Here is a 72,089-nt window from a genome sequence, read left to right as displayed (position 1 = left end):
ATGTTTTAGTCAGTATATGTATGGATGATGTATTGAATTTAAATTTTTAGTTTTCCTTTCTTTCTAAATCTTTGATTGTGTGGACTGAAATGTGTTTGAATGGAACCTGTGGGGGGAGACTGCTGGGAACAAAGGTGTCGGGTCACAGAGACTTGATTACTTTGTTCCATTTGAGTGATGTGTGGAATGTGTGTGTGTGAGAGCCGCAGCAGAAGTGATAAAGATGAGTGCAGGCGATTTTGAATTTTTGTTCTTTTCATTCCTTTAATGTTTTCGCTGTGTGCATGAAATATTTCACAAGGGGGGATGCCACAACAGATTGGTGTGTGTTTATTGAGATGTATGGCTTGGTTTAATTTCTTTTTTTGTATTCAACTATCTTTTCATGATCTGGGAGAGGACTGGTGCAGCTGTGTGACGTCAAGGACAGGATGTCCAAAGAGCTAAGTAGTTCATTTTCACATTTGTGTGGATTTGTCAAAATGGCTTCTCTTACAAATTGTTAAATTGTTGTGTAATCAGAATTTGCATTGTGCTTTTGTTTCTTCACAGCTCAGTGGGTGGGGGGATGCAGAGACAATCCAGGGCCTGGGACACATGAATACATTACATTAGAATACGGCATGGTAAAGTAAAAACTTCAGTGTCTCCTGTTTCTTTTTAGTCCAAGGGTGGTTTATTACAAAATTGTGGAGGGGGGATTCTTGTGTACAAACACCCCACCTCCTGCCAAGCCCCTGAGGGGGTGGCCAGGCAGGGCTTGTACGGGACAGACGTGGTACGCAGGTTTGGAATAAAGTCCAGGCTAATGAGAACCGTCTGCGACAGGTGGTCATGGGACAAAAATGATGACTAGACCTGAGTCGTGTAACCTGGCCTGACACATGGCTACAGCTGTTAGCTGCTAGGCACAAAGGAGGGGGGCGGAGCCGGTCTGAGGGCTGAGCAGGATACGTGTGAGCAAGATCCTCTGGGAATTGTGAAATTGGGCTGTGGGAAACAGGACAGTTACTGAACGGAGCTACTGATGGTCTTTGTTTTGTGCACATTTGATTTGGTAGGACGCACAAACAAAGGGCAGTTAGGTTAAGACACAACGCAGGGATGAGAAATGACATACACATAGATTAGGGAGTTAGACGCTAGGAAGTGGAGCTGTGGAGACGAGGAGGTAGTTGTATGACCAGGGTTGGTCATAAGGGGGGAGAATAGATGAGAGGCGCAATTGATGAATTATGCAAATGTGATTGAACTATTTCAAGAAAATATTATTTCGGAGAACGAATATAAAGTGAATATTGTGATACTAATGTATGTTTTCTCTCAACCAGATCACCTAAGAATGTTGGAACAAACTTTTCTGTAGATTAAGAATACTGGGTTTTAAATGTGTGATTTATTAGATAAAAATGTGTGATTCTTTTGATTAAGTGTATTTTAATTGTTTTCAGCATATTCAAAGTTTTTGTTTAAAAAGAAAAAGTAGGCCTCTGGCTAGGAGCCCTGAGGACCAAAAGCCCATTGATGATATGTACAAAGAATAATGAAGAATTGAAAAATGAGAAAAATTTTAGGTTTATGATTTTTGTTATTATGTTAAACTGGATGGTTATGTATAGAAAGCAAGTCAAGATACTGGTTTATGACAATATTAATTGTCAAAGTGAGGATTTGTGGTATCCTTGACTGGCATTTCATAACAAACATATGTATAATTAGAAAACCAAAATGCAAGAAGCCTGGGGTGCCGTTTAGAACAAACAGTATCAGGTTTCAGTGTTGCTGACGGAGTGTGACTTGCTGGGAGAGCCTTCAGGCAACCCCCACACAAACAGATGTACTAACAGTCACTCAACCCCCACTCCATGGGGGGACAGTTGCACCAAAAAGCAGAAGGCTAAATGAAACAATTATAGATTAGAGACAAAACACACTGTTACATCATCACTGGAAACTGAAATATCTGTTTATAATGGCTAAATTCAAATAATGCCTTAAGTACAAATATGACTAAGATGAGTAGATCTTCCCACGCTCAAGAGTGGAGATCTGTAGAAAACTAATTCAACAATATCATATTAATTAAACTGACTTATTAGATTTAAATGTCATTTAGAATGTCAATCTGGTTATGAAGGTAATAGAGGGTCAGTTCACTCTGGTTGTAAAGCTTGCTAGAACCTAAACCTTAGAACTATTAATTCAGTTTGGAAAAAGCAGGCTTGTGAGACTTTATATAGGAAATCTGGTATTAAAATATAGACAACTCCACATTGGGTTAATGCTGAATATATATGTAACTCATTACATTAAAACTAAAGGTTCTAGTGTTAAAAACTGTTAACTCATCAAGAAGCCACAGCCCAAAAAGGAGGGGGCCACAGACCAGACCCCAAAGAGGAAGACAGGGGCAGACAGCCCCCGGAAGACAGCCAATTGGAACAGAACTCCATATATAGAATCAAGAAACCTAATTGGACCAATGTAACAGTAGAATGTGCTATTATTGGTGGATATCAGGGTATATAATAGAAAACGCATTGTTACAGAGACAGGCCAGACACCCACACCAGGGGGGGTCTGCGTCTCTCTACCACCCACCCACAGACTGTACTGCTTTGCCATGACGTAAGTAAACTGTATGGAATCACTGTTTTGTGTGATATAGTAAATGTATTTGGGACCAGGTTTAACTATGTGATGGCAAAAGGTATTCTCTATTTAATTTGATAAACATGATTACTGTTTTATGTACATACTGGGTTTGATGTGCAAACCTTATTAATCCTTTGTACAACATGTTTTGATGTAATATGAAATGATCCCTGTATGTAAAACAACCTTCTAATTCACTCTGAGCCCTTTGGCAATAAATCATATGAGTTTTAAACTATAGCTCTGTTGTCTGGCTGCACAGCTTATTTCTCTACTGGCTATATTTGAAGTCAGATGAGGAGACCATTCTATCATTATGATCTTTCTTCCTTTCCAGGTAGCAACCTCATTGTACTGTAATAATCCTTGATAAATGTGCTTAGAATATACGACACCATCACAAACACTGGCATTTAAAGGGTACAAATAAAAAAATGCCTGCACCAGAATGCAGGAAATGAAGTCTTTGTAACAAGAAATGTCCTGGTGGGGGACCCCCAGACCCCCTGCTTAAAAAGTGGCCTGACTGGGGCTATATTTCTCACTATATTTCCTGGTCTGAATGATTTCCCCAGTCCGGCCCTGGTTAAAAGCCTCCAATGCTTATTAGTGTGTGTGCGTTTGAACGTGTGCATGTTTCAACCATACATTTCCATTTATAAAAAAAAATTAAAAAAAATTAAAAACTTTAATTAATTAAAATAAAAATAAGAAAAATGTTACCTCCTATAATAGTGTGGGTCGCGGCTCTCTGACATCGTTATTTTTGGGTTGCGGCCTGAAAAGTTTGGGAACCCCTGTCCTAGAGTATAGGCAATGGAGTTCAGAGTTACAGTATTTGATTTACTTCAATACAGTACTAAATTTAAATATTTCCCATACATTCTGTAGGTCATATGCACATAATGTAGCATGTCATACAGAACACCCCACACACAGACTACCCCTATAAGCTTCACCTCATCACGATTCCTGTCAGTTCAACCAAGTTATGTAGCTGATGTTATTCAATCTGTTCAGTTTAGCCACATAGTCCCTCATGTGAATCCAATCTAGTCCACACCCACACTTCAGAGAGCTGGCTACTATAGTATGCAATGCATTAAACACGGAGGATAATTGAATATCAATGATTTATTTATTTATTGATGTTGTCACTGAATCAAGTGGTTCCAGTGAGATGCCAATATGCAATCCCCAATCTCTATTCTGCATTTAAAGGCCTAATCAAGTGGTCCAAATGTAAAATAAAAGAGAGAAACATTTTCATTGTCTAGTTGATTGACAGCTCTTGATAGAAGGACTAAAATGGGTACTGAACAATTGTTATTTCTGGAAACAATCAGTTTCCAGAAATAAGTCATCTTTCAAAACCAGAAATACCACATACATAATCTACTGGCAAGTTTGTTTTCGTTTCGTTTTTCAGATGAGTTTCGCTTTTCCAGGTGGCAACGTAGTGGCAGCAGAGTTAGACATTCGTTTTGCAATCTGAGCACCTTCGTTTTGCCTCCTGAGCACAGTGATGTAGTACAATGCCAAAGCAGTAGATAGCAGTAGGTGGCGAACATGAAGGCAATTTTCAACCAATCAGAACTTGAATGTGCCAATACACTTCCTGTAAAGAAATGTCAACAAGCCGCCATCTTTAAATGCCTATGCAGCACTTATTTTTCAGCAAAGTGTAATAAAAGTGCAATAAACAAAACGGATACATTCACTGTGTGTTCTGCCTCTCATTTATTGATGAAACAAAACTAACATCAACACAAGTGACCACCAAGAGCGGATAGTTTAGTCTCAAAAAAGATCGGCGATGTTGTTAGCTACATTGTTAGCTACATGCTAACGTGAATGGAATATGCCAGTATAACAGTATAGCATTGTGGCTAGCAGCTAACGTTAGCTCACGTTAACCAGCCAGCACCAAACTGATGATATTAGGAGCTATCAGTAGCTAGATAACATTAGAGACAACGCCTCGTGTATTAAACAAAAGTGAATAGATGACTGGGCCATTTTGTTTAATGCTTGTTAAGATTGAAAGAGGAGCTTGAGCTAACAGGGTCTGATAGCTAACGCTAGCTCACGTTAGCCAGCTGAATGAATGAATGAAAACTTTATTTAACAGATTGCAGAATGGGTACAATACAGTACGGCTCAATACACACAATTGTTAAGGGGATGCAGACCTGAGAAAGACGTTTGTCTTGTTTCCATCAGAGTCCCCCATTTTCAATTCATATAGACATTTATGACATACACAACATACATGACATTTATGGCATAGGGACATATAGGTATTTAGTACTGATACATTTGTGACATAAACGGTATTCAAATATACAGTACTGTTACCCCTAGATCCTGACAGAGTATATACATATGATGGGGAGGGGACTGTACATTAGGAGGGGGTGGGTGGGTGGGATAGAAATATACATACGGCGGGGAGGGAATATATACATGCGGTGGGGAGGAGACTGTCTATTAGGAGGTGGTGGGGGTTTTTCGCATTTACGGTGGCCAGTTTCGAATTGCAGCCTCCCGTAGGTGCTCTTTAAGAGCAGTTTTGAATGTGGGTAGGGATTCACATTCCTTTACAGCTTTGGGTAGGGCGTTCCACATTGATGTGGCATAATTGCGAAACGTGTTTAGTCCCTTGTTTGAGCCGAATCTGGGTTTAACATGATTTGTTGAGCTTCCTCTGGTGTAGTGGTTGTGGTATTCACTGACCTTTGGGAAGTATTTTGACATGTACATGGGTACCTTAGTCGTATAGTGTATCTTGTAGACCAGGCCCGTTGCTGTACTCTGTCGTCTACTCTAAGCCATCCTAGGTTGTCAAAGTGGGCAGGGGTGAGGTGGGTTCTGGGGGTAAGGTCAAGTAGTAGTCTGACCAGTTTGTTTTGTGATGTTTGTAATTTAGTTTTAAGCACTTTTGAGGTGCGTTGGTACCATGAGGTGCACGCATAGTTGTAGTACCCTTGAATGAGTGCTCCTGCCAGAGTCTTCAGGGTATTCTTGTTTACCAGAGAGGAGATCCGGTACAAGAATCTAGTTCGTTGGTTGACTTTTTTTATTACATTGGATGCCATTTTGTCACAGGAAAGATTTGCCTCTAGGATGGAACCAGGTAGGTAATTTCATCTTTCCTTGTGACAATATTGTCACCCACTGCAAGTGAGAAGCCGTCGGTCTTGCTGAGTTTGTTATTTGAACCGAAGAGAATGGACTCTGTTTTGCCCATGGGTAATGATAGTTTGTTATCAGCGAGCCATATGCAGATTTTGCCTAGTTCCGAGCTGAGGGTTTTTTCAACCTGCAACTTGTTCTTGTCAGAGACCAGCAGGGCTGAGTCGTCCGCAAACAGGAACAAGTTGCAGTCACAGGCTGACGACATGTCATTTGCATAAATGAGGAAGAGTAGCGGAACAGTATGCTTCCTTGTGGAACACCACAGCTCACTGTGAGGGGGGGGATAGAGTACCGTTTACCTCTGCCATCTGTTCTTTCCCCTCCAGGTAGGATTGCATGACCATGCCGCAGTATTTGCCCGCGTCCACCTCTTGTTTGATGTGGTCGTTCAAATAGAGGAGGCATGTGTCAGTGGAGTGGGACGTTCTGAAGCCAGATTGGAATTCGTAGATTAGATTTTTTTCCGCCAGGTACTTTTCGACCTGTTCGTAGACTATTTTCTCCATGACTTTCGAGATGGAGGTAAGAATAGAAACAGGGCGGTAGTTGCCTGGGTCTAATTTGCTGCCCTTTTTGTGCAGAGGGGTCACTCTCGCAATTTTTAAGTCCTTGGGGACGTGTCCCTGTTTTATAGAGAGGTTTATTATGTGTGTGATGACTGGGGTGATGGCGGCTGCTGCGTCTCTGAGGGGATGTTGTCATGGCCAGTGGCCTTGTTAGGTTGGAGGGCGTTAAATTTTTTGAGTACCTCATCGGTTGTTACCATTTCAAGTTTGAAGTCGTCTTTGTGGACCCCTAGGTTTTTGTAGTATGCTACTATGTGTTCTACCCCATAATGCCCTGAGTGGGAGGGTAGTTTGTTTACCAGTGTTGTGGCTATGTTTGTGAAGAAGATGTTTAAGTAATTGGCTACATCCAGCTTGTCTGTGATGAGCGTGTTGTCCGTCTTTATGTTTATGTTTGAGAATCTGGTTTTAAGTTTTTTACTGCAGCCTAGTTGATTATTGAGTAATTTCCAAAGTTCGCAGGGTTTGTTTTTGTTTTCCTCAGTTTTGTCGTTGATGAAATTTCTTTTTGCTGTTCTGATCATGGTGTTTACGTCATTTCTTAGTCTGTTTCTTTGAATTTTTAGTTCAACCATGTGGGCTTGGAGTTCACTGTTTGAGCTTTTGGAAAGCTTTTGGAAAGCTCAACACTGCTCATGCAATCGTTAATGCTAGCAGAATGAATGGATGTAAACTTTATTTAACATATTGCATAATGGGTACAATACAATACGGCTCAATACAAACAATTGTTAAGGGAATGCAGACTGTTGTAGCTTGGACTGGGGTCCTTATAACAATAACTTGACACCACATGGTAGCTGCAGCTATAGCTCTGTTGTCACCGGACGTTGGTGAGAGCACGCAGATGTGGGTATCTACTGCGCATGGGCGTTGAGCAACAACGGCTCCGCGCAGATTACACGACACGTTGTCGGCGAGTTTTGGTGAGGAAAACTTCAGCGTTCCCGCTAGGGCAACGCGTTTTCCTGCCAAAACGTAATTTCTATCTAATAGGGACAGCAAACGTATTCAAAACGTATTCAAACGAAAACAAAAACAGTGTGTGTAACAAGGGCCTAACACTAGACAACATCTACATATGAGTTTTAATTGTATTCACTGTATTTTGTGGCTGGGAGACGTTTACATTGGTAATATTTGTTAACATTGGAGTTAAAAGATTTTCCGATTTACATTTTCAAATAGCTAATTTACCTGCAGATCAAACTAATATCACAATATGAATTATACTCTACATTGATATGAAATCACGGATTGGAGCTTTAACTCAAAGCTCAAAACATTACACAGATAATAGATTAGTTTTGATCTCAACCAAGCACTAATCCACAGAACTGGTCATCTGCCATCCCTTCACTACACGTAATTATAGCCTTACTACCATGTAATGTGATACTGTAATGTGTTTGATACTGGTCATCGTGAGAGATCAGAGGGACGGGGCTATTAAACAGACTGCTTGACCTGACTCCTAGAACCCACCTCACCCCTGCCCACTTTGCCAACCTAGGATGGCTTAGAGTAGACGACAGAGTACAGCAACTTGCAATGGGCCTGGTCTACAAGATACACTACACGACCAAGGTACCCATGTACATGTCAAAATACTTCCCAAAGGTCAGTGAATACCACGATCACAGAGGGAGCTCCACAAATCATGTTAAACCCAGATTCGGCTCAAACAAGGGACAAAACACGTTTCGCAATTATGCCACATCAATGTGGAACGCCCTACCCAAAGCTGTAAAGGAATGTGAATCACTACCCACTTTCCAAAACACTCTCAAAGAACACCTACGTGAGACTGCAATTCGAAACTGGCCCCTACAAATGTCCTAACCCAGTTGTACAGTAAAGACCAAGTATGGCTTTGTCAGTATTCCAATGTACAGTGTACAGTGTCGTCGTCCCCCCTACCCACCCCCCCCCCCCCCACCTCCAATGTACAGCCCCACCCACCCAACCCCACCCCACCTACCAAACCTCCCCCAATGTACAGTTTCTATGTCAAATGTATATACACTATTTTTTTCTGGACACTTTTTGTATCACAAACAGTACTGTATTTGCAAATCTGGTACGTCATAAATGTATAGATGTAGCAGTACTGTCTATCTGTATGTCGTGTGTGAATTGAAAATGGGGGACCCTGATGTAAACAAGACGAAAGTCTTTCTCTGGTCTGCATCCCCTTAACAATTGTATGTATTGAGCTGTACTGTACCCACTCTGCAATCTATTAATAAACTTTTCAATCAATCAATCAATCACTGAAGAGGTTATATTAGTATCAATTGACCACTACTGTATTCTAGCCTATTGTTGCTGTTCTCCGTCTCACCAGCAGAGGGTGCCGTTCATGTGTGATGGCCAGTTCACCGGGTGCTATGAGTCCAATTTCCTTTCTCTCTCTCTCTCTAATTGTAATAATCATAAACTTTGATGATAATGTGTCTTGATAGATGCTGGGAATACCACAAGGTGTGTCAAGGTAATGAAATACAAATATGACTCTAAAGGCGCAGATAACAATAATGAAAACGTGATTTACGATGCTGAAGAATGACCTGCTCTTAGATGATTTACCATACATAAGAAGGATGACTTGGTCTTAAATGGAATTGATCATCAGGTGTGATGAGTATCAGTGAGTATGTATTAGTCCTTGTGATGTCAAGTTACAAAGGGATTTCACAAATGTAGATATATTATAAGGTCACATGTTTGTGCGCAACAACGCAAATGCCTGCATACACACACACGCACGCACACAGAAATTGTACTGGATAGAGAGGCAGATAGACAGACCCCCACACACAGAGACTACTAGATAGAGAGAGAGACAGATATACAGACCCCCCCCCACACACACACACACACACACACACACACACACACACACACACACACACACACACACACACACACACACACACACACACACACACACACACACACACACACACACACACACACACACACACACACACACACACACACACACACACACACACACACACACACACACACACAGAAAGAGAGAGTTACTAGTCCTTATCTTCGGCTGACCCAGAAAGTGTGTGGTGTGCTGGTGTATGATTAATGCGTTTGTATTTCCCCCAAAACTCCTTCTGTCGTCCAGAGATCCCTGCTCTGCTCTCCCTTAACAAACCTGACCTTGAACCGAGACAGAGAGGGAGAGTAGTGTGTGTGGGTACACTGTGTGTGTGAGCATGTTTATATATGTGGTATCAAGAATAATATAATTAAAAGCTCCCGCTTTTAATACAATAAGATATGCTTTTAATACAATAAAAGATGCTTTTAATACAATAAAATATGGTGGGGGTAAGTTAAACAGTGTGCGGATTCTATATATTTTTTACGCTGATCTTTTGTTTATCCTGCACCTGATCACCAGAGTGGATGTGCTGCTCTACTTTACCAACACATACGTTTCACACTCTACATTTACATTACATTTAGTCATTTAGCTGACACTTTTATCCAAAGCGACTTACAAGTTCTGTACGACAAGTCAGCAGGAAGGGTACAACTCTTACAGCTGAGTAACAATGTTCAACAGTGCTGGAACTTGGGTGCTGCAATGTTGAGTGCATAGTAGTAAAGACATATTAGTATAGTAGGAAGAGTGCATGATAGTATAAGACAGTAAGAAGGTTAGTGTTTTTTCTTTCATTTCAGACAAAAAAATTTATGTTGCAAAAATCTTCGAACTAAACACATAGAGGTGTTGTCCCTAACTAAACACATAGAGGTGCTGTCCCTAACTAAACACACATATGTGTTGTCCCTAACTAAACACACAGAGATGCTGTCCCTAACTAAACACATATAGGTGTTGTCCCTAACTAAACACATAGAGGTGCTGTCCCTAACTAAACACACATATGTGTTGTCCCTAACTAAACACATAGAGGTGCTGTCCCTAACTAAACACATAGAGGTGCTGTCCATAACTAAACACATAGAGGTGCTGTCCATAACTAAACACACATATGTGTTGTCCCTAACTAAAAACATAGAGGTGCTGTCCCTAACTAAACACATAGAGGTGCTGTTCCTAACTAAACACACATATGTGTTGTCCCTAACTAAACACATATATGTGTTGTCCCTAACTAAACACATAGAGGTGTTGTTCCTAACTAAACACATAGGTGCTGTTCCTAACTAAACACATAGAGGTACTGTTCCTAACTAAACACATAGAGGTGTTGTTCCTAACTAAACATATAAAGGTGCTGTTCCTAACTAAACACATAGAGATGCTGTCCCTAACTAAACACATAGAGGTGCTATCTCTAACTAAACAGATAGGGGTACTGTTCCTAACTAAACACATAGAGGTGCTATATCTAACTAAACACATAGAGGTACTGTTCCTAACTAAACACATAGAGGTGTTGTTCCTAACTAAACACATATAGGTGTTGTCCCTAACTAAACACATAGAGGTGCTGTCCCTAACTAAACACACATATGTGTTGTCCCTAACTAAACACATAGAGGTGTTGTCCCTAACTAAACACATAGAGGTGCTGTTCCTAACTAAACACACATATGTGTTGTCCCTAACTAAACACATATATGTGTTGTCCCTAACTAAACACATAGAGGTGTTGTTCCTAACTAAACACATAGAGGTGCTGTTCCTAACTAAACACATAGAGGTACTGTTCCTAACTAAACACATAGAGGTGTTGTTCCTAACTAAACACATAAAGGTGCTGTTCCTAACTAAACACATAGAGATGCTGTCCCTAACTAAACACATAGAGGTGCTATCTCTAACTAAACAGATAGAGGTACTGTTCCTAACTAAACACATAGAGGTACTGTTCCTAACTAAACACATAGAGGTGCTATCTCTAACTAAACACATAGAGGTACTGTTCCTAACTAAACACATAGAGGTGTTGTTCCTAACTAAACACATAGAGATGCTGTCCCTAACTAAACACATAGAGGTGCTATCTCTAACTAAACACATAGAGGTACTGTCCCTAACTAAACACATAGAGGTGCTATCTCTAACTAAACACATAGAGGTGCTATCTCTAACTAAACACATAGAGGTACTGTTCCTAACTAAACACATAGAGGTGCTATCTCTAACTAAACACATAGAGGTGCTGTTCCTAACTAAACACATAGAGGTGTTGTTCCTAACTAAACACATAGAGGTGTTGTTCCTAACTAAACACATATAGGTGTTGTCCCTAACTAAACACATAGAGGTGTTGTCCCTAACTAAACACATAGAGGTGCTGGTCCTAACTAAACTCATGGAGATGCTGTCCCTAACTAAACACATAGAGGTGCTATCTCTAACTAAACACATAGAGGTACTGTTCCTAACTAAACACATAGAGGTGCTTTGAATTGAATTGAATTGAATACTTTATTTTGACACAAATCGTATGACAAAAAAAACATTTTAAAAGACAAGACAATAACAGTGTCAATAACGCAGGTCAAAAATGGATAAAACACAATAAAGCCAAGGCTTGTTTCCATTGTGGTCCATACATGGAACATAAAAAGGCACAGAAACACAAATGGACATGTACACTGACAGGACGCATTCTAAAAAAAAAATTATAAAAACACCTAACCTGACAACTCATACAGTTAACTAATGTTAAAAGAAAATCCGCAAACCCTTAAAAGCAACTCATGATAAAAGAAATAAAAGCCAAGTTATGATAAAAGAGATAAAAAAAACATTTTAAGACCAATTTGAGTTGCTGCTGAGCCATGTTTTTAGGGCGGATTTAAATCCGAGAGGGGAGTTCAGGAGTTTTATAAATGTTGGCAGGGCATTCCACATTACCGTAGCCGAGTAAAAAAATGCATCTTTCCCCATGCATGTCCTGACTCTCGGCGGGACCAGGTCCGTGGGGCTTCCTCTTGTGGCGTGTTTGTGGACATCTCCTACTTTATTAAAATAATTGACTAGGTACTTGGGGACCGTTTCTTTTAGTACTTTAAAAACCAGTAGCATTTTAAGCTGGTGTACTCTTTCTTCAACCCTAAGCCATCCCAGCCTGCTAAAGTGGGCTGGCGTTAGGTGAGTCCTAAAGTGAAGGTTGTGCAGGAGTCTCACTAGTTTGTTTTGGGAGGTCTGGAGCTTTGTCTTCATTTGTTTTGATATGTTGCTATCTCTAACTAAACACATAGAGGTGCTGTTCCTAACTAAACACATAGAGGTGTTGTTCCTAACTAAACACATAGAGGTGTTGTTCCTAACTAAACACATATAGGTGTTGTCCCTAACTAAACACATAGAGGTGCTGTTCCTAACTAAACTCATAGAGATGCTGTCCCTAACTAAACACATAGAGGTGCTGTCCCTAACTAAACACATAGAGGTACTGTTCCTAACTAAACACATAGAGGTGCTATCTCTAACTAAACACATAGAGGTGCTGTTCCTAACTAAACACATAGAGGTGTTGTTCCTAACTAAACACATAGAGGTGTTGTTCCTAACTAAACACAAATATGTGTTGTCCCTAACTAAACACATAGAGGTGTTGTACACATAGAGGTGTTGTTCCTAACTAAACACATAGAGGTGCTGTTCCTAACTAAACACATAGAGGTGTTGTCCCTAACTAAACACATAGAGGTGTTGTTCCTAACTAAACACATAGAGGTGTTCTGAAGGTCCAGATTAACACATAGAGTCTGCGTTTATTATTTTGTATAACTTATATATTGTTTATATATATAAGATATATATTTTCACGTCATCTGTTCACCTACCAGTATTCATCATTCGCTTATTTGTATATGTTCCATTATTAACGCCATAGACAGCGTGAGCGCATGAGCGGGGCTCTCGGGACATGCCTGGGCAGAGTGCGTGAGATAGAAGAAACGTTCGGTAGCAGTAACGGGACGGAAGGCAACGTATCTTGACAGAGAGCTGTACAGCTAATTAGATACCACATAATATTGTCGAGCCACTATTGGCACAGTATAGTGACTTGTTTGAGCGAAGTAACGTTGAGAGACTTATAGCTGAATCCAGCGGCGTTTGGATTTAACTACCTATTGAAGACTTCATGCGGGTTAGCCTAAGTACACAAGGGCTAACTAGCTATCAACCATGCCAACAGGCTTTTGGACTAATAGCTATTAATCCTGCCATCGGGCGCTAGGAATACAAGGACCCGGTCCGTACGAGACCCTCCTCACCAGCGACGACAGGATTATCCCAAGTTTGTCTGCAGCTCTCTGGAGTAGGAGCTCCAGAGAATTACCGTCTCCACCCGCCATCTTGCTTTCCCCGTGCTGTTCGCTCCGCCTCACTCCATTCAGAGCATCAACGGTCGAGTACCAGTAGTTTAGGACTATCGTTACCTCTGACATTGTCGCATTGACATTATCTTATTAACAGGAGATCTGCTATAAATATCATATGTATGTTCTGCTATTAACATTAAAGTGATTATTCAACTTGTATCACTGTCCCCTCGCAGTTAATGGAGTGTCCGCCATTTTGTGTACCTTTAATGTCTGGCTAATTAATATTCTAGTAGTGGTCTAATCTAACATTTAAATACAGTCAGGGTTGTGTAGCCCCTTAGCTACAATTGGTCCTTCGAGCCGGAGGGTATCAGTAATAATAATATTAGTGATAATATGGCCAGCGGCGGACACTCTCCAACCAGCTCTCCCCCAATAGCGCGCCCTAGGCGCCAGCGTCAGCCCCCTCCCTACTTGAAGGGCTACGCTGTAGATTTACCTCATAGCTTATCCACGAGGACGCTAAGCAGGGATAGCATTGGTAGCTCAAGCATGCCCAACCTTACAGAGGAGTCAACCCTAGATGTAGAGACCCAAGCTAGTTTAAGTGAAACTAACTTAGCTTACAGGGGGGGACAAGCGGGGCATGACTTGACTATACCCACAGAGCACCGCCCCCCCGAGATGGACCTCGGAGCGCGTGAGAAGACCAGGTCACCGCCAAGCCCAGTCGGCTCCAAATCACCATCATCAGCGTCATCCCCAAGCGGGGCCGATAGGAGGCTAGCGCAAGTCCTGATCGCCACGATAACCGCCTCGGCTGAAAGGGACCGCCTCCAGGCGCAACGAGATAGTGAGCGCGAACATCTCAGACTGGAAGAGAGGCGCCTCCAGGCTGACGCCACGGCGCAACGAGAGAGTGAGCGCGAACATCTCAGGCTGGAGAAAACATGGAGCGAGACCGCGCCAATGCGCAGCGCGAGGCAGAACGAGACCGCCTACAAGCACAAATGATGGCGCAAGCGCTCCAGAATGTGACTCCCCACTCTTCCACCCGGAGATCATCACGCCAAGGGTCGAGGGCACCCTCCCCTCCCCGACGAAGCTACATGGAACCCCGCCTAAGGGAAGAACCTGCTTACGTTGCAGAGCAGCTAGCCGAGCGACTACAAAGCCTGACTGAGGACGAGGGAGGACAGAGGGCCCACCCGCACTACTCCATCTCAGACCAGGAGGCACAGCGCAGCCCCGGTCTCAGCCCCGACACGCTGCGTCATGAACCCCCAACACGCCCCAGTGGGGAGTTCGAGCACCAGACGGCACTGAGGACTAGTACCTGGCAACCCAGCCCCTGGTTCCCGCCCAGCACGAACCAATGACCCAACGCACAGGGAGACTCGCCGCGGATACCCCTCCCCCCACGTGTGTCAGTGTCACAGCCCTCTATGGCACCCTACATTGGGACCCCCGTATTCCCAGACTTCACAAGAGAAGACCGAGCGCAGTATACCGAGCTGCGTATGTGCCTAGAGACAATCATGTCAGGAGTACAGGAAGAGCCATACAAGTACGCCATCCTCCTTAAACATCTCAAGGTAACTAGAGCGCACAACATTGAGCTGGCATACTCCAATTCACCAACTCCCTATTCTGACGCCCTGGCGGCCCTCGACGGACGTTACGGACGTACATGGGACTATGTCATTCAGGAGATACGTGAGATCGAACGCCTCCCCCCGGCTAAAGACAACCGAGCCCTGGACGACCTATCCGTCAAAGTACAGTCCCTAGTAGGGATGCTCGGGTCCCAACGAGAGAAGGGGATGTACGAGTTGTACGCCAACTCCAACGTGGAGCGCATATTAGAGAAGCTCCCCCCATTCCGCCAAGAACGTTTTCGGCGGCAACGAAACTACCGTGACCCGAATGCCCCAGAACAGTCACTGCTGGATCTTGCTGACTTCCTAGCCAGGGAGGTTAGCAGCCTAAGAATTGACACCTTCGCATGGGGTGGCTCGAACTTTAAAGAGGGACCGAGGAGGGCTAAAGACCAAAGTAGGCCCATCACAGTGATGCACCAGGCCGAGTCGGTGTCACGACAGAAGAGTCACAACCCCCCCGCCAAGGGGAAATGGAAGATTGCATGTCAATACTGCGACAACGAACACTGGCTGTCACAGTGCGACGCATTCAAGAAACTGACCACCGTCGAAGTAAGTCAGTGGATTAAAGCTAACCGCCGCTGCTTCCGCTGTGCGCGCGGCCACATGGCAGCAGAATGCCGCCTTAAGAAGAAGTGTGGCAAGTGTGACGGCGCTCACCTCGAAGCACTGCACGAGAGCAACAAGCGGAACCCAGCTCCACCGATCAACTCGGGAGCAGACCTACTCTACATCGACCCCGCGAAGAGTGGGAGTTCCAGAGTGCTCCTCAAGGTGGTCCGAGTACTCCTCAGTCACTGGGACAAGGTACTCGACACCTACGCCGTCCTCGACGACGGGTCGGAGAAGACACTCCTCCTCGCCTCCGCCGCGACCCAGTTGGACCTGCGGGGCCCAGAGGAGACCATGACCCTCCGTACCATTCGTCGAGACTTAAAGACAATCAAAGGTGAAAACGTCTCGTTCACCATTGCAGCGATCGACCAGCCTGAGAAGCGGTACGCCATCAGCAAGGCGTTCACGAGCTACGACATAGGTTTGTCCCGCTACGATTACCCCATCACACAGCTGAGGGAAAAGTACAACCACCTACACCAACTGCCCATACCGCTCATCAGCGGCGCTACACCGACCATACTCATTGGCTCCGACCACGCGGACCTCATTGTCCCAACTGATGCGGTCCACATCGGACCCAGAGGATGCCCAGCCGCGGTTAAGACCCGACTGGGGTGGACGCTCCAGGGCCCCCTCTCCGGGCCTTCCAGCCGACCACACGCTGCCTTTACACCAAGGCGAGCGACACAGACAACACTCTCCTACAGCACGTTGAGAGGCTATGGACACTAGACGCGCTGCCATTCAAGAACGAACGCAAGATGGTTCGGTCCAAGGAGGACAAGTATGCCATCGCTCTACTAGAGCAGAAGACTACGAGGGTCGAGGTCGACGGAGTGCTAAGATACGCAACCCCACTCTTGAGGCGGGAAGGGATGCCCACTCTGCACGTGCCTAAGGGAGCGACGCACTACTACCTACAGAGCACCGAGCGGCGCCTCGCCAAGAATCCCCCACAAGCAACGATCTATCGCGCCGAGATCGAGAAGCTGGTAACGGCCGGCCACATGAGGAAAATCGATGACCACGAGGCAGAAGGGACGACAGAGTCCTGGTACGTGCCCCACCACAAGGTCACCCACAACGGAAAGAACCGCATTGTGTTCAATTGCAGTCATCAGATTGGACAGCAGAATCTGAATAACCTACTCCTGCCCGGTCCTACACTCGGACCATCCCTCCTCGGCGTCCTGATACGCTTTCGTCAGGACAAAGTGGCCATCAGCGGCGACATCAAGGGGATGTTCCTACAAGTTCGACTGATGGAGGAAGACAAGCCTTTACTGAGGTTTCTGTGGAGGGAGAGGCTCGACGACGAACCACCCTCAATATACCAATGGGAGGTACTCCCCTTCGGCACCACCTGCAGCCCGTGCTGCGCCACGTTCGCGTTACAGAAGCACGTGGCCGAAGACCCCGGAGCTGACGATGATGTCCGACACAGCGTTGAACGAAGCTTCTACGTGGACAACTGCCTACAGAGCGTATCCACGCCAGAAGAAGCAGAGAGCATCCTAATGAAGCTACGGGCTTCGTTAGCCAAAGGTGGATTCGACCTCCGACAGTGGGCCAGTAGTGACCCTCAAGTTCTCCAGCACCTCCCTCCAGAGACTAAAGCCGCTAGCAGCGAGACCTGGATGGCGCACACCCCAGGCGAAGCGCAAGAGATGACCCTGGGCCTCGTCTGGCGCTTCAAGACGGACTCGCTTCACTACCGACACACACCTCTGAGGTCGGATCAGGAGACGTCCACGACTAGACTGACCACTCGGCGGAGTGTGTACCGAACACTCGCCAGCCAGTAAGACCCAATGGGGTGTATTCTCCCCTACACCACCCGGGCGAAGATGCTGGTGAGAGAACTGTGGGCCAAGGAGCAGGGCTGGGACGACCCCATACCCGAGCACCTAGCCACCACATGGAGAGAGTGGGAGGATGAACTTGTCTTACTCCGCGAGGTTGCCATCCCGCGGAGTTACTTCCCCCCTACCGTGCGACTGGAGAAGTGTCAGACAGACCTACACGTCTTCAGCGACGCCTCTGAAGTGGCGTACGGATCAGTGGCCTACCTGAGAGCTCGAGAAGAGGGAGGAGAAGTCCACGTAGCCTTCGTCCTGGCCCGCTCGAGGATAGCCCCCCGCAAGCAGCAGTCGATCCCGCGACTAGAGCTCTGCGCAGCTCTGGTAGGCGCACATCTATCTAGGTCGTCCTCGGACGGGCCCTCCATCGGTGCTTCCAGTCATCCCGATCCTCCATGCATCTGGCTAGCTCGCCGGTGCTTTCTGTTCCCACATCTCTCCTGAGTACGTCCACATAGGTTAATGTGGGACGTCCTCGTGATCGATGCCCGTGTGTTGGTTCCCACAGTACAAGTTTGCTGGTTGGCATCTCATGGTGTCTCTGGCAGTGACCTGCCAGCCTCATTCTCCTGACTGCCACTTTATCGCTCACCTTTAGCACCCCCCCATACAAGTTTGCATTAGTGAAGCCAAAATGGTGCAAAGTGAACTCACCATACCGATGCGTGAAATCATCCTATGGTCAGACTCCATGACCGTGATCACCTGGATCCAGTCCGCCTCCTGTCGGTACAAAGTTTTCGTAGGAGTCCGAGTATCCGAAATCCAAGACCTGGTAGGAGTGGAATGTTGGAGATATGTTGACACCAAGCAGAACCCAGCGGATGTCATCACACGGGGGATGTCCCTAGCCGACCTCACCCGTCCTAACTCATACAGTGATGGTCCAGAGTTCCTCAAGAAAGAAATAAAAAAGTCAATGTTCTGCGGGCTGAATCAAGCCCCGGCTCCAACGGGCCCGAACCTAGACGACTGTCAAACTCTGGAGAGTGCCCAGAAAAGGACATTCCTATGGCACCACCCGGAGCTTCCCCCCACCACGGACCTCAGTGCATCTGCCTACAAGGAAGCGGAACTTCTTGTGCTGCAGAGGGCGCAGAGAGACTCTTTCCCAGAGGAAATGGAGTGTTTGATAAGGGCAAAGCCAGTCCCCTCAGACAGTCGACTCCTCACCTTAGCCCCAGAAATCGACGCCCAGGGCCTCATCAGGGTGGGTGGTCGGTTGAGACGGCCCCCGGACTTGGCCGAGGATGTTAAGCATCCCATCGTCCTAAGCAGCCGACACAGGATAACAGATCTGATCATTCAGAAATACGACGAGGTGGTGTGCCACGCGGGGACCGAGCGAGTCTTTGCGGAGATCCGACGACGCTTCTGGATACTCCAAGGGAGAGAAGCTGTACGCCGATTCCAACGAACTTGCCTGACCTGTCGCAAGTGGAGGGCACAGCCCATTATCCCGAAGATGGCAGACCTGCCTCCCTGCCGCCTCCGAGTCGGCGAGCGGGCCTTCCATTCCACGGGCGTGGACTGCTTCGGCCCATTCAACGTCAAGAGAGGAAGAGGAACAGAGAAGAGGTGGGGCATCGTGTATAAATGCATGACCACCAGAGCTGTTCACATTGAGCTCCTCCAGTCGATGAGTACAGACTCGTTCCTCATGTCATTCCGGAGGTTCCAAGCGAGGAGAGGGACCCCCTCAGTGCTATTGTCAGACCAAGGGACAAATTTCCGAGGAGGAGACACGGAACTGAGAGCGAGCTTCCTGAACATGGGTGAAGAACTCAAGACTCGCCTTGCTCCGGCTCAGGTCACCTTCCAGTTAATTCCTCCGAATGCCCCCCATTTCGGGGGAACGTGGGAGAGAGAGGTCCGATCAATAAAGACTGCTATGTACACCGTACTTGGAGCCCAGACAGTGGGCGATGAAGTCCTGGCTACGGTCCTCACCGAGATTGAGGGAGTTCTGAACTCCAAGCCCCTCGGCTACGTTTCAAGCGACCCCATCACCCCAAACTACCTCTTGATGGGGCGGCTGGACCCTGCCCTTCCTATTGCTATTACATTGCTTATAATAATAATAATGCAGGACCTGTTCAGAGGCATTGGCATGCAATTATCCTCAATGTTTAGCGGTTAGCACACACACCGGAACACACACGCATGCATTGTAGGATGCGATTCGTCTCTGCGATTAACCCATCCCGTCGTCCTTCCCCCCAAGGGCAGCCGGGTGCAGACAGGCGTAGGCGAGGGCCGCGCCCTGGGACCAATCCAAGTGCTCCTGTCCGTCTTCGTCAAGGACGCCACAGCGTTAGCGATCTGTTGTTGTGCATGTTTTTCCATTGGGTTTATCTTATCGGGGGGAAACCCTTGCGAGCACGGGGAGAACATGCAAACTCCACGCAGAAAGGCCTGGGAGATACCCCACCTGGGTACCTGGCATCATGGAAACCTGGTCCCCAAGCGGGAATCGAACCCTGGACCTTCTTGCTGTGAGGCGACAGTGTTAACCACTACACCACCGTGCCGCCTTATTGTATACATTGTAAGAGCCAGTGAAGAAACATTCCAACAAGCGCTTCCATCACCACCGCGGTCCTCTCCTGGCTGTTAGCGACCCTCTCCTGGCTGTCCTGCATCGCCTGGACCGTGTTGCCACAGGCACACGTGGCACCGCTGGTGGACGGTCGGGCGGCCACCAGCGGTGCCCCTCAGCCCCCCCGTCCACCAGCGCTGCCCCCCGTCCAACATTCCACTGCTCATCTTGCCCGGACAACAGACTGCTGTCCAAGTCCGACAGCGATTAATTGCACGGATGTAGGATGAATAAAGCCTTTAAATATAAATTTGATTTACTTGATGTTGTCACTATTATTAGATAGTTTACAATTTCTCTCAAGAACTAAACACATCGCTTCAGTAATATGTCAGAGAATAGGCGTGGCAGCGCTGGTGGACGGGGGGAAGCAAATCTGATTAGATTAAAATGTATTGTCATCATACAGCACAAGCATGGCGAGGATTACGGATAACTGACTACAAAGACAGCGCCCCCTCAATCGGGAGTGCCGACGCCTCTCTCGCGGATCAACTCAACTCCTTTTACATGCGGTTCGGCGCAAACAGTGGCGACACTAGCTCACCGGCTAACGACGTCACTGACGCGCCGGCCGTCATGGAGGGAACACAGTGTGAGAAGAGCATTTATGCGGGTGAACACCAGAAAAGCAGCTGGCCCAGATGGGATAACAGGACGTATACTTAAGTCCTGTACTAACCAGCTAGCCCCAGTGTTCACCACCATATTCAATCTATCCCTGGCTGAGTCCGTGGTCCCTGCCTGCTTCAAGGTGTCCACCATAATCCCGGTACCAAAAAAATCCTCTCCAGCAGGCCTCAATGACTACAGACCGGTGGCACTCACCTCTGTGGTCATGAAATGTTTTGAGAGGATGGTTAAGGATTACATTTGTGCCTCCCTCCCCAGTGATATGGACCCTTTGCAATTTGCATACAGGTCAAACAGGTCCACTGACGATGCGGTCTCTCAAACTCCGTCCACACAGGTGAACAACCGTGTATAACTGCGTACTCACGGCAGGCTGGGAAACCAGCAACCGATACATGTAGTACAATGTAATACAATGCCAAAGCAGTAGGCGGCGATGTTGTTCAGACATGAAAGCCATTTCAACCAATCAGAAAAAGGTTGAACGCTCACTACACTTCCTGTTTTGCCGCCATCTTTAAATGTCATTTTGCCAACGGAGGATATATTTTTCAGCAAAGAAAGAAACTGCAAATAAAAGTGCAATAAACAAACGGATACATTCACTGTGTGTTCTGCCTCTCATTTGTTGATGAAACAAAACCATCAGCAACACAATTTACCACCAAGAGCGGATAGTTTAGTCTCACAAAAGACCGCCGGTGTTAGCTACATGCTAATGTGAATGGCTATATCTATGTTATGCTAACGTAATGTGGTAACGTTACCGCTATGAATGGATGCAAAACGTTATTTAACACATTGCAGAATGGGTACAATACAATACGGCTCAATACAATACAAGCAGTCTGGACTGGGTTCCTTATAACAATAACTTGACAACACATGAGTTTAGTTTAGCCGCAGCTACATGTTTACTCTGAGCATCAGGTCAGGAATGCGACAACAGACATCAGTCGATCACAACACTCTTCAACACAGACGATACGTTTCGAACAAAAATTTGTTACAATCATTTTCATATAACGCTACTTGGGACAGCTCTGCTGTAAACACTGGTGTAGCTGGCTCTACTCTAATCTCTCTACCCCGCGGTCTGCCGTGAGCATGGGAAATAATTGCGACAGCTCTGCTGTAAACACTGGGAATAACCTCGGTTGCTACGCCCACACGCAACCGCAAAACCGCAAAACTTCACCCTGGCCACCGGTTTTCAAGACCGCGGTTGTAGTGTAGCAAATCCCCGGTTGTGTGTGGCCGAACAGTGCAACTGCGCACATACAATCATGGTTATATTAAATCCAGCGCTCGTGTGGACGGGGCCTCAGGTACTTGACAACACCCTCTCTCACCTAGACAGCCAGAAGGGGTGCTATGTGAGACTGTTGTTCATTGACTATAGCTCAGCGTTCAACACCATAGTCCCCACCAGACTGGTGGACAAGCTGATTGAGCTGGGTCTGAGCTCCGCTCTGAGCGCCTGGATACTGGACTTTCTGAGTGAAAGGCCTCAGGCAGTCAGGGTGGGGGGTCAGACCTCCAACACCATCACCCTGAGTATCGGGGCCCCCCAGGGCTGTGTCCTGAGCCCCCTGCTGTATTCACTCTACACACATGACTGTGTGGCCAGGTTCAGCTCCAACTCCATAGTGAAGTTTGCGGACGACACAGTGGTGGTGGGGCTGATCTCTGACAACGACGAGAAGGCCTACCGGGAGGTTGATGTACTGGCACGCTGGTGTCAGGACAACAGCCTGCTCCTGAACATTGGTAAAACCTGATCGTGGATTTTAGGAGAACACAGCAGGGGACACACACACCACTGTGGATAAACGGGGCTACCATGGACAGGGTGAGCAGCTTTAAGTACCTGGGAGTCCACATCTCAGAGGATCTGACATGGACAACACACATAGACTCAGTCGTAAAAAAGGCGAAGCAGCGCCTCTACCACCTGAGACAGTTAAGGAAGTTCAGAGTATCGGGGAAGATACTCCAGTCCTTCTACTCCGGAGCTGTAGAGAGCATCTTGACTGGTAACATCACTGCCTGGTATGGAAACAGCAAGGCACAGGACAAGAAGGGCCTACAGAGAGTATTGCACTACCACCCCTGCGGGACTTATATAACAAGAGGTGCAAATCCAGAGCCTGCAGAATAATGAAAGACCCTCACCACCCCAACAACAGCCTGTTCAAGCTGCTGCGGTCAGGCAAACGCCTGCGCACACCAGCAACTAGGACAGAGAGACTTCGGCTCAGCTTCTTCCCCCAGGCCATCAGAGTCTTGAACACTGAACTCTCCACACACAAGCACACATGAGCACACACACATACTGTATACGCTCACACACTAACAGTCACTTTAGCACGAACACAGACACACACACACACATGCTGCACACGCTCACACTAAAAGGTCACTTTACTTTATAAAAAAATTAAAATAAAAAAATAAGAACGGGAGTGGTTCTTGTATAGCAATAGATGGATATAGCAAGATAGCATAAGGATATATAGTATAACTGTATATTGTATAGTATTGTATAGTAGTGTACATAAGACCCAGTGCCTCATCTGTAGCTTAGCACTATCGCAGGACCTTAGCATGTCTTTTACCATGCATTTTAAACTTTATGTACATTATACCTGTTATGTCTTGTTCTTATTACTTGTATTATTGCACAATCGCTGCCGGCATGACCACCCCCATTTCACTGTATGCCCTGTATGCAGTGACAAATAAAACTCTTGACTCCCGTCCACCAGCGGTGCCACGCATGGTGATGGAAGCGCTTGTGGCCACCCTGGCCCAAATAAAACGCACAATTACTCAGTAGTATTTATATATTTTATACCCAGTTTAATCACCTGTGCATTGTTACTATTGCACTTTACTGTTACATTTGCACTCTGGTTGGATGTTGTATTGTACTGTGTAATGACAATACATTTTAATCTAATCTCATTTTGAGATCAGTCGCAAATCACTTCCGCGCTACCTGTTGAATGGGTCAGCACGCTGCAGATGCAATGCTGACCCTCACTGTTTTGCACACGCCTCCTTCGCCTTATAAGGGGCTGGCGGGGTGTGTCTGTATGCAAATTCAGGTGTACGAGAACGTGCTTCCAGTTTAAGAATGAGTGATGTTTTTCATTCATGGGAACCCAGCTGCGATGATTTTGGCCACTTACGGAGACCGTTTCACGCGTTCAGGAATCCGGAGGAGGATTTTTGTAAATGTGTTAGTACAAACTTTTTACCAAGATTTTTACAAAGCTACTTACGGACATGAGAATGAGGACCATTGGTATACATCTTCTTGTCTGACTGGAGAAGACAGTAAGCACATTTCCCATACTGTTGGTGTGTTCCTTTAATTAGGTGCTGTGGGAGACATCACAGAGGTACTCCTTGCTATTTGACCAGGGTTTGAAGTCTTCAGATCAAGATATTCAGAATTACTGCCCTTAAATAATTGACTCGCTGGAACGTGTTGGTTTTGATTTTATTTTTATTTGTCTATTCCTTCTTTTTACACACTATGAATGTATTACGTGGCACATAATGGCCCCCCAACAGCATTACCAACTTCAACAGACCTGTGCCCCTTTGATGTGAGCTTCAGGTTTGATTGATTGATTGAAAATTGTATTAACAGATTGCAGAATGGGTAGGGTACAATACAGTACGGCTCAATACACACAATTGTTAAGGGAATGCAGACCAGAGAAAGACTCTCGTCTTGTTTACATCACAGTCCCCCATTTTCAATTCATCATAATTGGTATAGGTACTGACAATGCAGATGGGTAATTCCATGCAAATGTCAACCTCACCATGAAAAAATAAAAATAACATGATCATAACCAAACCAATTTCAAATGTATCATCAAGGTCTATATTTTGAAGTACAAAATAGATTTGATCGTAATATTTATGTTTTTTCACACTACAGGAGGAGACACAATGATGTAAAAAAAAAATTTTCATTTAGGTAACCTAATTGTATGACTTTCTGAATGGCCAGAATGGCAAAAAATTAAATCAACAGATATTTTTCTAACCTCACCTTTGGTCATGAAGGGCTGTTGTATCAATATGTGAATCAATTATGTAATTTGTGTCTTTCCATTGGCAGGTGAAGCATGCTGTTATAATGCCCCTTTATGGGACAGCGAATGTAACATCCATAACGTTTTCCAGGAAAAGTTGTCATAAAACATGCATCTGGAATGCAATGTCAACGAAACTTCCTAAGCAAAGCTAACTTTTATAAAGATGACATATTAGCAACAATTAGTCATTCTGGTCTTATTTTTTGTATTCTTTACAAGTGTTATGGATGTTACCATTATGGATGTTACATTGCAAGTGACGGATGTTACATTGCGAATGTGTGTTGTTAAGTCCGATTATGACCCCTTTGTTTGAAGTATAATTTACACATTTTAGTTACACTTATTGAGATAAAGATGAGCCTGCAATAAGAAATGTTTTGACCTTTTGGATTTTAAGATAGGTGACAAAATACACAGCGTTATGGATGTTACGGAAATTGACAAGCTTTTCGGACTCACTGAACACATGATGAAAACTCTGTGAATATCTTTTTCAAAGAATAACATGTTTACTATCACTTTGTAGGGAAGGGTTTGAGGTACCCAAAAAGCACATTCAGGAAAACCTGGCATTTCCTCTCAAGGAATGAATCACAAAAAAGTGCCGTTATGGATGTTACATTTTTGCGTTATGGATGTTACACGTCTGAAATAGACAAAAAACACGATAAAAAATGTGTGTTGTTAAGTCCGATTATGACCCCTTTGTTTGATTTAAATCAAAGTATTTTATGACTCCTTGTTTGATTAAAATCCAACATATTTCCAGACACAACTTTTTCACACATTGTTGGTCTAGGCAGAGCAGTGTCCACATTAGCCTACTGCTAATCGGCTGCTGTCGGCCATCTCCCCCTCGCGTCTGCTCAGCCTACATGTGTATTTGTTATTGTTTTGCAGAGTATCGTGACAAGAATCCCACACCAAAAAAACACAGAAACCCCAAATGAAACCAAACAGAAAGTAAATGAGTATTATACCAGGGACGACATTTCAAGACAGGCCCCAGGAATGAAGGATGCAGTGACCATAAGAGAAGGAGTCAAGCAGAGGGTTCAGAAACGCCACATGTCCATGTCCCTTATGGAGGCTTACCGCTGCACTTCCAACCAAAGAGGACAAGTCCTGGGTCAGTTTTGATCAGATTCGTGAACACCTCAATCCTCACATGGATAACAGAGGGAGATACCATTTCTCTGAACCAGTCCAGGCAGAGTGAATTGGACTTGATTTTTTATAACTTTCTTTTTCATGGTGAGGTTGACATTTTCATGGAATTGCTCTAAAACAAATTTTCTGATTTAACCGATATTAATATTGCTGTTCTCTGTATAGAAAACAGCTGTTAATCAAATAAAGAGCTATTTTCCAAAAACGTTTTGTAATTTATTTTCAGAAGTGACTGATATTTTGAAACTATTTAAAATAATCGAACATTCTAGAACATTTGTGTTGTATGACAAGAGGAGCAGAGAAGAAGGAGACAGAGACGATAGAAATGTGTTTTGAAGATGAGAAGAAGAAGAAGAGGAGTGTAAACTTTCTCAAGTGTGGACGAAGCAAGAATTGTGGAGGGCAGTAATACGCCACGATGCGTCTACACTGCCGGAAATTCAAATAAGAAGAAGAAGAAGAAGAAGCATTTCCTGGAATTTTTTCAGACTACAACATGAATCCAGACTGGTTTGACCCTCAAAATGGGCCACCGAAGTCAAACACATGTGGGTAAAGCCCTATTTTTGATAGTGTTTTTTGTCTATTTCAGACGTGTAACATCCATAACGCAAAAATGTAACATCCATAACGGCACTTTTTTGTGATTCATTCCTTGAGAGGAAATGCCAGGTTTTCCTGAATGTGCTTTTTGGGTACCTCAAACCCTTCCCTACAAAGTGATAGTAAACATGTTATTCTTTGAAAAAGATATTCAGAGTTTTCATCATGTGTTCAGTGAGTCCGAAAAGCTTGTCAATTTCCGTAACATCCAGAACGCTGTGTATTTTGTCACCTATCTCAAAATCCAAAAGGTCAAAACATTTCTTACTGCAGGCTCATCTTTATCTCAATAAGTGTAACTAAAATGTGTAAATTATACTCCCAATTCAAATCGATGCCTTGTCAATGTTAAGTTAAGTTTCCAATGTTCTCTCTGAATGTAACATCCATAACGCTGGAATTGCCCAGATGCTACATACCCTTCCACATGGCCCCTTATGGCCCCCAAACAGCCAACTTAAACTGCCCAGTTTGTAAAGGTTGTTTTACTCTTGGATGTGGGCCAGCAATGCAAGGAAGGAAATAATTAATTTAGACACAATAAATTACAATGCAAGGGAAGAAAAAGGTGCTGGAAAATAAATAATACAAATTTGATCTTTGAAAAAAAACTTAAAACAAACATTTTCCAGTCTCCTGGAAGTCATTGTTGAAGATGGTTGAAAATATACATAACATGCCCCATTTAAAGAATGTATTTGAATATACCACACGTTTGCATGGTCAAAACACTTTTGGATTGTGACTTTAATACAGTAATTACTAGAGCATCAGATTAGCATGGGATGTCCTTCATTTTCAACACACATTTAGGGACATGAAAAAAAGATGCTTTAGCCCAGGGAATAGCAACATTGTGACTGGTCGCTAATTAAGTTAGCTTATTAAGCCTGTTAGTTTTGCCCTCTGTTGATTTCATCCCTGCTTTCCCCTGGCCATCCAATTTGTAGCTTCAATGTTTCTCACAGCACATATTAAAACACGTTCTGTACAGTTATTAGAATATTGAAGGATAAATTAGGTCAATAATTGGCGCACGTCTGATTCACAGCCAAGTCGAGTGAACACTAATGTTTCCATTAGTTCAACTCATCTTGTATAAGTTGTATGAGTTCAATATTGTGGCCCTGATACTGTCCCAGAAGAAATATTATCTTCATGCGGCCAATGTTAGATGTTGTCATAGTAACACGCACGCTCGCACGCACGCATGCACACACGCATACACACACACAGACGCACACACACAATCCATTCAGAAACAGATAGACATAGTACAGGATGTATGCCTGCCTGCCAAAACAAAGCTAAACAAAACAAAAAACGAAAACAAATGGAGAGACATGTTTTCATACAAGGATACAACACATATCTAGTCAAGAATATATATAGAATATATGTGAATATACCTCACGTGTATATAGTAAGAAAAATACAGGTTGGCGCTTTAATCCACACTTCTTGAACCATTTTGGCACATGTTTGTATACTGTAAGTAGAATGTAGTTTCTTTACAGTACACACAACAACAAGGGTACATAAGGTGGAACCAGCTGACTAATATTTACTGTCTATACTCTTGTGTATTCTACACAAGTCTGACTCATCTATTATCTCTTACACCAATAGCCATAAACGCTGGGAGGGGTTTACACAACCAGACTCAGGGGCGTATTCACAAAGGGATTGCGCAGCTTTTTCTGATGCAATGCCTGTGCTAATAGCCCCAAAACAAACCTTGCTATTCACAAAACACTCGCAAAGGGTGAAATACTGTGCTAACTGCGTTGCCTTCATCATTGCGTCTCTGTGCGTCTGTGCTATTTGCGGGTATTTAAATGAGGTAATATGGGAGGAAAATGTGCCCCTTTCTATGCAAATGAGCCTCATTGCAAAAACACTCCAATTCACAAAGATCAGCGCTAATTGCCACACGCAGTTAAAGTGACGCTATTTACGTCTTCAGAGAATTGGTGGTAACTAAGCGCATTAGTGGCCAGCGTCTCTGGTGATCCGTTGGGTTAGGTAATAATAATCACAATAAAGAGAATAGAACCTGCACACTCATATGCTCCAGAATAGACAGTTTGGATTTTGTAGCCTATTAGTGGTTAACGAAAACGTTTTAGAAAAATAAGTCTCCTGCCATATTTTGCTCCCCTTCATATATTCATTCACTCGTAGGTCGGGTTCTGGGGGTACTAGAGACATGACCATGATCACGTTTTATGCACCTGAGTCTCCTGAACGCGCAGAGATAAACCCCCACAACCCGACGTATGAACGAATCTATGAAGGGGAGCAAGATATGGCAGGAGACTTATTTTGCGAAAACTCTTTTTTCCTTAACCACTAATAAGCTACAAAACCAAACTCTCTGTCATATCAAAACACAATCTAGGGATGTATAGGAATAAAAACAATGACATCTAGAATTTTCCCACCCAATTGGTACCAAAAAAGTGTTTGGCCCAAGGACTAGAAGAGCTACAGTATTGTCAGGACTTCCAATTCGCGATCAGAGAATTGAAGCTTCTGTTTTCTGTCTGTCATTGTCCTAGGACATGCATACTGTTGCATGGGCAGTATTTATACTATTTTTACATATCAGGAGCAAAGTGGACTGAGATTCTTCGCGAGCCAACTGGAGCAATCCGGAGCAAATCGCACTCTGCGAGCCAACTGCGCTGACAGATATCAGTAGCAAATTGCACACTGTATGGGAGTGTTTGCGCTATTATATAATTTGTGCAACATCTTTAGTGAATAGGTCCTTAAGACGGAGCAAATAGCGGGCGCAAATCACACACAGTTAAGGCTAGGGTGTAAGGGTGATATTAGCGGGACAATCCATTCTTTGTGAATTCGCCCCTCAGTCGTCATCTGATCGTTCGCTGTGGGCGGGGCTAACAGATAACAATAACAATTGAACCGATCAGCCCCCACCCCTTTATCAACCTGTTGACGTGAAAAAAAATTTGGAATGAATATCCGGCTTCCTTCCTGCACATGTGTTATTGTGCTTAATGGACGACAAAACAAGTGGTTGAGGGAAGGAAGAGGGGAGAGAGAGAGAGAGAGAGAGAGAGAGAGAGAGAGAGAGAGAGAGAGAGAGAGAGAGAGAGATGGAGAAAGACAGACAGAGAGAGAGAGAGATACAGAGAAAGAGAGAGCATGGCAGTACTCTAGACCATGTTACGTGTTTCCTGCTTTTATTTCTTGGGGTGCAGTGGACGGGCCTCTGAATGACTATTCATACCATGGGATATTAAAACTCTCCACTGGAAGTGAATGATAATGAATTTCTTTTATGTGTGTGTCTGTGCATATGTGTGTGTGGCAGGTAGGTTCATCCATCCCAATCGCTCAATACTCCCAGTTCAACACAGTCCGTATTTCCAGTTATACAAACACTAAATGCAGCTTGCAAACAGTACAAAAAAAAATATATATATATATATATTAACCCTAAAACAACCTTAAAATGTAATTTTGGGACTGTTGCGGCATGCTGCACCTCAGTTTACCTTTTTCAATTATGATAGCCGCAGTCATGGACACACCTTACCTCCTACCCCCTCATCTCCCAACTGAACCAAGAGCAAGAGCACAATGTACCAGTCAGTTTAGCTGATTCAGTAGTGATTCAAACACAAAGTAAAACAGACCTGCTCAGTCAGGAAACATTAAAGCAAGAGTCATTTCCTGTTTTCCTGTCATAGCCTATGCCCTATTAAACCCCACAGACAATCACCCCCGAATTCCTGATTACCAAGAACATCCCCACATTCCACCTCGGCTGCTGGAGTGATGTGGAACATTTACTGTAGGTCCTACATTTTGTGTGTATTCATGTCTTGTAGAGTTTGATGTGTAAAGTTGAACAGAAGCCCCTTGTCCCATCATACAGTAGCTGAAAATAGGTGTATGTTTTGCTGCAACATTTACACACATTACAGTGTAAACAAACCTGTCAAAAGTCATGTGAAACTTGTGTCTGGTTGGCGGTTGCATGCTGTCAGTCCTTACACCAAAGGCTCCCCTCAGACAATACATTCAGAGGTATTCTTTCATTTTAAATCCGAGTAATACCCGACGTAGCCTAACAAATCCAATAATAGTCCACAATGCAATCACGGATTGGGCCTTTAAATGATGACGAAAACGCTGTGTTTTGGCTGGGAGAGGGGGGGGAGGGTGATCTCGCCCCACCAAATACCAAATATGGCAGGACCGCCACTGGCTACATATCAACTGCAAATTGTATGTATATTCTAATTCTTAAATGAAAATTCCAACATTTTGGGAAATTAGCTTATTTGCCATCTACCCTGGAGTTAGACAAGAAGATACACGTATACCCTTTTTCTTCTCTGTGCATGCAGTAGGAGTAGAAAGACACGCACCGTTAGCCTAGCTTAGCGTCAGTCACTGGAAGTAGGTTCCTCCATTAGCCTAGTTCCAAACGTCTTCCTACTCCTACTGCATGCACAGAGAAGAAAAAGGTATGCATCTTCTTGTCTAACTCCAGGGTTCCCAAAATGTTTTGTATATTCTTGTCTAACTCCAGGGTAGATGGGAAATAAGCTAATTTCCCAAAATGTTGGAGTTTTCCTTTAAGTATTGCAAGTGGCCTACATAGAATTACTGCATGAATGAATGAATGAATGAATGAATGAATGAATGAATGAATGAATGAATGAATGAATGAATGAATGAATGAAAACTTTATTTAACAGATTGCAGAATGGGTACAATACAGTACGGCTCAATACACACAATTGTTAAGGGGATGCAGACCTGAGAAAGACGTTTGTCTTGTTTCCATCAGGGTCCCCCATTTTAAATTCATATAGACATTTATGACATACACAACACACACACATACACACATAAGAACCACCAGGGTAAAAAATCGCGCTGAGCCGTGGATGCACACTGAAATACTGACCGCTATGAAAGCCAGAGACAAAAAATGCTCTGAATTTCGTAAAAGTCAGTCAAAGCTTACCAAAAGCACGAGCAGTGAACTGAACTCCAAGCCCACGTGACTGAACTCAAACTAGAAAGAAACAGACTAAGAAATGACGTAAACTCCATGATAAAAACTGCAAAAAAAATTTCATCAATGACAAAACTGAGAAAAACAAAAATAAACCATGTGAACTTTGGAAATTACTCAATAATCAACTAGGCTGCAGTAAAAAACTTAAAACCAGGTTCTCAAACATAAACATAAAGACGGACAACACGCTCATCACAGACAAACTGGATGTAGCCAATTACTTAAACACTTTCTTCACAAACATAGCCACAACACTGGTAAACAAACTACCCTCCCACTCAGGGCAGTATGGGGTAGAACACATAGTAGCATACTACAAGAACCTAGGCGTCCACAAAGACGATTTCAAACTGGAAATGGTAACTACAGATGAGGTACTCAATAAACTGAGCGCCCTCCAACCGAACAAGGCCACTGGCCATGACAACATCCCCTCCAAATTCCTTAGAGACTCAGCAGCCGGCATCACCCCAGTCATCACACACATAATAAACCTCTCCATAAAACAGGGACACGTCCCCAAGGACTTCAAAATAGAGAGAGTAACACCCCTGCACAAAAAGGGCAGCAAATTAGACCCAGGCAACTACCGCCCTGTTTCTATCCTTACATCCATCTCGAAAGTCATGGAAAAAATAGTATACGAACAGGTCGAAAAGTACCTTACGGATAAAAATCTAATCTACGAATTCCAATCTGGCTTCAGAACATCCCACTCCACTGACACATGCCTTCTCTATTTGAACGACCACATCAAGCAAGAGGTGGACGCGGGCAAATACTGCGGCATGGTCATGCTAGACCTACAAAAGGCCTTCGACACTGTCAATCACACCATTCTGATTGACAAACTAAAAGCAATTGGTTTTGATAGTTTATCAGTGAGCTGGATACAATCCTACCTGGAGGGGAGAGAACAGATGGTGGAGGTAAACGGTACCCTATCCCCTCCCCTCACAGTGAACTGTGGTGTTCCACAAGGAAGCATACTAGGACCACTACTGTTCCTAATTTATGCAAATGACATGTCGTCAGCTTGTGACTGCAACTTGTTCCTGTTTGCGGACGACTCAGCCCTGCTGGTCTCTGACAAGAACAAGTTACAGGTTGAAAAAACCCTCAGCTCGGAACTAGGCAAAATCTGCATATGGCTCGCCGACAACAAACAACCCTCAGCAAGACCGACGGCTTCTCAGTTACAGTGGGTGACAATATTGTCACAAGGAAAGATGAAATTACCTACCTGGGTTCCATCCTAGAGGCTAATCTTTCCTGTGACAAAATGGCATCCAATGTAATAAAAAAAAGTCAATCAATGAACTCGATTCTTGTACCGGATCTCCTACCTGGTAAACAAGAATACCCTGAAGACTCTGGCAGGAGCACTCATTCAAGGGTACTACTACTATGCTTGCACCTCATGGTACCAAAGCACCTCAAAGGCACTAAAAACCAAATTACAAACATCTCAAAACAAACTAATCAGACTACTGCTTGACCTGACTCCTAGAACCCACCTCACCCCTGCACACTTTGCCAACCTAGGATGGCTTAGAGTAGACGACAGAGTACAGCAACTTGCAATGGGCCTGGTCTACAAGATACACTACACGACCAAGGTACCCATGTACATGTCAAAATACTTCCCAAAGGTCAGTGAATACCACGATCACAACACCAGAGGGAGCTCCACAAATCATGTAAAACCCAGATTCGGCTCAAACAAGGGACTAAACACGTTTCGCAATTATGCCACAACAATGTGGAACGCCCTACCCAAAGCTGTAAAGGATTGTGAATCACTACCCACCTTCAAAAACACTCTCAAAGAACACCTACGGGAGACTGCAATTCAAAACTGGCCCTATACAAATGTCCTAACCCAGTTGTACAATAAAGACCAAGCATGGCTTTGTCAGTATTCCAATGTACCCAACCCCCCCCCCCCACCTCCAATGTACAGCCCCACCCAACCCCACCTCCTCCAATGTACAGTTTCTATGTCAAATGTAGGTCAGTATTCCAATGTACAGTGTGTCCCCCCCCCTCCAATGTACAGCCCCACCCCACCTACCCAACCTCCCCCAATGCACAGTTTCTATGTCAAATGTATATACACTCTTTTTCTGGATTTTTTTAGTATCACAAACAGTACTGTATTTGAAAATCTGGTATGTCATAAATGTATAGATGTAGCAGTACTGTCTATCTGTATGTCGTGTGTGTCATATGATGCATTGAAAATGGAGGACCCTGATGGAAACAAGACGAAAGTATTTCTCAGGTCTGCATCCTCTTAACAATTGTATGTATTGAGCTGTACTGTACTGTACCCATTCTGCAATCTGTTAATAAAGTTTTCAATTCAATCAATCAATCAATACATGACATTTATGGCATAGGGACATATAGGTATTTAGTACTGATACATTTGTGACATAAACGGTATTCAAATATACAGTACTGTTACCCCTAGATCCTGACAGAGTATATACATATGATGCATGATGCATCCATTCGCTTTAGTTAAATATAGTTGTTGTTGTTGTTTTTGGCAACATCCGTTCCCATCGATTCAGACTTTTAAATAAAGTTACATTTGAATTTAAACGTGTTTGACAGAAAGAAAAGGGGGCAAACACACACCAGAGGAGTGAGTTTCGAGAAAGAAAAGAAGGAAATACGTGTCAGTGTAGAAGAGGAGGAGAGACAAAAAAAGAGGCGGAGGAGGAGGGGGGGAGAGAGAATGCTAATGCTATGATGTCAGCCCATCCCACTCATATCCTGTACAAAGGCTGTACAGCGTACAGCAGCAAGCACAGCGATGCCTGCATACCACCACATCTGACTATTCAGAGCGCTGTCTCCCACCACTCACAGACACACACACCCGTAACACAATTACACTCACACAAGGGCAGTGAAACTTATACCGCACTTGGAGATGCTGCTACAGGCTGGCGGTGGCGCACACTTTTAGTAAGTACACTTTCATTCGATTCTTCTTTCCCTTCTTTCTCAGTTACCCCTCACCCTTCTCTCTCCTCTCGCCCGTCTACGTTCATCCCTGTCTGTCTCGCAGCCTCTTGTCTCTGTGAAACGGGCTCTGTTTACTCAAGACTTTTAGAACTTTTCTCTCTCAGTATGCGGCGCACATCCCCCCACCGTCTCCCTGCAGCCCCCCCCCCCCACACACACACATCTTCCTATGTGAACGGAGACGTGAGCAGATCCTATAGTCCTTTTGCATGTCGTTGGCACCGAGTCAGAACTGACTACTTTGTCTGTGTGTTGCGTGCGTGTATGCGAATAATGTTGGCGCGCGTGTGTGTTTGCAAGCATGTGAGTGCGTGTATCCGCTTTGTGTGTGTTTGTGCTGTTTTCCGTTTCTCACGTCACAGACGTCTTTGCTCTGGTTGTCGGTGGATAGTTAAACCAACGTGTACATGTGTGTATTGTGTTACATGACTGCATAATGGAATTGTACTGCAATGTGACGCCACTCTTATCCAATGAGGTGTATATATGGTGAAAAGTTGCTAAGACGAGGGTAGGCTTACTTTTGGTAATTTTGGCCTAAAAGTCACGTCACCAAAGGAAGAGTTGGTATAACTTGATTTGCAACACGTGTAGGCCATCTCTTAAAGGGGTAGTACACAATTTAAATAAGTTATCTGCCCCCCCCCCCCCCCCCCCCCACACACCTAAAAACGGGATGAAATAATGAAAGCACATTTTTTTAGCATTTGTTTGTTATACTTCCACTAGCATGTGTAGACATATACTAGCATGGTGCTACCATCCTTTTGCGTAGTTACGTTTGTGTAATGGTTGCTATGAAATATCAGTACCTCAAAAAACCAAAGAATTGCTAGTGGGATATGTTTTTTGGTGGATGATCCGAAAAGCCTCCCGGTTTGTGGTGGGGAAATGAACGCGTGTCTTTAAATGACTGTCCCTTTTCTAAAGGATAATCCCAGCTTTGTTTTCATGTGAGAATCTGTTTGTTATTTGACCTGAGAGTTATCTAAAGAATGAGGTGGAACTGGAATGGTGAATGGAAACTAGTTCTTAGATGTCTCCCAGAGCCGCGATGATGGCACAGAAAAATACTAGCAGTGCTTTTGTCATATAGGGGGACCCAATATGTGTCCCGGCCGATAGTTTTTTGTTGTTATAATTGAGTACCTCGAACAAACTTAAGTTTTCAGAGGAACAATGGTCCTCATTCACGAACGGACTTACGAGAAAAGGTACGAGCTAATTTCATCGTAACTCCACTTACGAGCCTTTTGGGCAGATTTTGGCATTTTCTAACTGTTCCTTCTTGGAGATTCGCTCGTAGCTAAGAGCAGGATTACGAGCGAGGAAAGGCAGTCATAAATCTGACAGACTGGTGTGCGCCTGTTTTCTTAACGGCTTAATTAGGGAGAAATCGTGGGTGATTTGCATTCACGTTGATTCTACAGACATCCTTGGATTTAACCTCTCAAGCCTGATGGGGCCGGTACAGGGCCGAGATTCATATCACGCCATAAATCGCCATAAATCGACCAATACAGAGCATATGCATTTCTCCCCCCCAAATGTAGCCAAGAGTAAATACCCGAACCCTGTCAAAACAGCAGTCAAAGTGTATATTTTCAGCACTACGTTTGTTTACCAATGATTTTAAGTGTTATTAGTGAAATATGAGTTTATAGAAATCTCAGTGTACCGAAAAGGCACTTAAAATCAATCCAAATGACTTTGAAGTGTGAATGCTATACATCACTAGAAACTACTCAACCTTTACTATCTTTTACTATGAATGAATACAAACACCCTAACGTACCACCTTTAGATAAGAAAGTACTCAACCTATACTGTCTTTAATATAACTGTTTTGCTGTTAAATTAATGTTTTCCTCTTTTTTTTTTAAATATAATTTTACATAAAAATATTCCAAAAATGGGTAACTTAAAATGTTGAGCATTGATTTGATAGTTCTGAACCATATCAACATGGCATGGGAAACGGCTTTTTTCCGTTGACGCAAAATCTGTTCTTGGAATTTGCTGCTTAAAATCTTGTCTTTCCTGATAGTCCAGCAGGCTGAAGTGGGAGGGCCTCGGGAGTTTCTCACTTATCGTCACCGTCGTGTGTGTGACCTACTGTAGGCATGGGAAGGTCTTAACATTTTGAGCCATGGTTATCTTTCTATCTGTGTCTGTTAAGTGAAGATAGGACAAGGTCATAGATGAGCCTTCTCTCTTTCTTTGTGTGTGTGTGTTGACCTGATCACCATTATGAGAAGTCTTTGGTGTTTACATATAGTTGCTGAGCACGCCTCTGTTTACCTTTTTTTCAGTGCTTGAAAGCACAGCAGCTTTATCTGGGCTTACTGTAATGCATGTCGGTAAACACACATGAACACACGCACAAATGCATGCACGCATACACACATGCACGCACACAAATCAGAGTTGGCATTGTGGCATATTATTGCCCCAGCCTATTGTATATCGCCAGCCAGTGGGTGATTGAATGGAGGCAGACTGAACAATACAGTAGATGTAATCTCCCTCTCTCCCTTTCTCTCCCTATAACACAGAGGACCTCTGGCAGCGACCTTCAAACCACAGTGGAGTCATTCTATCTGCAACTGACTACAACGACGCACTGACTGCACCTAAAACCTCAGAAGACACACACACTGGAGTGAGCGGGCCAAAGCTCCACCATACCAAAGCCACCACGCAAGGAACTTCCAGTAATTAGACTTCACCCAGAACCCCATCCCACAGCATCAGGAGAACCATGACAAAGAGTTCCAAGTGTCGTCCACAATTTACAATCTAACCTAAATCGGCAACAGCAGAGGGGAACATAATTCAGTTGTGTGTGTGTCTGTGAATTAGTTTGATCATTTGTCATCGCACCATAAATACCACAGGGCCCATATCGCCAGAGGAGGGGGGGGGGGGGGGGGGGGGGGATCGGTAAGAAGCATCCGTCTTCCTGACTCGAGCCGCCGCTGAACCACAGAGAGTGGAGGGCGGAGGGGGAAGGGGGTTAACTGCCATTTCCGGAAGCCCAGAGCAGAGACAGGATGTTGGCCCAGATCCTCCAGGATATGTGGGTGGAGCCAGAGGTGCTTGAGGCCCTGAGTGAAGAGCAGAGGAGGATCCTCTTTCTGAAGATGAGAGAGGAGCAGGTCCGCCGCTGGAAGGAGAGGGAGGAGAAGAAGGAGGAGGGAGAGGGACTGGGGAGCAACAACCACAACACGCCAAAGAAAGGTACAACACCATAGAATACAGTACAGGACAGTATTACAGTGCTATTTGCTTGATTCATATAGATTCTGTCTTGGGATAGAGGCCTTGAACAGAATGTTTGCAGTTTTTTCTTCCAGCATGGCTGCCTGTGACCATTGGTAACCACTTTCAAAAGCAAATGCCGAATTTCTACGTCTCCACTAGTCAGGGTTGAGTCGTGCTGTGGCCTGTCTGGCACACAGTGAGCGTCCCCATTATCTTGAGAACCTGGCCGAACCTGGCTGGTGCATCATGGTTTAGCTCAAGTACCACAGTTGGTGGTATGGATTTTGAAAGGTTGCCTAGCAACTGGAGAGTTTACTAGATTAAACGCAATGGAGACACAAACCCAACCATACCATACCATACCATGCTAGACCATGGCTAGCCCCAGTCAGGCTGAACATAGCTAATCAAATCAAATTTATTTGTAAGGCCCGACAACACACGTTAATGTCCCCATGGGCCGGACGCGTCTATGTTTTAAGCAAGTGGCTTGTCCTCCCGCGTTCCCGTTTTGCGCTCTTATTGGCCACGCATGTTTCTGGTCATGTGACATGTGCGCCAATCGTGGGACGGCAAGTTCTGCGCCTATTTCCGGGTCTAACAGCCTGTAAACTACCTAACGCCTAGTTTATCACTGGTTAAGCTTAGGCGACTCTTTCGCAGTTGGTTAAGGTTAGAGTTTGGAATCAGGGCAGGCGTTCTATCGCCATGCTCTAAGACAAACTCTAACCGTAACCAACTTCGAAAGAACGCCTAAGCTTAACCGTCCAAAAACTTGCCGTCCCACGATTGGCACACATGTCACATGACCAGAAACGCGCGTGGCCAATCAGAGCGCAAAACGGGAACGCGAAGGACAAGCCACTTGCTTAAAGTATAGAAGCGAGCCGGACACGTCTTCTTTAAACAAGTCAAGAAGAAACATCACAATAAGTCAAGAACAAAACAAGAACACCATAAAGTCCAATTTTTTTTAGATAAATGCAAAATAAATGGCATTAAGAGTAGATAAAAACACTGGAAAAGCAGGATATTACTGTTTCACTGTGAATTGTTTACAAGATCCAGTAATAAGTAGAGATGTTCCGATACCATTTTTTCCTTTCCGATCCGATTCCGATGCTTTGGGTATCGGCCGATACCGATACTTATCCAATACCAGTGCATACATAAATAAAAAAAAAAAAAAATATTATATAAATTTTTTATAAATATATATATATTTTTTTTTTAACAAATACTGTTTTATATATACTGTTTTTTAGTAATAACTAGAAAGTAATGGTATTTATTCAACAACAAGTGATTGTATAGATTTGTATTAGTATCATTAATCAATGAGTATGGGGCTTCAGCACTGCAGATATACCCTACTCCAATGATCCACACGGACATTATACGTTGCTGCACTCGCTACCCACTGGCTCTGCAGATATACCCTACTCAGTCTGTCTAGTGTCTACAAGGCTCCGTTGAAGTAGCAGAGGATCTGTTGTGATTTTTGCACAATAAATATTCAACATTCTCTTTTGAGACTCCGCCTCAGACTCTTATCATTTGGCACTAAAAGCTAAACATTGTCGCCGATATGGCTGTCCGCAACATGTCATTAATTGTGTACGCGACGTGCAATTGTGCAATGACGACGTTACCGTTAGCTAGCATGAGCTACCGGTATATGGGAAGACCATAGAAGACTGTAACGTTACTGGTGACATTGTGATTTAACTTGGAATACTCCTTTGCCAACTTGCTGTACTTTGCTTGCAGGTCTGCAGCCATTATTGCTGGATTATATGAATAGCCCCAACTTTAGCCAAGGTAATGTTAAAGCTAGCTTTCGGTTAGCTGTTCAATGCTAATAACACCAGCCACCAAGCGAACCCATGAGCTCCCCGTCAACACCGCTCTGTCGGGACGATGACATTTAAGAAAGTATCTGCTGTTAAAATGATAAATGGCATTGACACTTTAATCGATTAAGCACACGTTTGTTTTATAATGCTTACTCAACAGACCACAGTGTTGTTGATAAATTACGTCATATGGTATCGGAGCGCAGCATTAGAGGGTACTCGCCGATACCGATACCAGCATTTTAGCCAGTATCGGCGGCTTTTCCGATACTGGTATCGGTATCGGAACAACTCTAGTAATAAGACGCCAAATTATAATGTTTTTGTTGATATATTTCTCATGTATCAACAGTCAACACGTGGCAACCGTTGCCTCTTCCATTGCCATGTACAAAATAATGGTTGCTATGTTAGAGGCAGCCATGCTGGAAGAAGGAGAACTACACGAACATTCCGTGCAACAAGATCTCTATTGAGAGGCCGGGTGGGAAAATCTGGACGTAGCCTACTCCCAGAGAATGGTGATGACACGCTGATGATGCATCATATTCATTACTACAATCGCATCTTTTTTACGAATGTATGTCAATGAGCAGATGATTAATTAATTAACTTCAAAGCATGCCAATCTGGAGTTAGGTACTCGCAGGTTTGTCATAAGCTATATCATGTTCTGTGCCAATTGTTTTGATTATTTTGGTTCTTGGAAGTGGTATTTCTATTGCAAAGTTTTAACTTTGACTGTGTCTTAGTGTTCCTATTACGAGTTTTGCACCCATGCAGGATAGATGATCTGTGTTGTCTGCAGGGGTGTGAATGGCATTGGTCCTGCACCTTAGTGCGTTTGGAAAATGGGGTACAACAACAGGAGCTTGTAGCATGGATTTTCCGTAATTTCTCTTGGTCACTACGATGATGGTATATAAACTGGATATAAAAGTGCTACCATGGTCATACCATGGATATTAGTGAAGTATAAAAGTGCTACCATGGGACCAGCATGATTATTTATATTTATACAATGGCTGGTACCATGATGAAGCTGAAATTACCATGAAATAAACTACCATGATACTTTACCTCATTGTCGCATTGTAATCCATGTCCTGGTGTTTAATATGGGAGACAACCAGCCCAGGAGATCCATGTCCTGGTGTTTAATATGGGAGACAACCAGGAGATCCTTGTCCTGGTGTTTAATATGAGGAGACGGCCAGGAGATTCTTGTCATCTCTTTTTTTTTACGCATTCCAAGGTGTCCAAATCGATGTTATGGGCCATTTCTCATCATTTCTCATCATGTATTAAGAGGCCTCTTACCACCAAATGGCATCCACAAGCAGAATAAATAATATATACACACATGGCAGCAGGGCTGGGCAGAGGGGGACAGCAGGGGCTGGATAGAGGGGGACAGCTGGGCTGGATAGAGGGGGATAGCACGACTGGACAGAGGGAGGGGGACAGCTGGGCTGGATAGCGGGGCTGGAGGGAGGGGCATAGCATGGTAAATGGCTGCTTTTTTATATAGCGCTTTTATCCAAAGCGCTTTACAATTTGTTACTCACCTTTTACCCATTCACTCACACATTCACACACCGACGGTGGAGGCAACCATGCAAGGTGCCAACCTGCTCATCGGGAGCAATTAGGGGTGTCTTGCTCAAGGACACATCGGCATGCTGCCTGGGAGAAGCGGGAATCGAACCGGGAACCTCCGGATTGCCAGACGACTGCTCTACCTCCCGAGCCACTGTCGTCCCTGTAGCAGGGCTGGATAGAGGGGGATAGCAGGGCTGGATAGAGGGGACGGTTGGGCTGGACGGAGGGGGATAGCAGGGCTGGACGGAGGAGGACGGTTGGCCTGGACAGAGGGGGATAGCTGAGTGTTTGCCTTCATTGGCCAGTGTTCCTTTTCCATTTATCCTTTATGATTGTTTCCCCATTTATATTGACAATGACAATTATTATAATTTCAGCCTTTCTCTTCCTCGAGAAAATGGGAGATTGTATTTGATGATCTCTGGCTACAGCCAGAAAATGGGAGTCAATCTGAATCCAACATTTTGAATCCAACCAACTTCATTCTCCTTTATGACGACTGGCCTCCGGCTCCTACACATCTGTGCGTGTGCTACACATGCATATATGCCCCCTTTTGTAATTTTTGCTGCGGAGTATGTGTCTGCTCCTGGGTGGGAGCTTGTTGGCTCAAGGGCAATCAGTAGCAGTGTTGTTAGAACCTTCACAGGTGAAATCGGCAGCCCTGTTGACAGTCTAGCACTCCCAGATCGGTTGGGCCTAACAAAATTAATAGTTGGTTTCAGGTTGCCGACCGACCCTGCCGATTTAGGTGCGACCCAATATATTTTATGAGTTTTTAGAAAAAATTATAATTTTTTTTTTTTTTTTTTTAATAAAGTTTCATAGAAATCTTAGTCAAACATTTAGTATTATGGATATTAAACATGCTGGCAGAGTACATGCATCCATGTTGTTGTGAACATTTTAATTAAATAAAGAAATTCCCTATCCATAGTCGCCGTGGGAAAGAATAAAATAAAATAAAATAAATTCCCTACCTACCCATGGCCAAACTGACGACCAACCTGAAACCAACTATTAATTTTGTTAGGCCTTGGCTCGTCTCCAGATATCAGGCCAGAGCAGGTTTGCTGGATCCCGGCTCTATACAGTGTGTACTGCTATGCTCTGCTAGCTTCATATCACAGCCGGGCAAAATAAACCGAGTGAAATGAACTCGAAGGAATTTTAGATGACCTAAAAACAAAATCCTGGCCACTTATTTGTCAAACACTCACCTTGAAAGTTACATATACAGTTGGGAACCAGCAGGTTTGAGGTTTACATCCTGGACATAATCAATGTTGTGAGGTACAGGTCTGTTTCCCTACTGGACCTGTTGGACTGTAGCCAGGTGCCATTCATCTGGACCATAGAACTTGAATTGATAGAACAGCCGTTTCCATTCAAGCCTGCATTCTTACTTGGTAATTTACTAATTTAGCTGGTACGCCATAAAATTGCTGTCTTGGAATGTTTTGATATTGTTGTTGTTGTCATAAATCGGTGGCAATGGCATTGGGCCTCATTCATTAATGTTTCTATATGTGTAAAAGGGTTAAAGTAGATCAAATACTGTGCCACAACTTACTTAAAATAAGGTCAATAGTTTCCAAGGACTCATTATTAATGACTCTGTGTTTAGTGGAAATTAGTTTTGAGTGTATATTTAAGTGTGGGCTTTTTTTTATTTTTTTTATCTCCATTACACAATTGTATGTATTTTACTTGATGAATTGGGCTGGTTGTTTGGATTAACATTCCAGGAGCAGTTGCAAGGAACATTTTCACTTTCCGAGTCTCGTGTACTGCTGACTCATACAATGAAGTAAATTTCCATGACTACATTATCTTAAGGATCTCGGATGCTCCAAAGAGAATTACTATGAAACTCTTTTGAAAGGCCCAATTCTATCCATTCAAGTCTGTATCCTAATCTGGATGCATAGAAGTCTGTCCTGAAGGTCAGGTCTGGATGTATCCATGAAGTACCCTTTTAAAATCTTTACACTATTTGATTGCTTCTTAATAATAATATTTTGCTTCTTAATAATTATAATATTTTGTAATGCCTATGTCGATGCTGCTGCTAGGCTGAGGAGCCAAGAACAAATTCCACTCCTCTATGCTGTAACAGAATAGGGTTGTGGCAATTCTGTGTGTCTTAAGGTCAGGTCTTAATGAATATTAGTCCGTGCACTGAGTGTGTCTAGGGTCTGGTTGAGCATATGGAGACATGAAATGACGAAGACGAAGGGAGAGAGGACAACTCTGTAGATGTAGATCTTTAAAGTAGTAGTCCACATATTTAGGATTTGTCTTTATAATACTATTTAAAAGTATGCTAGTGGAAGTCTAGAATTATAAGAGGATAGGTCACAGCCCCAATGTTCTCATGGAAGCACTGGGAGATGATGCTACTTCTTACAAAGTGATTAGTCTTTTAGTGAGGCCAGGGGAACATTTGAAATATTTTCTATGATGATGCTGATCTTCACCGACCTCTTCTTATAATTCTAGGTGGAAGTCATTCAAAATCCCTGTCCTCTACGTCTGGTCTGATTATGGGTCATTGACGGATAAGACTTTTCAATAGGCCAATTTTAAAATACAAAAAATAAGGATATATTTGGCAATTTTTCAAACATTTGGAATGTAGTGTATACATGCATTTATGCAAAAAAAAATTAAGAGATTTTAGTGTTTTGAAAGTTGAATTAATAGGACATGGTCTTAACCCTTTCTCTGCCACGCTTATGTACATCTTTATACCATCCTCTGCCAGCTCTATTTGTCTATGGAGAAGTTCCCCTTCTTTGCAGGGCTATACCTTTTTAAATTGTATTGCTAAATTGACATTACTATGGCCCATTCAACGTCAATTATCTATCGTTTAGGATGTAGCAACGTTCTACTTTTTCATTCACATATTCATACTAAAATACGGTCTAAAGTATAAATATGTTTTTATCGTTTTCTGCAGCATTCTGCAGAACGTGATTTATAGCCCTAAATGCATTATATTGATGATCAAATACAGTTTGATAGCATAGTATACCAGTGATTAATATTTGAGCCAAAACTGATGGATATTCTATTTTGAATTTAGTACAGTTATTGACAATCATTGGTTACCCCGCATGACAAATGGTCGCCCCAAATGATGAGAGTAGTTAAGTCTATTTAAAATGTTACACAATGCAGTTCAGACAAAAGAAAACTGAACAATGTTTTTATTACAATCTTTTGGTGGTCAACAAAAATATTCTTCAATTCATTCAAATATCACAAAAGTAAAACATGTTAACATGCGAGGGCCCTCTTGAGGAAGATTTTCCCACCTGCACTTTGGCGACCTCTACCGGCTCGTGTGTGTGCATATATTTTAATTAGTGCTGTCAAACGATTAAAATATTTAACTCGATTAATCGCAAATTAATCGCATTTTTTTTTTTACCTTAAACGGATCTTTTTCAAGTTCCAAGTTTTAATACTTTAATACATTATCAACATGCGAGTCAACAAATGCTTGCTTTATGCAGCCATTTAACACAAAAGGATGACCCTCATGCATTGCAAATTTGCATCAAATTCAAAACAGAGTGATGCACAAAATAATAATTTAAAACAATGAATAAAGTGTGCATGAAATAATAGGGGAAAGAAAACGTTAGGAACTTGTTACATTCACACACACAAGGGCTGATTAATCACACACACCCCTCTCTCCCTCACACACACTCTCCCAGCTCTCTTTCTCTCTTGCCCCTTCCTCATCTCTCTCACCCCCCTCTCTCTCTATATCACACACACACACACACACACACACACACACACACACACACACACACACACACACTTCAGAAACAAACATAGTACCAATGAGAGCATCAATAATACACAATGTGGAACGCCCTACCCAAAGCTGTAAAGGAATGTAAATCACTACCCACCTTCAAAAACACTCTCAAAAGAACACCTACGGGAGACTGCAATTCAAAACTGGCCCCTACAAATGTCCTAACCCAGTTGTACAATAAAGACCAAGCATGGCTTTGTCAGTATTCCAATGTACAGCCCCACCCAACCCCACCCCACCTACCCAACCTCCTCCAATGTACAGTTTCCATGTCAAATGTATGTCAGTATTCCAATGTACAGTGCCCCCCCCCCCTACCCAACCCCCCCCCCCCCCCCCCCCCCACCTCCAATGTACAGCCCCACCCCACCTACCCAACCTCCCCCAATGCACAGTTTCTATGTCAAATGTATATACTCTTCTTCTGGATTTTTTTTAGTATCACAAACAGTACTGTATTTGAAAATCTGGTATGTCATAAATGTATAGATGTAGCAGTACTGTCTATCTGTATGTCGTGTGTGTCATATGATGCATTGAAAATGGAGGACCCTGATGGAAACAAGACGAAAGTATTTCTCAGGTCTGCATCCTCTTAACAATTGTATGTATTGAGCTGTACTGTACTGTACCCATTCTGCAATCTGTTAATAAACTTTTCAATCAATCAAAACCTGAGTGAAGTCTAGTAAAAAAAAATTTTTTTTTTTTTTTTTTAGTTAATCTTGAGTTAAAAAAATTAGTGGCATTAATAGAATCGGGAGTTAACGCGTTAATATCGCGTTCACTTTGACAGCCTTAATTTTAATACAATATATATATTAACGAATACGAATTAAAGCGCTATTTGTTGCCTGTCGATAGCCATTGCAGGTGACACAATCCGTTCAGCGGTTCTCGAGTTACATGCCGATATTTGAGGTGTGCGCCGAAGTACACAGTGTTGTACAAATGCAACACCGACTCCCGGGGCTCTAGCTCCGTCAATCGTTTGGCACGGTAGGTTACAAGCTTCGTCAGGAACATTCAAATATCACAAATGTTAAAAACATTAAACATTCAAAAAGTTAAAGTGAACATCTTCCCTGGAGTTAGACAAGAAGATGCATACCTTTTTTGTCTCTGTGCGTGCATTTTAGCTTTGGGAATAGATGCTCCGTTAGCATAGCTTAGCTTCATCACTGGAAGCGAGGCAGGACAGTAGCCTTACAGTGCCTTACAGTGTATTGCAAGGTCTGACATTGACCAAACTTGATATGCATGACCTTGGTGGGCTCTAGGTCAACTCCTGAAAAGGGGGTCAATGTCAGACTTTGCAATCAAAAGTTAGGGGGCTAATAACCCTTGCCATAATTTCAGTGCGCCCCTAACTTTTGATTGCAAGGTCTGACATTGACCCCCTTTTCAGGAGTTGACCTAGAGCATGGCATGCTTTACGGCCTGTATCGGATCGGAAAATACTTCCTGTTTTTCCGATATCCAATCCTGTGAATTTGGCCAGTATCGGACCAATACCGATACTGAGTATCGGATTGGTACCATCCCTAGTTCCTTTTATATTATCTCATGGTAAACTGCAGGCATTTCAAATTGAGGTGCATGTTTTAACAAATCAGGCAACCTGAACACCTAGAATAAGAAGCACACCAAAAAACAAAACACTGATATTTTTTACATTTAGTTAGGCATGCACAAGGGTTAAATTATTAATGTTCGGTTATGACATCATACGGTGACATCGCGAATGTTCCAGAACGTTCGATCATGACATCATACTGTGACATCAGAAATGTTCTAGAATGTTCGGTCATGACATCATACTGTGACATCACAAATGTTCCAGAACGTTTGATCATGACATCATACTGTGACATCACAAATGTTCTAGAATGTTCTATTATGACAAATAAGACGGTTCAATGACTATCTAAATCCAATCAATATTCCTAATGCCGTTTCAATGTAAGGTTATAAACATAAACATTCATACAATATAATATAGCTTTGGCTCCTACAGTCAACATTCCCCAAAGATATATCAAACACGAAACAAACTTTGATCAGATTATAATGGAGATGTTGCACAGTGCAATCCACTGAACATTTATTGTTGAAATATGTCACTGTTGATCATGAGCTGGATATATAACCTATGGTTTCAAGGGATGTTAAACCTACTGTAGAATCAAAGTAAATGTTAGTCATCAAATCCTCATTTAGAGGTAGGGGATCCACCACAGCTTGCCCTGCTGCTCTTCTCTACTTCTACACCAGCCAGAACTGGTGGAGTGTTCTCCATGGATGGTGGTGTCAGGTCCAGCATCGCCTTTTCCATCTTTTTCCTTCTCCCTGTAACCTCTGGATGCAGCCTTCTCCCTCTCCGATAGCTCATCTGACTTCACATGGAATCTTGCCCTGTTGTTTTCTTCTTGCTGAAACAATAGTGTATAATGTGATACTAATTCTGGTGGGCTAAATTACATACAAACTTAAGTTCAAGATATTACAGAAAAGGTCATTCCTAATCCTACTAACATGACAGTTTGAAATACACCAGAGAAAGATATACTGCATGTTACCTATAGTTTTTTTTTACCTCTCTTTTCCTGGCAAGATAGTCTGCATTGACCCACTGTCTGTAGTGAGCAGTCTTCTGTTTGCTTGTTTGTGCCATCTAGAAAATAGGTTAAACTAGTTAAACATGACTAATACATGTACAATTACCTAAATGGAATGTCATGCTATACCGTTTAAAAAATGTTCTCATAAGATGGTACAATACTCAAAAAGAAACGTTAATTCCTAAATAGGAATGAAAAATTACAGAAATGTTGAAAAATATATGTTAAAGTATACAAAGAGTTATGCTAAAACAAAGAACTTTATGTATATAAAACATGAATAAAATATAAATATACAGAAACTACAAATACAGGACATATATCTATCATCTAAAACACTCGGCAGTGGTCGCCCCACATGATACTCGGTCGCCCAGATGATGTTTTTAAGTCAGTCAAATATTACAGGCTAACCATTAGCTACAGAAACCAAACTAGCTAGCTCTTACCACATGTCACTATCAAATTCATCATCAAAATATAGATTTTCAGATGAAACGTATTATTCACAGTTTTGGGGCGGTCGTCCCACAAGACATCCAAAAGTGGCAAGTACATTACAGCAGTTAAAAAAGAGATTTATTTGCCAATATGAAAGAGACTTACTAACCTGCTAGTTGTTTCTCTGGGTCCCTCACATGTGACTGGCTGATGCAACATCCTGTCCTTGAGGTGGTTTCAAAATAAAAGTCCCACAATTGTGTTTTCTTGATGGTCGCCCCAGATGATATTTCATAAAATTAACATATGCGGACAACATTCGTTTGTATATTATGATGGAAGTATATGTGCAAATGCTTCATAATTGTGTCAATGAATGCAAAACATGTTTGAAATTATGCCAAATAGGGCAAGGGAAATATTTATACTGAAAGTGATTTTAAGCCAGTTGTCCAAATAGAAGTCAATGCTGGACGGTCGCCCCACATGGACATTTGACACTTCAGATAGCAGAAAAATTACCAATAACTCAAATGTTTGGAGGAGTTAGAGTGGGTCTGTATATGGGGAAGGTATTAGAGATACATGTAATCTTTTTATGAATTTTAATGTTTTTTTTAAGGTAAGAAATTCAGTGGGACAGAAAAAATAGGCGTCACGTCATTGACCAATTAGGGGTGGAACGGTACGCATTCGTCAGTCACCTGAACTCAAGTCCAAATGCACAGGCACTTTGTACCACAAGGGCTAGCACCAGCCGACAGGCACGTTAACACTTTGAATGCCACTCACGGCTTTTCTCGGGTTATTACCCCCCGGGTTGAAGGCCCATCACGAGAATATTATTTTTTTTATTTTTTATTAGCGATCTGAAAACATATTGCATCATGCGAGCCTACTGTTGGAGTTCCAGGCACCCCCGGCGCTCGGATGTGAAAAAAGCGCCCCCTATCGTCTCCCAGATGGTAAATCACCCTTTTGGATTGGACTCAATGAAAATGAATGACTCTACATTTTACTTCTCACTCATGCAACCGGCGTCTACCAGCTTCATGCTGGACTTTCAGAGCAGCGGGGATTATGTGTTCTACTGTATACACGGTTGATCAATAAAATTATCGATTTTTTTCGAATGGTGATCAGGAATTGGAATAATCCATTTGGATACCATCTGATCTCGGGTAAGGAATCTATCAGTCTTAGGATAATCAGACTCGTTTTCACGGATATATAAGCGTTTCCCCTATATGTGATATAGCTGTAAAAGCCATCAGGAAATAAGAGCAGCGATTATCAGCGCGCGGCACGAGCGAGCGTGCGTGTGTGCGCACACATATACTATCGATTATCTAGCATTTATTTGAAAACGATTCATAAATAGGCAGATAAATGACAACATTCTAGAATATTCCAGTAAAAGGCGATTATCATAGAATGGGGTTTTTTTCCGCGAAAACGAGTGATTTTTAAAATGCTATCAAACTGAAATGAAGCGATAAAAAAACAATCTGCTTTGACAATGTTGACTGGAAAATTTGTCTTTGATAAGCGACTGGCAGATTAGACACATAGCCATAATTTAAAACATAGATTAGGCGATATTAACGTTAACATTGGAGTGGATTTGGGCATTCAAGGGGGTAAAAAGGAAAACACGGACTGGCTCTCAAAGTGTTAAGGCAATATGCACTTTAAACTGGAACACTGAGCTATTTATTTTAGGTACTGTAGCATTTAATTTTTATTGTTTGTGTAAAACTTTTATTGTGGGGATTGTATTGCATGTATTATTGTGTTTTTATACTGTATGTGCTGGCACCAAGACAAATCCCAATCAACCATGTGTTGAAATGGCAATAAAGTTATCTATTCTATTCTATTTGGGTGGGTGTAGCACGCTATACACCACATTCTTGGCTACCCCACACCCACCCAACGGTACAACGTTTTTACAAACTGGCCACTGTGGGCAGTACATTAGGTAGGCAGTGTTCACAGATCATTGATTAATCAAAGCTTAAATACTAATTGCTTGTGTCCCCCTTGTGACTTAAAACGCTGGCCAAATGGCAATGAGTACCCATGTCATTTTCCCCCAGTGCCTAAATACGATTTCAGACTGCCAAATTCATACCAACACTCACCAGGCAAAACCCATTTTCCATAATATGTCTCCTTTTAAACTCTTAACTCCCATGATAATCTAGTTTTTCCCTTTTCAGCATTTTCCATTAAAATACAGTGGTTGGCATTGGCCCTCTGCTTCCATAGCTCTGTAACCATCCAAATTCCAGGGGGAGAAAAGATGGCTAAGTGCTAACCATGTCGAAAAGATATACTGGAAAGGTAGTCGCACACCCTTAGCCTCAAACGCACAAATAATTTATTAATAAAGTCAACTTAAAGTCTTGTTCAGGGGAAATATACCTGGAATATACCTGTACACCCCTCGGTATTACTATTGAATGATGTTTTTGAGTTTGCAGTGAATCCACAGCTAAAGAGATTGGTTTTATCGGGTATCACAGTAGCCAAAAAGCTGATCGCATCACGCTGGTTTCAACCGGAAAAAATGTGCCGTAAAGTTTGGTTTCTTACATATCTCGATGTAATTTACCATGAAATATCTACAGCAAGAATTCTGGGTCTCAATGAATCCAAAATGTCAATGTGGTTAGAAGTGGTGGAGAGAATAAAAGCTAGCTTATAATGGTAGTGTCTGGTTAGGTGCGAGGGATAGTGGAGGTACTTCTCAAGGTGGGGTCCGGGAGGGGGGGGTTCGAGCTGAGCATATGTGTGTAGGGTTTTTTAGATAACAGGTATTAGGGGTATATCTTATATAAGACAACTAACTAAAATGTGATCTCATTGGATGTGCCCTGACAATTAATGCTTGTATATCTTATCGTGTGTTGTCATGTTGTTTATATGTTTGTTTAAAAAATAATTAAAAAAAAAATACAAAAAAAAAGTCTTGTTCAGGGCACAGCATTGAATTTAACACCCTGAACAAGACGTGTCATGTCGATTTACGTACTTATTCGGCATTCTCGAACGGCTTTGTATTGTAAATTTGTTGTAGGATTTACGAACTCGAAAAGGCAGTTGTAAGTCGGACAGACCGGTGTGCGCCCGTGTTTTCAACAGCTTTCTCTGGGACAAGTCATTTGGGATTGCCGATACTTTGCATTTATAGTCCTGACTCAATGAGGCATTGTGAGCATTACGCCGCAGGCAGACCAGACGCGATTCAAGGCGGACGGGCGGGCGACCGCCGCTTCACTTCCGCTCCCATGTTAACGGACGTAGCTGTGCCCACTGGCCGCAAGCTGGCGCGTGACTCGCAGGGCGGAAGCGATGGTTTTCGCTTCAATTGCATTCAGAGGCGTGCGCCACGCGCATTTTCACAGAAATACACTCAATATCTGCATTATTACCACACATATAGATGTTGTTCAACCAGCTAATGTGTCTGTATCTTTCCCAATACAAATAAACCATATTACTATACTTTTTCAGTACAGTCTAGGGCTGGACGGTATGGTCCAAAATGTATATCACGGTATAATTTGAAGCATAGATGGTAACGGTATATATCACGGTATATTCATTTATCTTAAAATGTCTATATGAAGGGGTAAGACACTGGTATGGCAGCTATTACTGTACTCTTGTATTACTAGGACATATTTCACATAGTACAGAGGTATTTTAAGAACATTTATTGTGCAAAACTGCAATAGAAAAATGCAAAACCTTTTCTGAAGTTACTTCCATCTCTGAAAAACACTTTTTTCATGAAATACAATCAAATCAAGCAGCACAAAGTGAAAATAAAAACTACAGGAGGTTTATTTCCCTCAAACACAATAACTCCAACATAACTTAACTTTAGTGTACATGTTTGACAACGTGGAGAGAGAGAGCGTGATGTAATAAGTTTGAGGTTTGAGCGTCCTAAGTTGCCGTAGTTGATGATGTCACACCAGGATGTCATTGTCAACACACCGAGTTGGAAATGGGAGCAGCCCGATGGATAATGTGATATAAAGAAACGAATAGCGAATAAATGTGAAGTTATCTTTTAACCTCTTGTCAAGCCTCATCAATATAACACCCCCCCCCCCCCCCCCCCCCTTCATCACTAATGGAACTGGTGCCGCGGAGTCACGTTAGAACGTTAGCTTAGCGGCTAACGTTAGCCTGTTGCTGTGCTAAAGCAAGTCTCTCAGCCTCCTTAGCCAAATTGAAATGCCAAAACTATATGGCAAGGTCCGTGAGCAAGTGGAGAAAAACTCAGTACAATTAAACACTATGCAACGACCACTGCAAACGTTGAGTGAATCGTCAAGTAACGTTAATGTCATTGCTACTGCTGTGACTAGCTGCTCTAGTCCAGGGGTTCCCAAACTTTTCAGGCCGCGACCCAAAAATAGTGGCCACTATTATAGGAGGTAAAAAAATAAAAAATTATAAATGGAAATGTATGGTTGAAACATGCACACGTTCAAACGCACACACACTAAGCATTGGAGGCTTTTAACCAGGGCCGGACTGCCTGTATCAGTTCCACAACCATTCCTATTTCCGGCGTAGGCCTGATTGGCCGCGACAGGCACGTGACCCGCCGCGGCCACGCCCCGCGGCAGCCCCAAGACGCGGCAACGAGGCTGCTGTGTTTCACCGCCGCTTTCCGCCTTCAACGCCGCCCGCAGCAGCAAATTTGCACGAGCGCAGGATTATTTCAGTGTGTATCATGCAATCATTTATCATTTAACATTTGAAAGGCATACATTGTTGTATGAAATAAAATAGTATAGAGACATATGTACAGCGTTCGATGCAGAATAGAAGTAACTGAGTTACCATACAATATACAATACGCTATAGTGCAAAGCAGAAATGGGATGAGGTACAATTTACAGTAAGGTGATACTATGCAATGTACTAATATACAATACGGCTCACTTTTCCCACTTCAATGACAGAGCCGCTGTTTAATAATATTGTCGCGGCGGAGCTCCGTCGCGGCAGCATTATGTAGCAGTAATCCCCCCTTTTTTACTATCGACAACTAGCTCAACTGGCAGCGCTGCCTTGCTGTGGTCACAAGTTCGATTCCCTTAAATTTTTTTTTTTTTTTTTTTTAACATGCATTCTTTTGCCGGTTAAGTTTAGGCATGTTAACTTTAAGCATAGTATATTGTATGGTACAGTAACAGTCTCTGGAGCGCAACAGTAAGAAGCATTTGCACTGCAACGCATACACCTTACTGTAAATTGTACCTCATCCCATTTCTGCTTTGCACTATAGCGTATTGTATATTGGTACATTGCATTGTATATTGTATGGTACAGTAACAGTCTCTGGAGCGCAACAGTAAGAAGCATTTGCACTGCAACTCCGAAACAATGCTTAAAGTTAACATGCCTAAACTTAACCGGCGAAAGAATGCACGTTAAAAGGGAATTGAACTTGTGACCAACGGACCGGAGGATCCACAGCAAGGCAGCGCTGCCAGTTGAGCTAGTTGTCGATAGTAAAAAAGGGGGGATTACTGCTACATAATGCTGCCGCGACGGAGCTCCGCCGCGACAATATTATTAAACAGCGGGCGGCTCTGTCATTGAAGTGGGAAAAGTGAGCCGTATTGTATATTAGTACATTGCATAGTATCACCTTACTGTAAATTGTACCTCATCCCATTTCTGCTTTGCACTATAGCGTATTGTATATTGTATGGTAACTCAGTTACTTCTATTCTGCATCGAACGCTGTACATATGTCTCTATACTATTTTATTTCATACAACAATGTATGCCTTTCAAATGTTAAATGATAAATGATACACACTGAAATAATCCTCCGCTCGCGCAAATTTGCTCCTGCGGGCGGCGTTGAAGGCGGAAAGCGGCGGTGAAACACAGCAGCCTCGTTGCCGCGGGGGGTGGCCGCGGCGGGTCACGTGCCTGTCGCGGCCAATCAGGCCTACCCCGGAAATAGGAACGGTTGCGGAACTGATACAGGCGGCCGGACTGGGGAAATCATTCAGGCCAGGAAATATAGTGCAAAATATAGCCCCAGTCAGGCCACTTTTTAAGCAGGGGGTCTGGGGGTCCCCCACCAGGACATTTCTTGTTACAAAGACTTCATTTCCTGCATTCTGGTGCAGGCATTTTTTTTTTTTTTTTTAAATGCCAGTGTTTGTGATGGCATCACAAATTATTGTTAAAAAACAGGCTAGCATTATGTGTGATTAGCAACAACACTGATTTTGATGGATTTTCAGTTTTTTTGTAATGTCAGATTGAAAATAATACAATCTTTTATTCAACTTCAGCCCTGATCATAACACCACATATTAATTTTATAATTCTAACCCTTTAAATGCCAGTGTGTGTGATGGCATATATTTGCAATATATCAAATGCAAAGTAGATTTTTCTGGGGGGGTTTATTACAGGCTAGCATGTGTCAATGATTAGCAACAACAGTTTTTTGTAAGGGTCCCGCCTCCACCAATCACATGCGGCTCCTTTTGTGTGTGTGTGTGTGTGAGAGCAAGAGAGAGATAGTTCTCCAACTTGTGTGAGTTGCAGTGATCTCCTGGTTGTTCCCCACCTAGGTTATCTCTAACTATTGCGCTGCTGCAACTAGAAACACTGTCCTGGCCTGCTGCTAAGTTCAGTGGCCTGACTGCAAAAAATTTAAATTAAAAAAAAAAAAAAATTGGGGATTTTAATATTATTTTTTTTTATCTGGCGACTTAATTTTTTTAAGCAACATCAGAGTGGCTAAAGAGCCGCGTGTTGCCGACCCCTGGTATAGTGGAATATACTGTATTAATATGCCATATACGGTCTTATTTATTGTTGGTTTGATTTATGCCTATTGCTAGAACTAAATAAATGTGTGGAAAAAAACTGCTTAGTGAGGCAGCCTCAGCGCACAAGCACACACACACACACAACTTACTTAAAATCCCAGACACAAGACTGGTGACGAAGGGAAACGAGCAATTCGCAGTCGCAGCGCCGACACTCTGGAACAAGCTCCCACTCAACTTGAAATCTGCAAGCACTCTACGGACCTTTAACACTTTCAGAGCCGGCCGTGTTTTCCTTTTTACCCCCTTGAATGCCCACATCCACTCCAATGTTAACGTTAATATCGCCTAATCTATGTTTTAAATTATGGCTATGTGTCTAATCTGCCCGTTGCATTATCAATGACCTATTTCCAGTCAACATTGTCAAAGCAGATTGTTTTTTTATCGGTTCATTTCCGTTTCATAGCATTTAGAAAACCCCTCGTTTCCACAGAGAAAAAAGAGGTTTCCATGATAATCGCCTTTTACTGGAATATTCTTGAACGTTGTCATTGTTCAGCCTATTTATGAATCGTTTTCAAATAAACGCTAGATTATCGATGGTATGTGTACGCATGCACGCTCGTGGCGCGCGCTGAAAATCGCTTCTCCTATTTCCTGACGGCTCGCACAGTCAAACAGCCTATCACATAATCACATAAAAGCTTATATATCCGTGAAAACAGGTCTGATTATCCTTAGACTGGTAACATAGATTCCTTACCTGAGATCAGATGGTATCCAAATGGATTATTCCAATTCCTGATTGCCATTCGAAAAAATTGCTCCTTTTATTGATCGACCGTGTATACTGTAAAACACATATTCCCCGCTGCTCTGAGAGTCCAGCATGAAGCTGGTAGATGCCGGTTGCATGAGTGAGAAGTAAAATGTGGAGTGCAGGTTTTTTTTTTTCATTCATTTTCATTGAGTTCAATCCAAAAGGGTGAATTACCATCTGGGAGACGATAGGGGTGCTTTTTTCACATCTGAGCGCCTGAGGTAGCTGAATTTCCAACGGTAGACTCGGTTGATGAAATATGATTTCAGATCGCAAAAAAAATAAAGGAGAACAAACGAATATTCTCGTGAGTGGGCATTCAACCCGCGGGGGGTAAACACGAGAAAACTCGTGGATGGCATTCAAAGTGTTAAGGCCATGATCAAAACCCAAACCCACCTTTTCACCATGAACAATCCATGACCTAGTTTTGTATTGTAGTATGACTGGTGTATTACGTTCTATCTGCTTGGTTGGCCTCCATGTATTTTTTGTTTTCGTAGTGTTCCTGTCTTTTTTTATTTATAAAAAAAATTAAATAAAAATCAGGATGCGCCCCGGGCCGATGTAACTATTGCTTGAGGGGCGCAATATAAATAAATGTATCATATCATCACACACGTATTGTATATGTGCGAAATTAATCGTTCCAGCAAAGTAGGCTTCTATTATTCGAATAACTTGTTTTGACTTATTGTTATGTTTCTTCTTGACTTGTTTAAAGAAGACGTGTACGGCCCATGGGGACATAAACGTGTGTCGGGCCTTACAAATAAATTTGATTTGATTTTTATTTGGTATTATAGTAGTATGTCCTACTGTAGAACATGACATATTGGCATGACATCTCATTTAGTAATGTCAATGCTGAACGACTGGCTTATAAGGAGCTGGCAGGCCGTGTCTGAATGCAAATTCAGGTGTACGAGAACGTGCTTTGCCGTTTAAGAATGAGTGACGTATTCATGGAAACAAGCTGCTTTTGGCCACTTACGTAGACCGCACGGAGTAGGGCTGCACGATTAATCGATTTTAAATCGAAATCGCGATTGGGAAGGATGCAATTATCAAATCGCAAAAAAATTTAAATAAATCGCAATTTTTTCTTTTTTATTTATTTAACCAGGAAGTTCCATTGAGATACAAGATCGGTTTGGGAGAGGGAGGTAAGGTGTTTTAGATTGTGTGTTGTGAAGTTTAGACTTCAGAGAGGGAGAATAAAGTACAGAAAAAAAGGTACCGGTATCGATTCCCAGGTAAAAAGAAACATTTTCAGGCTCTGTGTCCTGAAAAGACCCACGCGTAGGCCAGATGCAAGCCGCATTTTACAATAAACCTCTGTGGGGCTGTTAACAAAAAAATTTATAATCGCAAATTTTATCGCAATCGCAATATCTGTCAGAAAAATCGCAATTACATTATTTCCCAAAATCGTGCAGCCCTAGCACGGAGTGTTGGTGTTTTATGTAAAATAAGACACATTCTAAACCAAAAAACACTGTATACAATTACACTGTACTGTACACTCTTCCTACCACATATGAACTACTGTGCAGAGGTGTGGGGTGATACCTACAAAAGCACTCTACAGCCAATATGCACCATGCAAAAAAAAAGCAATAAGAATAATCAACAATGTAGGATATTATGAACACACCAATAACCTATTTATAAAGCTACAAACATTGAAATGTATGGACCTAGTTGATTTCAAAACTGCCCTCATTGTATACAAAGCCAGATACAAACTAATCCCAGGCAACATTAAAAAAATGGTTCAGAGACAGGGAAGGAGAATATAACTTAAAGGATAACGCCAACATTTTGGGAAATTAGCTTATTTAACATCTTCCCTGAAGTTAGACATGAAGATGCATACCTTTTTTGTCTCTGTGCGTGCATTTAGCTTAGGGAACAATCGCTCCGTTAGCATAGCTTAGCTTCATCACTGGAAGTGAGGCGGGACAGTACCCTGACGTTCCCTGACAGGTTTGTTGATATTCTCATTCCTTCAAAGGATCTGAACCGATTGAAGTTTATGGATACCATGACTTAAAATCCTCTTACCTTGACGATTAAAAGCCTCCCCAATTTAGAAAACAGTAATCCAATGGCTGGTATTGATAATATACTACTACCTACTGGACACTCGGAGCTAACCGGAGCTAACGCAGAACAGGATGTGTAAAGTAAATATAATGACTTCCTTTCTGGGGTTTTCAAAATAAAAGTGTGGCGTTTATAGCAGCGGAAAACGTTTATTTTGTACATTATCTAACGTTAACACGAACCTAAACTAACTTTAGGTTAGTTGTAACGTTAGTTTAGGTTCGTGTTAACGTTAGATAATGTACAAAATAAACGTTTTCCACTGCTATAAACGTCGCACTTTTATTTTGAAAACCCCAGAAAGGAAGTCATTATATTTGATTTACACATCCTGTTCTGCGTTAGCTCCGGTTAGCTCTGTGCGTCCAGTAGGTAGCAGGCCATGTGAGCGGCGCGGAGCGGGCGGTTTTGACGTGAGCGAGGAGTGGGTTTTAAAATGAGTCTGCGCGACGTCCGGAGCGAGAGTTCTCCTCCGCTCCAATCCACTCCAGGCCGCTCACAGTGGTTTAACACTGTTGATGTAATATATACATGCAGTACAATGCCAAAGCAACAGATGGCGATGTACAAACATGAAGGCCATTTTCAACCAATGAGAAGGGTGAACCTGTGATATCCTGTTCAGGCTTTGTCACTCACTCCTGTTAGAAAAAGTATCGACGCCATTGTTGTTGTCGTTAGCTTACATGCTAACGTTAACTCTTTCAGTGCCACGCCTGGTTTTCCATTTTACCGCTTGAATGCCACCATCCGCGCCAATGTTAACGTTAATATCGCCTAATCTATGTTTTAAATTATGGCTATGTGTCTAATCTGCCCATCGCATTATCAAAGACTATTTTCCAGACAGTGCTGTGAAGGCAGATTGTTTTTTTATCGCGTCGTTGCCGTTTCAGAGCAGTTAGAAAAGCCCCCGTTTTGATATAAAAAACAGCTCATTCTGGAGCATTCTATGAAAATCGTCTTTTAGTGGAATATTCCACAACGTTGATATTCGTCGGCCTTTTTATGAATCGTTTTCAAATAGACGCTAGATACTCAATATTATACGTGCACGCACGCACATTACGGCCGCGCGCGGATAATCGCCTCGTTGATTTCCTCTCGGAGTTTTACATTGAAACCGAAAGAAGACATTTCACAAAACAGCTTATAACTTCATCAAACTTACTCTGATTATCCTACCACTGATAACATAGAGTCCTTACCTGACATCAGATGGTATCCAACTGGTATATTCCAATTCCTGATCACCATTCGAAAAAATCGATACGTGTATGGATCCAACGCGACACAGTGGATCTCCATGATCCGCGGGGATCTGAGGCTCCAGAATGAACTCTAGTAACCCCGGCTGGATCAGTGAACTGGAAAATGTGGAGTACCGGATTTTTTTCCCCATTCATTTTCATTGAGTCCATTCCAAGATCACTTATGTCATCTGGGAGACGACAGGGGGCGCTTTTTTCCACAGTGATCACCGGCGCAGCTCGGCAATACTCGGGTAGGCTCGGGTGATGCAATAATTTTTCAGATCGCAAAAAAATAATAATAATAATAATTCCGAGAAATCTCGTGAGTGGCTAGCAACCACCTATAAAAAAACACGAGAAATCTCGTGAGTGGCACTGAAAGAGTTAATGGCAGCGACCATAGCATTGTGGCTCGGCTAGCCTATCATCGCTTAATAGAGCTAGTGAATGGATAAACAACGTTATTTAACATTGCAGAATGGGTACAATTACAATGCGGCTCAATACAAACAATTGTTAAGGGGCCCAGGGGGTGTAGACTGTTGTAGTTTGAGCTAATTTACACCATGCTCCAAAAAGAAAGAAAAAAATCTGCCGAGCGATCTGGAGCGGGGAGCGCTCGATTCAAGGTGAGCGGGGAGCGAGCGGAGAGCGACTTGGGGGCGGGGTCAACATGAGCGATTAGCGGAGCGGACCAAGCTTTGAAGAGCGGATTTCTCGGCCGCGCCGATCCGCTCACGTGGCCTGGTAGGTAGTAGTATATTATCAATACCAGCCATTGGATTACTGTTTTCTAAATTGGGGAGGCTTTTAATCGTCAAGGTAAGAGGATTTTCAGTCATGGTATCCATAAACTTCAATCGGTTCAGATCCTTTGAAGGAATGAGAATATCAACAAACCTGTCGGCCGGGGAACATCAGGGTACTGTCCCGCCTCACTTCCAGTGATGAAGCTAAGCTATGCTAACGGAGCGACTGTTCCCTAAGCTAAATGCACGCGAGACAAAAAAAGGTATGTATCTTCTTGTCGAACTCCAGGGAAGATGTTAAATAAGCTAATTTCCCAAAATGTTGGCGTTATCCTTTAAGAGGGAGAGGGAATCTTTAACAATCAATGGTACACACTACGCTGAAAAGCATGTGCATATGTTTGTGGAGTGGAATATTTTACCAGTAAACATATGCACAATTTAAAAAGCAGCTTAAAAAATACACTAGAGAAATACAGAAATTAGTAATGAGGATAAACAAAGTAATGCTATATTGTGTTATGTAGTTCTGTACTGTATTCACTGCTGTCATGTGAATCAAGTTTTTATTTTTTTCGTACTATAAGTAAAAGTATATTCTATATTGTATTATACTCAATTATGTTATAACTAGTCAAATTAATGGAAGAACAAATGTAAATGTAAGGGGGTAGGGATCTAAGCTTATCTTCCCTCTACTCCTTTTTTGGACATGTCTGCTAACTATATACATTGCTCTTGACTTTTTTTTAATGTTTTTTTTTAATTGTTTTAAAAAAAAAATGTTGTGTGTTATGATTGTTCTGTTTGACAGAGCTAGATACCGTGATTTGTTTGAAGGAATATGAAGAATACATGTTCAAAAATTAAAATTCATTCATTCATATACTGTACATTAGGGGTGTAATGGTACCGAACCGCTTCCGTTATTATTAATTTGAATATAGAAGATACAGTAACTGCACACTACATCACCCCTGAGTGTAACATGGAAAGCCACATTCTGCAAACATTCCCCTACTGTACCACAATCGTACAGAACTGACTTCAAAACCAAGGTACATACTCAACCATGGTTTTTGTGTACCGTTACACCCCTACTGTACATGTAGACAGTAGAGATACACAAAGGTCAATAGTTCTATCGAATCTGTATCGATACGCAAAATTCAATAATTAACTTAGTCTGGATAGTTATTTTTCCTGGCATTTGGAGTAACTGAAGTGTATTGACTTTATATTTACTTTAACCTGTTAAGCCTTAAGGTCCCCCTATAGGGGGAACCTGCTTTTCTTTATCATAAATCGATCGATAGAGACTGTATTAGATCCCCAATTATCATGGGGTATCATTGGAAAGCGACACTCATTGGCTACAACCCTGTGCAAAGATTTTCGAGATCGCCAAATGATTGACTGAGCTAGAGCCCCGGGAGTCGGGGGTGGTAATGTGTACTTTTGCGTACTTTGGGGCACGCCTCACATATCGGCATGTAACTCGAGAACCGCTGAACGGATTTTGTCACCTGAAAGGGCAATCGACAGGCAACAAATAGGGCTTTAATTCTATCTATATATTGTATTAAAAGAAATGCACACCCGAGCCACTAGAGGTCGGCAAAGAATCGTCCACATGTGGGCCCTTGGATGTTAAGAGGTCAATGTTTTTAAATATTTTCTTTTTGTAGCCAAGAGTAAAGACCATAACCCTATCAAAAACAGTAGTCAAAGTGTATATTTTCATTTTTACCGATGTTTTATACGATTTATCGGAAATACAAATTTATCGGAAAATGCTAATTATCGTAAAAACCGCAAGGAAATGACTAAATCCAGATTCATCCCTGCCATTGGAAAGAGGAGCATTTTCCCTATCCATAGATGTATGATTTGGCCATAATAAGATCAAGTTCAAGGTAAAATATGAATTTATAATTAAAATCGATTATCATTAATGACTGTATCTACAAATCCTTCTGTTTAATCATCTTCCCGTGGTTCATTTGCTTAGATTTATTGTACACATGATCTCAATAAGGTGGTGAATGAGCTCAGTGAGCATTTTTTCTCCTACCCGTATCAATTTTTGATCAAAGATGCATAAATCATAATTTATATTCTCCTTTTCTTCATTACAATTTACTCAAGCCTAGTAACAAACACAATATTTCTGACACTGGAAATACATACCCCCAGGTCCCTAGATGTTCCTAGATACCAAGAACATGCAAATTGACCTTGCAGAAGTGGAGCAATCTTCCATTTACTTAGGCATGTACCTTTAGGCGAAATACGGCTTACAGCTTATTTAAGAAAACTGCAATGCATCGAGGGTTGTTTGATAACTGAATCATAAGAACTAATAATCTGAATGGAATCGTTAGGTCTGGTGATATTCTCCACCCATAGATGCAAAAATACTGCATGTACACACTGGAGTGTATAAGTGTATGTGCGTGCACATTTGTTTTGGTCTCACAACTGCACAGTGATGTGCACGTACAGACATCACATGACTCACACAGTTAAATCACCTTTTGACCACGTTATCCTTTTTATTTATATGTATGCATATCGATGAGCAGATGACTGATTTTCTAGTCTACACCCTCCCCAGACCAACAGAGGAGACATGAGGTAGTCTACACCCTCCCCAGACCGACAGAGGAGACATGAGGTAGTCTACACTCTCCCCAGACTGACCGAGGAGACATGAGGTAGTTTACACTCTCCCCAGACTGACAGAGGAGACATGAGGTAGTCTACACCCTTCCCAGAACAGAGGAGACATGAGGTAGTCTACACCCTCCCCAGACCGACCGAGGAGACATGAGGTAGTCTACACTCTCCCCAGACTGACAGAGGAGACATGAGGTAGTCTACACCCTCCCCAGACCAACGGAGGAGACATTAGGTAGTCTGCACCCTCCCCAGACTGACAGAGGAGACATGAGGTAGTCTACACCCTCCCCAGACCGACAGAGGAGACATGAGGTAGTCTACACCCTCCCCAGACCGACAGAGGAGACATGAGGTAGTCTACACCCTCCTCAGACCAACGGAGGAGACATTAGGTAGTCTGCACCCTCCCCAGACTGACAGAGGAGACATGCCGTAGTCTACACCATCCCCAGACCAACAGAGGAGACATGAGGTAGTCTACTGAGGTAGTACTGTAACTCACACTCATTGTAATTACAATATTGTGTTCTGCAAATTATTTGAATGACTTTGGTTCTTGAAGTGGTATTTCTATGGCCAAATGGCCAAACCTTGCAGTGAGTAGGTGCATCTGTCTGTCTTACTCTGTATCTTCTCATGGATTATTAGCAGGGGTGTTGTGGAGGGTAAACTCACCTAAACTCACATTAGCTGGTTATCCACCCAGATCAGCGACTGAAATGGAAATACAGTAACCTGCCGTTTATTTTACCTCTGTCACTTAATTCTTTGTGCAAAGCAGGAGCTCTGGGGCACAGTGTTCAGTGCATAATTCAGGTTTGTCCTGTTTGTGGCGTGTTCCGCAAACATGAATTTGAAGAATGTAGGCTGGTGTTTTTTTGTGTGCATGTACATATGCCATATGTATGTACTGTATCAAGTCACGCCCACCAACACCATTGCCTCTGGTACAATGTGTTCTGAATACTACGGTACACACACACACCCAGAGAAAAACACGCGCATCCCGAGAAAAACACACACCCCGAGAAAAACACATACACCCAGAGAAAAACTGAACGTTTCCCTCTTTCCTCTGCCCCCCCCCCCGGTCACTACATCCGTCTTTCCTGCACTCGCCGAGTCGCCGTGTCTGTGTGATTTGAGATGGGACACTTATCCCCTCCATTAGTTCAATTGCAGTGTATGTGTGTGTGTGTCTCTGTTTTTGTTTGTGACTGTGGTTGTGTGAGTGATTGTGTATGTGTGCTCTGTGACTGAGTGTGAGTGTGTGTGTGTGTGTGTCTCCATCATCGCCTAGCCAGTCATTCCACATGCCTGTTGGTAGTGAATAGGTCTTGAGGCAGAGTAAGCCATATGGCTGGGGGCCACGCCACACTTTTAGCTACCTATCAAGTTACCGCCTTTGTGCACCCAATCTCAGCTGTCACCTGAGAGGCTCTGCCGGGTGTGTGTGTGTGCGTCTATTCTTTTGGCCCAGAAAGACTATCCTTAAATGGGCATGCCCACAAACACGTACACACACACACACATGCACACAAACAAGATTTCTTGTATTTCTATAATTGTGAGGACTAGTATACTCTATTGATTACATTAATTTCCTAGTCCCTAACCTCAAACCTCACCACTACACACCTAACATTAGCCTTAGATCTAACCCCCTAATCCTAAACCTAACCCCCTAACCCTAAAGTGGCCTGTGGTAAAGTGAGGACTAGCTCAAATATTGCACCCCCCACAAGTCCTCACTTCTCATGTCCAGAACTAACTGGTCCACACACACACACACACACACACGTGATGGGCATGAGTACCTGAGTGTACTTGTTTAATTACCACCTAGTCGACTAGTGAAACTAACATAGATTGCTTTTTGTTGTGTTTTGAACTGGACTTTTCCCCCCACACATTAGTGAAATCTAACCGTCTAATGATGGTTTAATGGTTTCAATCGGCCTGATGAGGAATCTCGGCATAGTCAGACGATAGAAGTTTAGCTGTTATTCCAATCAACACTCTGAACAAAGACCACACCAGTTCACATATGACAATGTGTTCCTTTTTACTTTTTGAATACACAAGTTTATTTTTCCCCCCCGAGTACTTGGATAAATTACTCTATGCCCATTGCCCATCCTCAACACACACGCAGACACCCAGTGACCCATACAAATGTCCACTACTTTGATAATGAGCTATTTTCTTGCTTCATTCTCTGCTATGGATGCAAATGCCATCGGCTGCAAGTTGGGAATGGCCTCACTTCCTGTTATCAGAGTCCATGTGAATAATGGGTGTACTGGACTTATGAAAGGCTTGGCTTGTCTGAAGGCTGAAGTCGAGGGCTCCTATTCTGTTCTGTTCTTAAACATTTTTTGGTCCATTTGCTTTGTTGTCTATTCCATTTGAACAGCAGAGGGTGCTTTTGTTGAACTGACCAAGGTTAGTTTTGTGTAGACCTTTCTTCGTATTGATAAAATGGAGAGAAAGACAGACTGAGAGATGGGGAGAGAAAGAGAGATTGAATCGGTGAGACACAAGAGAGAGAGAGAGGGAGAGCGAGACAAAGGGAAAGAGAAGGGCCTATTTCCAGCCGGTGTGATCGAGACTAAATAACAAAATGTGTACACTTATAGAACAGCACCACCTGCTGGACATGAAACAGAATACCCTTTTATCAGTCAGCTTCCATAATCTCAACAACAATAAAACAATTGCTGGTATTTATGGGAAAGAACAACTCAAACCATCGCTCTAAAAACTCCTCCTTGGCTTTTTTCCCCCCTTTCCTTCCAGCCTCCAAGAAGCATGTCAGCTGGCTGCTTGGTCGAGACGGAGACGTGAGTGTCAATGTCATCGGAGAGGTGGACGAGTTCAGGTCGTCCAAACTCCTCAAGAGTCTGATGAATAACAGGTACATACTCTCACAACACACCTAGGCTGAAAGCACAATTTGAGTTTTTAATTGCTGTAGCACAGCTGTAGCACCATTATAAAGGCAAGGTTTTGAGATGAGTGATGTTTTCAAATATGTACTACTATCCAAAGATTGTAAATTGGGGTGAAATCTATGTGAATTCATAAATGATGAGGAGAGGTTGTGTACTTCTTTTGTGTTGGGTATTACATGTACATTTCAAATGTTATGGAATTCCTTTGCATCTGTGTTAATGACTGTTGAAGGATTCTCAAAACAAGACTTTTACGGTTTGTTTAGAAGGGTTTGATTATTGATGTCTGGTCAAATTGAACCAAACTGCAAAGTTGAAGCAAATGCTCAGTAACAGACCCCGGTCTGACATGTATAGCTAACTTACTAATAGCGGTTTCTGACTAAAGGTGGAACTGATTTTCCCTCCACACACTCACACATTGTTAATGGTCTTGAACAAATGCCTTGTTTGCAAGATTTAATGAGTGTGAATTTGTCCTTGTGTAATCTGTGATGTCATCCTAGGACGCTGAATCATTGCATTGTGTTAATTACCACTCAGTGAAATGATATCAATGAAAAAATTGCATAGCCTAAAGATTTATAGAGGGATAACATTTGTTTAAAAAAAAAAAGTATAATAATAATAGGTAAGTTTTATGTAAAAATGTTTAATATACTTATTATAGTCAATTAGGTTTTTCATCTCTGAAAACTAATATGGGGGACAGAAATAAAGTTGAGATGTATTTTAGGTGAAATGCCACTTTTTAATGTAATTTGAAGGACCAATTAATGCAGGACTTTTACTTTGATAATGAGCCAAGTGCGTTAAAGATGGCGGCCTCCTTGTTTTCATGTCCCCTGGCCCTCCCTAGCCGGCCAATCCCAGCCTTAGCCAGCATACCTTTGCTGTTCCAAACCCGCTAGTGAGATGGTTATTGACACTTGGGCCTCAGGACACGGCCATCTTAAGTCAAGCCCTCGGCCCGTTGGAACTAATTACAAAGCAGATACACTTTTATCAACTGAAAAAGGTTTTAAATGTTGAAACGTTTAACTTTCATTTCAGCTTGACTAGTATTCCTATAGATTTTACAGTTAAACACATGTTAAAAGTTGAGTGTAGGTTGTTATATTGTGGTGTAAAGGGGAATGTCTTTATCTTGCAGACTGCAGAGTGATAGTATGAATGGCATCCAGACAGTGTCCTTGCAGTCGGAGGGGGAGGCCCGCCAGCATGAATCCAAACAAGAGATACAGCTGCTCCTCGATAATGTAAGCCTGTGTGTATGTGTGTGATATTGACTGTGTGTGTGTGTGTGTGTAGGAAGGATGTGATTACGACTGTGTGTTTGTGCGTGTGTGTGATATTGACCACGTGTGCGTGCGTGCATGCATGTGGCTTTAAAAGGGGGGAGGGTAGCCTTGCCAGAGATAGAGAGACAGACGGAAAGTCACAAAGATGGAACACTGTGCTAGTTGTCCTCTCGGTTAGCAATATGCGTTGTCTCACTTCCACCCAGAATGCCTCGGTGGCGCCAAATAACTCCTCGTCTGAAGAGGAGGTGGACTCAGGCAACACAGAGGGCGACCCCAGGGACCCAGAGGAGGAGGGTGGAGAGTCAGGCACCACCACCAATGACAACGACAACAACAACAGCCCCAAAGGCTGTTCTCCTCCCTACAGGCCCCATTTTAGTAGCCATGGCAACCGGCTGCCACCAAATGCCCAGCTGTCACTCATGGAGAAGCCACGCCCCCAGGACAGAGGTGAGGGAGCAGAGGAGGAGGAGGAGGAGGAGGAGAGAGATTTACCAGTTGATTTTTTTTAACCCTTTCTGGTGTAAGCAATCGTACATCTAAGGGTTTAAAGGGTCTAACGTGCATTTAAACTTGAGTGATACTCGTATTCATACTGTGGTCATGACATGTTTTGCCATACAATATGGCATAATGCCACAGCTCATTGGCCATGGTTGTCATTTAATGATAATCACTGATAATCACCTGCTAGTTGATCACAACTACCGGTTTGTGACCAAGATATCTGTGATTGAATACTATGAATAGGTCACTGGTTAATCATTTGAAACACATAAAGGTTGGGTAGGCTATTATGTTGTCTTTTTAAAAGTGAATGTCTTTATCTTGCAGACTGCAATGATAATACAGAAAAGGAGAGGCCTGGGCCTACTACATGCATACAGATTTCTACATGCAACTAAATGTAGCCTGAATGCACTCATCGATTAACATCTCCACCCCCCCACCCCCCTCTTCTTCTCCACCTCCACAGTAGTGGCGTGTCACCAGGAAGAGAAGCCAGGATTGGGAGGTCGCGTGGCAGAGCTCAGGAAAGCGTTCGGCGCAGGAAGCCCTGCTACCAACCGAGTGCCGGCCTACGCCAAGCCCCCCGTGCCCACTAAACCCCCCCACCTGCGGATAATGAGCACTCCCTCCCTCCACTAGCCCCCCGTAGGACTTATTGTGCACTGCGACAGCCACAAACTGAAGGCCTACAGAATGCGGCAAGCCATGTACATGCAACACTGGCTCTGGGCTCTGCGTTTAAGAAAATAAATGAAGACCTCACACAGGTGGAAAGCACTCAGCTAAAATGAATCTGAATTAAAAAAAAAAAAAATATATATATATATATATATATATATATATATATATATATATATATAGAGAGAAAAATATTTGATCGTAACTTGAAGCTTGAATTGTGAATTAAGATGAACCAACAGACTTCAAAGACTGGCAGGCGTCTGAGTGGGGTGAGAAAATATAGCTTCTGGACTGTGATTCACCTTAGTGCTGAGATGGCTTTTTGTTGGGCTGAATTCAAATTACGTTATCCAACCGCTGAAGTTTGATGGACACTGGACAGACAGACGTACGGAAAAGACAGACGGACGGACCCCCTGGAGTGGAGCAACACTCAATAACTCATGGTTTACCTATTATTATATGAGACACTGCCTCCAACAGGAGATGAAGGAAACTGCACATGAGGGGGTGACCTAGCATAAGGACCTATGGTCATCTGTGTAAGACCCACATTTCCTAATTCATTGGTTTATTGGGTGTTTGCTGAATGAATAATCTGGTATGATAATACAATATAACTGTATGACTACTAGGTCTGGTTTGAAAGGGTTGTGAACAGTTGGAAGTATGGAAACATTGACATCAGACATTAGAAATGACAAACAAGCTTCTGTCTCAGCTATGGAACTTCACTACAGGGGGGGGTAGATATTATATCGAGTACAACTGCCCCCCGGGCCTGTGGCGTTGGACCAAGAGCCAAGAGTAAATAGTGCATGTACACAATATACAATTGGTAAGGTAAAGGGGACATACTATATATTTTTATTTTTTTAAAGAATATTGAATCTGTGGAACGTTTTAAAGCTTTTTTTTCATGGAATTTGTCCAAATGTAATTTTAATTATTTATTTTCCGTTTTTGGTGGGTGTAGCACACACCAAATTAAAATTTAATTATTTCCTTCCCTACCAATCTACCCCACATCCGAGAGTAAAAAAGCACCGCTAATTGATTTGTTAAAGCATTAATTGCTTGTGCCCCCCCCCCCCCCTCTGTGACATCACAGACAGCCATATTTCTGAAGTTGTTTTTGGCTTGTTAATTTGAAAAGCCTGGCCAAATGGTAAGGAGTATTTTATGTAATTTTTCCCAGCACCTAAAATAACATTTCAGACTGCCATACATAGAATCCATACACAGACTAGGTATTTTACATAATATGTCCCTTTTTAATATTGTCATCAATCAGGTTTAAGTAGGGACCCCATTTAAAAACCATAGGACATAGTTACACCAGTGCCATGGAAAATGAGACCTAGGTAACGCTTAACTTAAGGCAAACAACCATTATGGATTCTTATATTATTAGAAGCTCTTATAATGGGATGTGTTATGTCCATTCACAGAAGGAACTAGAACTGCGCCATTGCGTCTGGTTTTTGTATTGATTTAGGACATTATGAAGTAATATACGTGTTAATACAATACATTAAAGGTGCTGTAAGTGGTATTTTTATTTTTTAAATAAGTGTTGAAAAGCTTATTTGCTTAAAACTAGTTTTAATTTCTTATTTGTCAGACCATTTTTGTAGACTTTTTATTCCTGATTGGATAAAGTGGGAACGGGATAACAGAACATGCATTTTATGTTTACTGCAGAGGGACTGGGAGATATGTTATTGACTAAGCCTCTAAAGACTGTTTCAGTGACAACAATAACATTGTAAAAGGACCCAAGTTCGTGTCATCTTACAGTGTTTGCCAAAGCAATAGTTGACGAAATACACTTGGGTCCAAACTGTTGCCAAGCAACAGAATTCCAGTGAAACGGTATCAGTGATGGCTTTCAGAAAATGTAGATCTATTATCTTAACATGTAGACCACTTTTTTTCTTTTCTTTTACAAACATGCCACTTACTGCACCTTTAAGATATTGTGTATAAATATCTTGGGTGGCAGAATGGCTGAGAGGTAGAGAGGCTGACCAGTAAAGTGAAAGGTCGCTGGTTCGATTCCCAACACTGACAAGAGGGTGTATATTCCAGCTGAGCTGGAGGATGGTTGGGATTATATCTATGATGCCCCCACCATTTCTGCCAAAGAGCCTTTGAGCAAGGCACTGAACCCCCAAAACTGCTCCAGAGGGGTGCTGTGCTGCATGTGACCCAGAGCTCTGACCTCTGATGAAATGCATGTCTGGGTAGGGGACTAAGTGTATCGAGGAGGGATATGCTGAAAAAACTGATTTCAATTGCTTTGTCTCAACTGACCGTCATCTTAATATTTTTCTTCTTAAAATGCTTTAGAGGTGTGTGCCTTCAGTAAATGTGCCAAACTGCTAGGGAGTCTTATCTTGAATTATATAACATTTCTCCATCGTCGGGGAGTGTGGAATGTTTGCCCTGTGGTTACTGCTTAACTATTCTGTCACATGCTCTTTTTTACTTGGTCACTAATTCCTTGCTGAGCGGCCTGAATGTTACTTCACAGTTTAGCTCCAGTGGAAAGGCCTATCTATTGTGTTTTAATGTCTTTTTATACATATGATATGGTGGGTGTGAAAACTGCTTTTACTGTCTGACTTTATATTTCATTAATAAAAAATATTGTTTTTATATGCATTCGGCTCGTGCGTGTGTGTGTGAGAGAGAGAGAGAGTACATAAGACAGAAAGTGGCCGCGGGTGGAAGGAGAACCGGAGAAAAATAAGACAAAGGGACGTGGGAGAAGTTTGTTGATGACACGTGTTTACGCGACCGACCGGCGGCATCAGAACTAATATGGAAAGCGTAGAAAGACGAGATTAGCACGCGGTGGCGACCGAGACAGACACACAGAGAAAATGCGAGTCGGGTCATGGGAAGCACCGACTCAATAAGCTCTCAGTCCTCCACCACCTCCACACCCATCAGCTTCAGGATTGTGGCTCAGTCTTGTGTCTCTTTGAGGTTGTGTGCGTGCGTGCGCGCCTGCGCGTGTGTCCCGAATCATGTGACCTTACACGACCAGTCACGCACACAGTGTGAAAAACGTAGCTATATATAGGTCAGGGTTGGGTTTCCCTTCAAAGCATTGTTGGAGTGACACCGTCGTTGTCCCATAAGGAACTCGCGCTGAGATTCATTTGGGGAATTTATGGTGCGTTCGGTCGATCCTCGTCAAGTCGGGAATGTATAATGTGATGTGACCGAATGGTAAACACGAGGTGATACCGTTCGTGTCGCAAAGCCAGAAGAACCAATCAGATACAATGCAGCAGATTCAGACATATTATTCAACCGTTCTTTCTTTCGTGATTTTTAGGAATACCAGCATGTCAACATCATATTCCTGATATCACACGATACCCCATGTTCATAATAATGTTTGCACCACAAATTGTGAAGGGTCAGTGAAACGTCACAACTCCTAAACTCGGGTATCGTGGAAACCGCCCGAGTTTACCACTGGTATTT

The 72,089-nt window shown here is 42.9% G+C and overlaps 1 protein-coding gene across 1 annotated transcript; it reads left to right on the top strand.

Moving 5' to 3' along the window:
* Window positions 1-34,830: 34,830 nt before the first annotated feature.
* LOC311242545 (uncharacterized protein) lies at window positions 34,831-68,698 on the top strand. Its single transcript, XM_084331513.1, has 6 exons — window positions 34,831-35,011; window positions 37,627-38,311; window positions 65,939-66,056; window positions 67,247-67,352; window positions 67,601-67,847; window positions 68,374-68,698. Exons 2-6 carry the CDS (start codon window positions 38,125-38,127, stop codon window positions 68,544-68,546), a joined length of 831 nt encoding a protein of 276 aa, XP_084187639.1. The 5' UTR covers window positions 34,831-35,011; window positions 37,627-38,124; the 3' UTR covers window positions 68,547-68,698.
* The last annotated feature ends 3,391 nt before the right edge of the window (window positions 68,699-72,089 follow it).

Source organism: Notolepis coatsorum (genome assembly GCF_963971535.1).
Source record: "Notolepis coatsorum genome assembly, chromosome: 16".
In the NCBI taxonomy this organism is placed as follows: domain Eukaryota; kingdom Metazoa; phylum Chordata; class Actinopteri; order Aulopiformes; family Paralepididae; genus Notolepis; species Notolepis coatsorum.
Note: the sequence above shows the minus strand (reverse complement) of the source record. Positions and strands in the feature narration are given on the sequence as shown.

Excerpts from the sequence above, each read along its gene's own strand:
- LOC311242545 (XM_084331513.1), top strand. The coding sequence starts at position 38,125 with ATGTTGGCCCAGATCCTCCAGGATATGTGGGTGGAGCCAGAGGTGCTT. Across the intron at positions 66,057-67,246 it reads AAGAGTCTGATGAATAACAG|ACTGCAGAGTGATAGTATGA; the intron begins GTACATACTCTC and ends TTTATCTTGCAG. Across the intron at positions 67,848-68,373 it reads GCCACGCCCCCAGGACAGAG|TAGTGGCGTGTCACCAGGAA; the intron begins GTGAGGGAGCAG and ends CCACCTCCACAG.